This window comes from Haemaphysalis longicornis, unplaced genomic scaffold (assembly GCF_048455015.1).
Source record: "Haemaphysalis longicornis isolate Haplotype H1 unplaced genomic scaffold, Haemaphysalis longicornis Haplotype H1 scaffold_4, whole genome shotgun sequence".
Lineage (NCBI taxonomy): Eukaryota > Metazoa > Arthropoda > Arachnida > Ixodida > Ixodidae > Haemaphysalis > Haemaphysalis longicornis.
In genome coordinates this window covers 150,088,364-150,160,452 of record NW_027526361.1, presented here as the reverse complement: position 1 = coordinate 150,160,452, position 72,089 = coordinate 150,088,364, and the positions used below count along the sequence as shown (strand labels likewise).

At 45.3% G+C, this 72,089-nt stretch overlaps 1 protein-coding gene across 1 annotated transcript; it reads left to right on the top strand.

Moving 5' to 3' along the window:
* Nucleotides 1-26,849: 26,849 nt before the first annotated feature.
* On the top strand, nt 26,850-45,635 carry LOC144179434 (pancreatic triacylglycerol lipase-like). Its single transcript, XM_077707786.1, has 6 exons — nt 26,850-26,966; nt 36,379-36,563; nt 38,682-38,996; nt 40,638-40,890; nt 43,421-43,615; nt 45,280-45,635. The coding sequence occupies exons 1-6, from the start codon at nt 26,945-26,947 to the stop codon at nt 45,507-45,509; spliced, it is 1,200 nt and encodes a 399-aa protein (XP_077563912.1). The 5' UTR covers nt 26,850-26,944; the 3' UTR covers nt 45,510-45,635.
* The last annotated feature ends 26,454 nt before the right edge of the window (nt 45,636-72,089 follow it).

Here is a 72,089-nt window from a genome sequence, read left to right as displayed (position 1 = left end):
CCCTAAAAGGAAACATAATCATTCTGTGATTATCGAAGCCACGGCGGAAACGCTGAAGGTCGAGGAGCACAAGAGAGACCACAAGAGACTTCTCGCGCGCTCGCTGTCAGTGCCAAGCCAGGGACCTCCACATATCAAGCAAGAAACTATCACCGGGATGTCTCTAGCACTACTCGACAAAACGACGGCGCATCAGATGACCGTTGAGACAGATCTGACGACTCCAAAGGAAAAGCAACAGGCTGTGTGGGATACAAAGACGCGGCAGCACAAGCATAAGGTCACCAAGCAAACGGGAATGTCGCGAAGCGCTGAAATAAAACAGGGTTCTGTGTGCGTGCAAACGGCAGGTTCAGGACCCGCCTTTTTAATGCTTTGCTGAAACTTAGCGGCGAGAAACCCGAGACGCGCCAGGGGCGGCGCATCAGCGCGTACCGCTACGAGGAGTCCGCGCTGCCGCTCAAGCATTTAAGAGACCTGCGGTCTCTGCGTGCGAACACCGTTCGAAGTGGGACGTCCAAAAGGAGTATGCAGTGACGTGATCGATACGCCTTGCATTCGGCGTCTGGTGTAGCACTCGTTGTGGAAGCGACAATGAAGACAAAACCGAAGTTGGTCTAAATAGATAGATTGGCATCCGCAGAAAACTAATATACGAGTCTCTAGAGCAGTACCTTGAAAATAATCACTTAAATGATAAAAATGAAGCTATTAGTCGCCTAGAGGAGATGAAGTAAATGGCGACTGAGCGGATGTGCCAAGAGTTACATGACCAGCAACTGAACGACACCCGTGCACAAAAGCTCTCGAAGAAACATATAGAACCTTTCTTTGTACGTTAATTTCATAAATCATAAACAAGTATACATTCACCCGTATAATTCAAGCCGTGCCCACATTCGCAAGCTTCCAAGCTTCGGCGCCGGTGGCGGTCACGATGGTTATTCTAGGTTCGCCCTAGTCGCATCTCTGTTATCTCCTTGTTCACATGATGGCGGCAAGTAGCGCGTCGATCGTGTATGATTTTGTTCTTCTGTAGAGAGTAATTTACGTCTGATAGAGCAGTCTTAAAGCAAAGCTTTCTACCTCTAACACGCACGCTTCTTTTGAGGTGTGCCGGACAATAAACTCCCAACGCAACGAAGGCACCAGCGGGGGGGAGGGGGGGCGCCGAGGGGGAAAAAGGGGGGAGGGTTTGTTCACGGAACACAGTATAGATGGCGCGGCAAATTAACCCAGCGTTCATTGCACGGACGTGCCTGTAGGCAGTACGGCTTTGTCGTCTGGTTTAGCGATGGTTGTGTTGGGCCTGTTTTGGCACAGCTTCACGTTCATTGCGCGCTTTCTTCGCACGGCTGCATTATCTTCTTCTACAGCACCTCCTGGGTAACCCGTACCGGTTGGAATTACGTGGTCGTACGCAAATATACGTTAAGGAGTGGTTTAAATGGCGGCAAAACAAAATGTCGAGACCACATACAGACATCTGGCTGCCAGCGAAACGCTACCTTTGGCGCGCTGCGTGCCACGAATGAGACTCTGTTTTCTAAATTGATGGACGCGAACACGGTTGTATTTTAAGAGGTATTACAAAAGGCTAAAGGAGCAAGTGGCACTGAGAAATAGCTATTATAAAAGTTACCTCAGCTTTCTCCCTATTACAAAGCTTACTGAACTACCTAGTTTAAGCAGGAATAAATAGGAATAACTAATCTCACATGCCGAATTGTTGCTGTGTCTACGCTTGTGTCGCGCGGTGGTGTAGCCCAAAGCTAGCACATGAGGATGACTTGGTTTCGCTGTCTCACCCTTCGAAACACGCTCCTCTTTTGCTTCTGTCGACGCACGGCCGGTATTGTGAAAGAAGATGTTCCCCTGTTCTCCTCCCATGCTGAGATTATCATTATAATTTTCTATAGAAAATCATGGTTTCCTCTGCACGTCCAGTTAATTTTTCTTCTGGTTTTCACAACATTGAACGAGTAACCTGGGAACCAAACCCGATCGACTACTCGGTATTGTCCGACTTTGGGTTGAAAGACGATGTAGGCGAGAGACGCCACCGATGCCGACGGACGTGCCTACATACTGAAGGGCCCATCAGAAGCGACGATGGGGCCTAGAGCACCGGGAAACTTATGTTGATATATTACATCCTTAAAAATCTCACCAATCGATAACCATCCTTTTAAACCTGTTTTTATGGATACACCCACATCACAGCTCTTTTTAAATCGTCCATTGATTTCTGTTCCCTTCTCACAAAGAGTGAGAGATTATGCGGCTTTTCTTGATGTTTCCATTTTAAACGCCTTCAAATCATATTGCATTGATTTTCAGCCTTCTCGGCATTGTCCTTAATCCTACCCGACAAAATTAGGGTACAAAAAATGCAATTCTCGAGCACTTTCTGTCACTACAGTAGAAGCAGCAGTGTACAAAATTTTACGACGACGGCTCCAAACCTGCCTTTGAAGTGTCATGTGCTGTACACGGACCCGATTTTAATGTTATGATACCATGAATGTAAACCACAGCATTTCTACATCAGAGGCATATTGAATTTTTCTTGCTGTGAATCACATTTTCAAATGTCCAATCGCAATATTCGTCATTACCACTCATTCAATAGGCGTTGTGCGGGCGTTATCACCACAAAAGAAGTTAAAAAATCCCATCCTTAATCTTTTTTTTAGGACGATTATGTCAGGTTATGGCTCATACCGTGAGGTGAATGTTTGTTGGGTCTTGGACCAGTCAGAGATCGCGGGAAATGAGACGGCGGTTGAAATGGCCGCCGCTGTTGCGCTCACAAACAGTGCACATAACAGTACCCTACAGCGACCTAAGCCACACATAATGAAACAGCAACGTAAAACATGGCAAAAACATTGGAATGAACAGTCAGAGAACAAACTACACATTGTAAAAACCACATTTGGGCGATTAACAACCGATTCATACAACGGACACATACATGTTGCTATAGCAAGTTTACCGATAATGCCACACACACATAACACACTCCCACCTGCTCACTGGATCGCCAAGACCCATGTGCAGCGTGCCTGGAGAGGGCCTATCCGTAATCCACATACTAATTCAATGCAAGGCAGTTGACACAACATGACGCAAACACTTCCCACAACTATCCACACGACATCTTCCACACACAACACCCGTCATGTTTTTTAGGAGACGAGCTTATGTTTTCACCAAACGCGTTTTCGACTTTCCTACCTACGTAAATTTTACAATTCATTTGATATCATGAATCATGAGAGCCTGGCACTTTACCGCCGTCATCTCCATTACCTTGTGTCTTACTTATTTTTGCTTATTTGCGTTTATATTTCCATTAGGCTATACTTCTACTTTCATGTCACTGTCACGAAATAACTTTCGTTTGGCGCTCTTTGCCATTAGTTGGCCTTGCGCCATTAAAACCAAGCATCATCATCATGAGAAGTGATCAACGTGCACGGTGGAATATGAGTGAGTGAATCGAGGGGCGCACTTTCCTTTGAAAAAATATGATGGCTTACGTGAAAAAAGAGGACAGTTTATCGAAGCTTCGTGCTATGAAAGTCTCTACCACAAAACGACAGGCACTTCGTGCATTATTAAAGAAAATTTGAGACGAAGCCCTTGCCGCTGTTAATAGACCGCCGCCCAGTAAGCTATTACTCAAGGGCCTTCTTTATCGACTACAACAGCATGAAGTCAAGCTGAAGTTCTTGAACAAAGACCTTGAGCCATACATATTCACCAAAAGTCTAGAAAAGGAACTTACCACAACCTTCGAATGGGAAGAGGTTATAATCAACGCGAGAACTAAAATACGATGCGCTTTAGAACAAAGAATCAAGACAGAATCTCAGCGTTCTACTGGTGCCTTATCGAACATCTCAGATTCTTCAGTACTGCCGACGTCAGAGAAGAAACGGATGGATAATCGATCTCCACAGCATTAAATTCTACCGCCACCTTATATGATTGTGAAATCTGTTAACGAAGCCATTCCGGGTGAAGGCTCTCGGGCCTATTCCCAAAAAGCGAAACTTGAATCCATTCGTAAGCAGCACTCACAGAAGACGCCTAATAACAGTGACCAACCGGAGACGAGCTACCTTAACCAGACCTCGATCAGGAGCAGCTCCCTCAGGACACAATTTACAACAAGCTTCAACCTGCAAATAGCACACCAGGGAAACCGCTAATACAGGCTTCAACGAACAGCCTCAGGACGTTGGTCTTCACCCGTAGCCTTTTACAACAAGCAGGCCTTTTCGGAGACGCTTGAACTGTCTGAGAGTCCAACTGAGGAAGCGCAGCAATGATTGGGAAATGCACGAAAGCGGAAAATTTAGGAGTCCACCGAAGCTTTTGATTAGGTTCACCAAACAGACGCACCGTCGGAATCGATAGAAAACTCGTCTGCCCTGTAACACAGAACAGAAAAAGACACTGACGAAGGAGGCATTATCTACACAGGAATAATCATAAACAGTTTCAGGCGATTCCGAAGAAAATCGTCCACTCTCACGCAAAAACTACTTTCATCGAACAAGTAGTGGTTGCTGTCTGCAGGTCTGTAACCGAACACAAGTCTGCCTACCGGAAACGTTATCGACGCTACAAACATCGTTGGAAGAGTAAGCTGTCCCCTATCCCCTAATGTATGTGTACGAACTTTAAAAGTGACCATGCCAGTGAAACGGATTAAAGGGATTGGACAACTAGTTTACTAGTTTATTTTGTCGGGGTGAGGAGAGAGAGAGAGATAAATAGAGAAAGAGAGAGAGAGAGAGAGAGAGAGAGATAAAGCTTACTTAGTGGCCCCGTGGCCGGACCGATCATGGAGGTGATTGCTGTGGCGGATCTCGCTGAAGCACTGGAGGTCCCGCACGGTCTGTAGAGCCACAAGCGCCTTCCGGATGTCCTTATTGGGGCTGACTAGTGCGGCCTCCAAGTATGATTCGTTGTGAATGAAATTGTCGGTCTCCATAGTGGGGCACTGCCATAACATGTGTTGCATGTCGGCTCAGACTCCACAGGATGGACAGAACGGGCTGTCCAGGGTGTGTTCTGCTGTACAGTGCTGGGGAAGGGAGGGTGTTCGTCTGGATTTGACGTAGTTCTGTCCGTTCTGTCCACAGGATGGACAGAACGGGCTGTGCCAGGGTGTGTTCTGCTGTACAGTGCTGGGGAAGGGAGGGTGTTCGTCTGGATTTGACGTAGTGTGGTCGCTTGCTATCGAGTGAGTAAGGCGTGCGGGTGGGGGTAAATGCGTCTAGCATCTTTGTAGTAAGTTGGGACATCTTAAAAAACAAATCAGAACTGAAAACTGAAAGCGTGGGACCGGTTTGCGTTTCACACCTGTGTTATCTGCTTTAGGGCAGTGTTTCATCCCAAGACGAAACACTTAGTGCGTGCACGGTCACGAAATGCAGATTTTTGCTGTTTTTTTTCCACCGCACGGTAACAGCTTTTCCTGCTATATCAATTATTATTTTCATCTGTTCACAAACCCGAACTTGTCCGCTCTACCGCCCTGAAAGAAACACCCCCCTCGCGAGGGGCACGATCAAATGCAGAGCATTTCCGCGGGGGGCGCGCCTGCAAGTCGTATGGATTACGTATTGGTTCTTATTGTTGTAATTGTTGTCTTCCAGCGTAGACATTGTCGATGAAGTCGATGGTGAAACGTGAAACGTGCCGTGAACCGCCTGCCGCGGCTATGACGCAACGTGGAGCGGCTATGGCACAACGTGGCGCGGCTATGACGCAACACAATTCTACACAATCCACTTTAATCCAATACAATCCAAATCCAAACCAATCCAATCCAAGCCAAGCGAAGCCCATCCAAGCCAATCCAATCGAATCCAATCCAATGCCCCTCGCGAGAGAGTGTTATAGCGCCGAAATCGCGCCACCACATGAACGCGTGATGTTGACGTCACGATCACGCCACAGATGTTAGCGACCGGAGCGCGCGCGAACGACATATGTGGTTTAAGCGCGAACCGACCGCGGCGACAGAGCGCGATGCGAGCGCCCCCACCTGTTCTTGCGCGCGAACCGACTGTTGCTCAGCGCGAACCCAACGCGGCGAGAGAGGGTGTTGCGCACATCCCCACCTGTTGTGCGCCCGAACCGAACGCGGCGAGAGAGGGTGTTGCGAGCGGAGAGAAGGCGAGGAGGACGCGGGGGAGAGGGCGCACCTGTGGCCGGCGGTTGAATGAGTCAAGGATATAAGGCGCGTTCGTAACCTTCCGTTCTGTGTCGGCTTTGTGGCCCAGTGGCTAGAGCACCATGTACCTTGCGTTCCGCCTGCGGAGTCGTGGGATGGAAACCTGGCGCCGGTAAGTATTATTTTTTTATATAGTGTAGGGGGAGCGGTGCGGACTACGGACGTCAACGCGGGTGACATCGTGAGTTACTGAAATGCACTGCATTTAAAACTAAGGAGGGGTGCTGAGAGCAGAGCAGTGGCCGGATGATCGGACGCCTGGTCGGTGAGCTCGCAGGCCAGCTCATGAGCCACTTCTTTCCCCTCCATGCCCGAGTGGGCGGGGGTCCAAAGGAGACGTATGGGAGGTAAGTGCGGAGACTCAGGGATGGTGCGTAGTATGCGAGCAGCTGCGAGCTTGCTGTTCGTAATGTTTCTCAAGGCGGTCTGAGAGTCAGTTACGATAATTCCAGGCGAGGCACTGCGAGTCATTTGTACGACAGCAAGGGCGATGGCTGCCTCTTCTGCGTCTTTGATGTCGCCATTGGGCAAGAACATGCGGCTTTCTGGTTATTGGGAAAGGTAGATATGGCAGCGCAAAGGGCGGGCCATGCTGTATATCGAGAGGCTTCCGTATACCCCACATGTGAATGGGTCTTCAGGAGGCGGGTGAGGTACCTCGTTCGTGCCCGGCGTCCTGGGAGCCCCCTTGCATGTTCTTGGGAAGAGGCGGAGCTTGTATCTAGGCTTGTAAAAAGGGAGGCACGGGTTGCGCAGAAGGGTGTTCAAATGGGACCGTGCGGCCTAGCCGTTGTAGGATTTTTCTACCCGTAGGCGTGCGTGCGAGACGGTGAATGTGAGAAATGCGCTGAGCCTCGATGAACTTATCAGCTGTATTATGGATGCCGACCTGCAGAAGGCGGTGGGTAGGGGCCGCTCCGGGAATGCCAAGCACCTACTTGTAAGTACGGCGTAGAATTATAATGAGTTTTTCTCTATCGAATCAAGTCAGCAGCGGACAGGGGGTGGCATAGGTTATCTTGGTGGGTATAAAGGTTTGCATGAGGCAAAGGAGGATGTTGTGTAAGAAGATGTTTCTGATTTCCGCTCATGCTGGTATCATCATCATCATCATGCAAATAGAATCCAATGGTTCCCTCTGCATGTCCCCACCCTTTTTTTCAGTATTTCAACAACCGCCAGGCACGGCGGTGGCGTCCACTGCTGCAACAAGGCCGTGGCCGACGGTGCTGCATTCGGGACGACACCTCCGCGAATTCCAAGTAACGGCTGGCAGAATCTATTGTTTCACTCTTTGTAGAGCCACGTGTGTTATTTAAAGTGACGTCGCATGGGCAATTGTTGCCGGTATCGTTGAAAGCTATGCTTCCCAACCACTTTGACAGCGTTGATTGGAGCCAATGTTTTTAGATGCGACGCATCTCTTGCTCTCGGGTATGTCCCTCCGTTGTAGTTGTCGTTGCGGCGTCCGCACACCACCTGCGCAGGCGCAAACTCTCCTCTGTTCTTCTCGCCAACAGCTGTGTGCAACGCGCACTCTCTCTCATTATCATAGCAGCTGCGCGTGCTTCGCTTACGCTTTTCGCTCGCATTTGCTCTCGCTGCGCATGCACAACTCTCCTCCGTTCGTCTCCTCTCCTTCAAGTGCTGGATATAAAGCGGTGAGCGCGCTGCGCTGGTTCAATCCGTTCGCTTGACTGCGCTTGACTTTGCTTGTGCTTCGCTTGACGACGACGGTTCCGTTGCTTCTTCCGATGTAGTGTGATGGAAGCAACAGTCCCATCAGCGAGTGGTTTGACACAATCGAGTACCAGCGCCAATCCAAACGCTGATGGCGACGTTACTTTAACGGAAGACAAGGCTGCGAAGCGACGAGCACGTGACGCTGAACGTTTCACGCGATTTAAAAAATCAACCCAACGGAAACGCCAATTGAACCCCCCGATGCCTCGCATCACATCAGGGTTCCCTCGCGGGAAGATGGGCGTAATTTTTGCTCTCTTACGTAGCGCGGTCTGGTCGAATGAAGTTTTGCACCTAGGTCGGCTGCTGAAGCTTTGTGCGTGTTGTGATCGCTTAGCTTCGCGATGAAATTCCACGGCTTGCTCATGCTGGCGGATTGTTCTTACTGTGTCGGAATTACCAATGGTGACGATGGAAACCCGTGCTGGGTATGTAGAGTGTGTGTGACGTTTCTGAAACGTTTTCGCCTTGTGTCAGAGCGAAAGGACTTGCTCGCTCCCGTATATCGCAAAAGCGAGTGCTACCCTTACGACAAACAGGAGACAATCGATCGCTTGTTAATTTCGCGATTCGGTCTCAAAGCGCCTGCCTTGACGATGTGTTGGTTTGAAACCATGTCTTGAGTGTCTGGAAGTTGAATAAAATGTGTGCGTAAATGCGTCATTTGATTCATTTCGATTTTTGCTGCTATCCTTCCACTACAGTGCCTAGTTAGGGGAAATGATATTTGTGTCATGTTATGCCTGTGATTCCTTCCATACTGTGGTCACGGCGTTTGTTAGGAGTGGTTTGGGCGCACGTAACAGCCATAGGCAATCTTCTGGTAGAAGGGCTAACAGGCAACAGGCTTCGCAAAATAGTAAACACAGGGCACAATAACTGTTAACATATCGCGACGAAAACATCTAGCGTTGCACGCTCTTACAAGAGAAACTAACACATGGCGCCACGTTGTTAACACGACTGAAAATGACATAAGAAAAAAAGACAAGAGAAGGTTTGTTAGTTCTTAGGAAAAACGATTTTGCAAATTCCATCGAAGTATCACCATAGCATAAACACCACATTTAAAATATCTATTACTCGAGTGCCTCATGCACGTTTTGTGTGAATATAGTGTGTTTAGCGACGTACGTATGCTGGTATATCCATACAGAGTGGCTAAATTTGTTAGCTGGTCAATGTAGCGTGACTGCAACTATACCAAGCGCAATGAAAATACGAATGTGGTCGTATTTAGGTGAAAAATATTTTCAAAGCGGAACAGCGCGCACGTGACGCTGAGTGCTGGAAACGGCGCCGAGATGGCAGCTATACTGCGGAAATAAAAAGTTGTCCAAAATGTGGTATAAATGTGCTTTCATACCGCAGTGTCACCAATACAGCTTCACTGCTAAGAACGTTCACAGACGGGAAACGAATATTGGTTCGTGTATAGTCTTTACGCGTTTTTTCCTGGCATTCGTTACACAGTTCGGGAAAAGTAACCAATTGTAGCAAACCAAGAACACAGGGGACCTTCCAAGGACTGTTACAGCAAAGGAAGTCTGACGAAGAAAGCTAAGAGATACGTGGCAATGGTTGTGGGAAAAGAGAAGCAGACGAGGCGCAATAATGCGGGGGCAGGCGAGAATGGCTCCATGGTGGGAGAACGCCTGAGGTGGACTACGAAACGCACATAAAAAAACTCGGCCACGTGGGAACGCCGCTGCCAAAGGCGTGACTGTGAAGAATATCGGCCTCACCCTCTCCAGGATTTAGAGGGTGACGCCGCTGAAGCAGGCGCTCAATGGGAGTTATTTATTTATTTATTTTAGAAATACTGCAAGCCATAAGCCCGAGCAGGAGGGGTACATACATCCCACACACAAAAAAAACATCAAAAGGATCTTGTGTGCATACTGAAAAATACAGAAGATGAGCCATGACATCGATAGTACCAGTAACTTACAGACAAAAGAACGGGAACAACAATGGGTCAGAACAGTGAAGAAATGCAACAAAGCGGTCAGCAAAACAATACGTAGAAAAGCGGCTATGACGATTAAAGCATGACAGGTATTCTTTTTAAACATTGGGTTCAAGGCACTCTACTGATAGCAGGTCCTCTACAGAAGTGTTATTACAATCATTGACTGTTCGCGAGAAGAAGGAAATTTTGAACAATTCGGTCCGAGCAAAAAACGGCGTGAGAGATAACGCGTGTGAATGACGAGTTCGCCGCGTTGATAGAGGAGTTATGAAGTGGGCTGGGTCAAGACCAAGCCTGCGGTTAGTAAGAGAATAAAAAAACTTAAGGCGAATAAACTTTCGTAGTTATTCCAAGGTTACAATCCCATGTTTTTACAATGTTTTAGTAGCTGAGACATTTCTACCATACAATTAATATATGAAGCGCAGTGCACGTCTCTGAATTTTCAAGTGAGTTATTGTTCTTATTTGTATGGGGGTCCCAGACAACGCACGCATATTTCATTTTCGGCCGTATGAGTGTGTTGTACGCTAACACCTTGACCTGAGGTGGAGCTTCTCTAAGGCTATCCCTTAAAAGGCACAATATGCGAAAAGCGGACGATGCTACATTAAAAATGTGTGTATTCCAGCTTAGGGTGTTTGTTAACGTTATCCCATGGTATGTATAATCATTAACTACAATTAAACGATGATTTGAAACGGAATGTTGAAACAGAAGGGGCTTTTTTGTTTGAAATAATAAGAAAGGTGGGTTTTTCCAAGTTAATTTTATTACCCCATTTACTAAACCACGCAAGAACATTCAAAGCGCCGTGTTTAGAGCGAGCTGATTATGTTGGGATTGAATGTTAGAAAAAAGAATGCTATCGTCAGCAAAAAAGGTGGATTTGCCCTGAGTCATGCATAACATCTACTGTATCATTACAATAAATTAAAAAAAGCAAGGGCCTCAGTACACTACCCTGTGGGACTCCGACATTTACAGGAAGAAGGTCGGAACATCGCCCGTTAGCGTCAACATACTGTCTATGGTCCCTTAAATAAGGCGCTACCCATGCAAATAGGCAATTTAGAAGTCCGGTGAGCTGAAGCTTGTGAATCCATTTATCATGGGGAACCCGGTCGAAAGGCTTGCGGAATCTAAAAATGACGTCAACCTAACCAGCCTTATCAAAAACAGATGCAAAGAATTGAACAACAGAAACAAGTTGAGTGATGGTAGAAAACCCTTTTCTCAAACCATGCTGAAATGGTGATAGGATGCGATGTTCATCAAGAAAGTTAGTAATGCATGTTGCAAATATATGTTCCAGCATTTTACAGCAGGAGGAGGTAAAGAAATCGGTCGATTGTTCGGAATAAGGTGCGAGTCACCCTTTTTTAAAATCGTCAAAACACGGCCCAATTTTCAATCAACTTGGAAGGATGCTGATTTGATGGAACATTGATATATCACGACTTAAAAAATAGCCAGAGTTTGTGCATAGCGCTGCAAAAACGCATGTGGTATGCTGTCTGGAGCAGGTGAGGATTTGACTTTAAGTCGGAGGAGCAAATTGAGGACAACATCCTAGGAAATAAAACTAATGTCTGGAGTTGGAAAGCGAATTCCAGTGGTTTGGGGGAGAAATATGAGGACAAAACACTCTGGAAATATTCATTATATTGTTCTGCAATAGCGTCCGGGATCAGTATCACGCTGCCGTTCAGTGAAATTTGATTAATAGTGGGTTTACGCTTTCTAACAAAGTCCCATAACTTCTGGGGATTTTCACTAATAAAGCCGGGCAAAGTAATGTTAAAGTAAAAGGTTTAAGCTTGCTTAATGGCTTCTGAAAGGGGGACACGAACTTGGGAGATATTACCAGGGGCTGCACGTTTTTTCCTGAGCCGTTTCGCTTTCCAGTTCAGGTTTATAATTGACCGAGTCATCCATGGCGTACCTTTTGCTGGTTTTTTTTTTGGAAGGTATAAATTGCTCCATGCAATAAAAACAGAGTTGCCTAAATTTATCCCACAACAAAGTAACGTCATCACTATGGAGGAGGTGGAGGAGAACTAAAAATGTATTCAACTGTGTTAGTACCGCTGTGGGAGGCCTCCTTAGTCCAGGAATCCTTGGTCCTTGGCTGCCCGGCGGGCCCTGTCCACCAGTCGTTGCTGGTCTTGAGGGCCAGAGCTGGTCAGCTGGTCCTCCAATTGCTCCAGTGTTGGGAAATCAGAAAAAGTGATGTTCGAGGTAATTTACCACACTTGCGTCGTCAGACCGTAAAAAATCTTTAACAGTCTGATGAGAATGTGCGGATATCGTAGATCTACTCCGCACCGAAAAGCAAACGTGAACCATTTCATGGTCAGAAATACTAGGCTCTACCGAAGCGTTGCACTCAGTGATCGTGCGGGGAATAAAAACAAGGAGAAGTAACGAGCTGAGGAGGTATTTTTACGAGTAGGTTGTTCAACAACTTGGATAAGGATATGGCCATGCATAATATTGAGCAGCACACTAGAACCTACAGGATCGGACTGAGATTTCAAGTTGCTTTAATTGATGTCGGGATAGTTAAAGTCACCGGCGATAATTACTTTTTGATTGATATTTGCTAGCATATGAGCTTGTAAATTCACCACACAATCAGGTGCAGCATTGGGTGTCTGTAAACTGCGTACAAGACAAACGAACAGCCAAATATTGAAAGCCTAAGGCATACACATTCATTGTCGGCTACTTCGGGCAAACAGGTGGCTTGAATGCTACTTTTAATTAGGACGGCAACTCCATCAAAGATAAAAGTTCCTGCATTTTTGCAGCCGCCCGTTTCAATAGGGTCGATTTCCCTTGCAAGCCGGGTGAACTTCCCCGCGTTGTAGTTCCACACAAGGGCAGAGCGCCAGGCCGGAGAGTCGCTTGTACCTATTTTACGGGTAGGTGCCCCGCGCCATCAAGGCACACGAATGCATATGGTGCCTTCAACAACCACGGTGGACGCTCAACTCGCCACCGCCTGTAGCAGGACATGCCGCCATACTCTTTCACCCCCCGGCAATGGCGCAACTCGGGATGATGGCTAGGGGCCCCGCCAGATGGACAAGGGTCAGGGGCCCCTCGCAAGGGTAAAGGCAGCTACCAGTTACCAAAGCAACTCAATCAAATAAAATATTCACTTTCCTTAAGAAGTTGGTTCCTCGCGTAAACGTCGAAAATAGTGCAGGTAATAGTGGAAAAAGTACGTGTTATCTCGCAAATTCTCACTTACACACCGTATCAACACGATAATTTTATCTCCACAGAGACACACAACATATGCCCTACAGGGAGGCGTAAAATTTTCCTAATATTTTACGAGTCTGGTTGTGCGCCCGATTTCTCAAGAATACCACCAGATCAAATCGTCCCATTCGAGCGAAAATCTCGGTACTCGGTTGAACAAAATTTAGGCGCCATCCCGTCACTCACAGGTTTTATCTCCTGTGAATCTGTTGCAAAACTGCTGCCGCGGATGACTTTTTATGGGACAAGGGGTTTCAATGATTTATTGCTTCAGGGTAATTGTACGGAGTGTTATGGCTTTGTGACCAAGCTGGCATCTAAACATGAGCTTTACCACGTGGTGGTTTTGCTGGGATTCAGTAAAATCATCATCATCAGCCTACTCAGGTCCAATGCTGGACGTAGGCCACTCTGGTCGAGTCCACAGTTTTACCCCGGAAATTTTCTTATTGCATCCCGCCAACGGATTGCTGCTCCCCTTGTTGTGGACCTATATCTTGGTGTCCACTCTCTTAACCAAATTGACCAGCGGTTGTAGGATCGTCTCAACACATGGCCAGCCCAAGTGCATTTCTTCTACTTTATTTCAATCATTATATCTTCCTTTCTAGTTTGTTCTCTGATGCAGGCAACTCATTTCCTGTCACTGAGTGTTACTGCGAACATTATTTGTTACATTACCCATTTAGCCGATCTAAGTTTACTTTCTAGTTGTTTAGTAAGGAGCCGAGTTTCAGCTCTGTAAGTCATAGCCGGCCGTATGCACTAGTTGTAGATTTTTCTCTTGGGTGACAGAGCTGTCTCACATACAGAGGTGGCTTGCAGAGATCGCTTACATACAGTGATAGGTTTGGGTGAAAGAGACAGCTTAAGTTTCATTTTTTGGGGAGTGCTTTCTGGGTGCGATCCAACGCACGCCTCTTCTTCGCCGTATTTCGATTTCGTGTTTGGGGTCAGCCTTAATGTTCTCTCCGAGGTAGTTGTATTCTTTTCCTGCTTCTATCGTTTCGTTTCTGAAGCTGAGGAAAACGTTTTTCTCATGGTTATTCCCGATTACTTTATATTTATTCATGTTTTTTAGCCCCCGGGGCGTGCTTCTTATTGTATTTTCTGAAGCAGTGTTTGCAGGTGTTCTGCAGCCTCATTCAGCAATACTATGTCGTCCGAAAACCTCGAATTGCCCAAGTATTCCCCGTTTATTCTTAATCCTATGTTTTTCTAGTCGAGTTTTCTAACACCCCTTCCACAAATGCTGTTAATACTTCAGGCGTGATGGTATCTCCTAGTCTTACTGCCTGGCGGATCGCGATTTTGTTGCTTTGCTTGCGGAGGTTTATCCTGGCGGATGTTTATCTTGGTTGCGGTGGTTTCTCATTATATATGTCTTGTGAAAGTCTTATGTAGGTCTCACCTATTTCCTGTTTTTTCAGTGCTTGTATCCTCGCTGCGATGTGTACGAAATCAAACGCTTTCTCATAGTCTATAAATACCATGTAAAGGGGTTCAGTGTACTCTTTGGATTTTTGTATCACATTGCTGACAACATGAACGTGATCTAAGGATGAGTACCCCTTCCTAAACCTAACCTGCTCTCAGGGTTGTTTGGAATCCAGGCTGTCACCTATGCAGGTAGCTATAGCTTTCGTAAAAGGCTTGTACACAACGAAGAGTAGGGTGATGGGTCTGTACTTATTGGAGTCCTTAGGATCTTTCTTCTTATTATTGACTATAATATTGGCGTTTTTCCAGGCCATGGGCGCTATTTGTGCCTGAAAACATTCTGAAAATAGTACAGTGGCTTACGGTCACGGTTACGGTTACAGCGATCTACGGTTGTGCCGTCGTCACCAGTAGCTTTTTCGGTTTTAATGCTTTGAGAGCCTTTTCCTTTAGCTACAAGTGGGACATCGCAAGTTAAGCTTCTACTCTGAGCAGTTTACCCTGGTTTTATGTCGCTGGAATACAGCCTGGTGTAGGATAGTTCTGCTACCTTTATTATCTCGTCCCAGTTGTACGTTGTTTTACCATGCTCGTGTCTGAGTGCGTACTTCTGTCTTTGCCGAGGGCTAGCTTTCTTTTAATGGCTGTTGATCTTCCCCCCATTTGCAGCGTTCTTTCGATAAGTGCCATGTTATATGCACGAATGTCGTTTGTTTTACATCTGTTAATCAATTTCGACAGCTCGGCCACTTGAATCTGATCTGCCCTACTTGACACTAGCAGGTTGACACGTTTGGCAATTAGTTAATTCGCTGTATTAGTTCACCAGATTTTTCCCTAGGTGTTGCTTCACCCACAGCTGCTGCTGATTCATTGATTGCCGATGTTAGGTTCTCATTTATCCTGTCTACACTGACTTCATTGAGCTCGCCCAGAAACGCGAATTGGATTGGAAGAGGTATTTTAAGCTCCTGCGATGTGGCTCTGACCAACTCCATGCGGGGATTCTTAGCTTTCACTAGTTTCCCTCTTTCTCTTTTTTTGATAGATCCTCATCTTGTATCTATCAATCCTACGACCACTGGTTCGAATCTTACTTAGCACGTATACGTCTTGCATAGTACCTAGGTTGTCACTTAAAATGAAGTCAGTTTCTTTTTTTGTTGAGCCATTAGGGCTTTTATATGTTTATTTCTTATTCTTTCGTTTGTAAACGAACGTGTTCACGGTATTTCTCTCTGCAAATACCACCAGTATAACTACTCGTCGGTTACGACTATCTATTCCGAAGAATCCCACTGACCTTTCTCCCATTTGTTTCTTACCGACCTTGGTGTTAACGTTTCCCACCACAATCCCGAACTGTGCTGTAGCCGTCTTCATTGCTGACTCGACATTCTTGTAAAAGCTGTCTATGGCTTCGTTATCATAGCTGGTGGTTTGGGAATAGGCTGATACTATCATTAACTTCTGTCGCTTGTTTAGCGTGATTAAGACGGCCGCGGCCCTCTCGCTAATGCTGAAAAAATCTTCAAGCCTTCTTCTCTTGGGGTCCTCTGTAGCATAAAATATGCCTGCTAGGGAGCTCCACGGAGCCTTCTCCTGTGCTTGTCCTAGCTTCGTTTTACCCTTCAATATCCCAGCTAATGTCCGAGAGGTCCTCTAGTAGTACAGCTAACCTTCCCTCGCTAGACAAAGTGCATGCGTTTGAACGTTGCCAGGGTCAAGATTCAATGGTTGCCTGTCCGCACCAAGAAATCCTTACCACCCACTGCTGTATTGGTGTCCTGACCACCACCGTGGGCAGGCGCTTTTTAAAGAACCAATCCTTAACATCTTGGGCAATGTCATTAAGAAATGCCGCGGCAAAAAGTACTGGTGCGTCTGCGTCTTTTCTCGGTGTTTAAAAAGGCCTGTGCATGACCCTGTTGTTTGTTTTAGATTTTGCGATAAAGCATACCGTAAAGATTCGCAATTTGTCACAGGTGTCCTCTACCCAGACATCCATAAACTTGCTTGTGACATTTTAGTTTGGTGCGGACAAAACCAAGTGCTGTGTTGGGTACATTGTGTGTGCTTCCAGACCCACACGAAACAAAACAAATCTGAGGGTACGGATGGGCTAATACATATCAGAGCGTAGTGTCAGCTCTGTGGTTCCGGGCTACGTTGGCCAATACACCTTGGTGTCTGTTGTGGGCATGTTCAACTATGAGTATTTACGCCTATACATAACTAAAAGTTCTTGAGCAATACGTTTTCCTCGTGTCATTACACTGCTCATTGTGCTCGTTGCAAATACGTGATCTGTACAACAAACATTCATTGATTAACCGATTTATATATTATCTAGCAACTCTATAAGTTCATTTACTGATGCTTGCCTTGCAAATAGGCTTTTATGGGCTCAGGTACGCTTTCAAATTGACAGGTATCGCCATAAATTATTGACCTACAGGATTTGTAAGGCTTTCACCGAGAATCTGTGAACACTAATACGGGATAGGATTTCGCGGACGCCTAGCTTATCTTACGAACATGTTTGTCGTGAAGATGTGATTTTTCAACCCTGTTGTTGCATTGTTTTGTTGCAAAAGTGCACGTACCCACTCCACTATATAACGCCTTGCCTTTGCCATGAGGGTAGTGTAAAAGAAGAAATAAATTAAGCCAAGAATTTGTGCATGGTAGGAACAGAATGCTTGCATCCGGGTTCCCACGCAAAATCCCATTAGACAAGCTCCCAAAAAAACTGTCAGAGCCGACATCATTCAAAATGGCTTTGTATTCTGGAGAAGTTAACGCTTTTGTTTTCAGTATATTCGCATACACTTGCATTACCGCATGTTTTACAAGATTGTCGAGAAGCTCGACCAGTGCTGTTATGCCATTCATGATGTGTGGCGCTACGAAATAGACTCCAGAATGTACCGATGGTGGGGATACTTATTTTCATACTTTTGATGTGTGCTCAAATAAGCGACTGGGGCGGTCACGAGTGGTAAAGTTCTATTCCCGCTCTCTAATGAAGACACGTGGAAGAGAATAAGGGGAGGGTTTGTAGGTAGACATTACTGTCGCAATGATTAAAGGATTTACCTCAGCCGAAAGAGGAGATCTTGAAGTACCTGAGGGCTTCTGTATGTGGCGTAGAATGTAGGGAAATTAGTTTTACCGTGAGTGAAATGCATCTCTGAGGAGAGCAGGCTCGGGGGGGGGGGGGGGTGAAGTGATGTAACGGGAGAGGTGGTGAATTTACAATTTGTGCGATTGAAGAAACGAATAGAAGGAGGACGTTTTGAGGCTGGCGAAAGCAAAGATGTTACAGGAGGGAGACCCCAGGAAAGTACGTTCACTACTGGATTTCCGTCCTTATCTGCTCTGCCAGAAAACCGCACCAGTGGAAGAATACGAAGAGGGTGAGTCTCTGGGTTTTCGGAGCAGTAGCGGTTACGTTTAGTGAGAGCATGTGAGATTGCGAATCTCTGAAGATGAAAATGGGTTGTTACATGGATGCTGTAGGAGTGTAGAGCTGTATGAAAAAAGCGTGGAGTGCTCCTTAAAGGGGTTAAGAAGGCAATATACAGGATTGTTTCAATAAAAGTACTGCTTTTGCCGGAAGTCAATTACACAAATTGTGCCGAAAAGTGTGAACCAATAATATATATTATAAATAAACCAGATGAATCAGTGGTGAAACACGAGCTATGGTTTCGACAATCTTTATCACGTCCCTAAGTTTTGCTTCTGTAGAATGGTGAGTTCCCACAGAAGCCGGCGCAACGAAACATCATTGTGCGACTGCAGTGGAGCCCCAATTTGACAGTATCACACAAATACAAAGTCACAGTTTGGCCTTTATTCCGTGCCACAGCGTTTTATTTCATACTTCTGTAAAAATTGGCACCTGGAAGAAAGAGCAGGGGCGTTTATGCTGAGACTACTACTGAGTTGATTAAGAAGGCTACGCTCCCAGTTTTGTAAAAGTGATGTGATTAGACACCTGGTTTACCACATGCGTTCTTAAGCTGCAAACCTGCTCGCTGCCACGCCACTGTGCCCTCTCCTCCCATGCCCAGATCCCTTCCCTTCGCAGATCCCAGATCCCTTGGCAGTGTGCGCCCACGCGTCTAGAAGCCCAAGTGGGAAATGCCACGTTCAGCGTATGGGCAATAACTGTTGCCAATTAGAATTTTTTAAAGCCAATCTTCTGCACACAGGATCCCTTGTCCAGTGGTAACGCTACAAATGCAGCTACGCCCCCCCCCCCCCCATTCGCGACTTAGCCAGAAAACTGCAGACAGATTCTTGCCATTTATAAAGCGGTTCAGTCCTTTCACCATGTCCTCAAAGTACAGCACTGCACTATCTATACCAACTATAAGCCTGTCACCTAAACCTTTTCCCAACAGTCCGATAAATTTTCACTGGTCCAGCAGAATTACATGTTCATTAATGCGCAGTTTACCTGAGACATCCAACATGTCAGGTAGAAAAATAAGACCAGCGCGCTTTCCTGTGACGACTGTAGCCCTCACCGTCGCTAGGACAACGGACGCGGAACTTCACCAGCTCGCAGAAGGGTGCCACGCCTTGGTTGACCGAAACACTCCACAGTGATATAACCGCAAGACGATTGATACCTTACGTGCCGCAGCCTTTTAAGCCATTTTCACAATTTCAGCCATCCTGGCATTAGCGAGTCTACGCATTATGTAAATGCCAGCTACCTTTGCCCCTCATGCAGGGTGACTGCCCCACCTAGCCACGCACTTCCACCTAATGCCAACGCTCCAAAATCATACTACACGCAATTTCCCCACTCAAATTATTCCCCCTGCGTTCGGAGTGGTTTCCACAAGTGGCCATCGACATCACTAGTCAGCTCTTACCTGTCTGACGTTACCGCTACCGCCTCACCACCATTAATCACTACACTCGATGGTCTGAGACGAGGCCTGAAATGAGATGGCCCCAAGAAGGGATTACCCCAAAATACGTCGCCCCACGTTTCTTCTCCGCTGGATACTCTGTTTTGGCATCACTCGTCACGTCAGAACCTTGGTCTGCGATCCACTTGAATATTGATCATTCAGGCCACACCCGTCGAGCTCGAGCATTGGGAACCGCTTCGCCCCTCCGGGTAATTTCCTTCCAACGCGACTTGCGACATCACCAGCTCGGACCGCACAGTCTTCGCCGGATGGCTCCGATTCATAGTAAGCGCTGTTCGTTCATCACCGCCGGCACTTCACACCAAGTCGACGCCCTTTGGGGTTAAGGACTTGGCAACGTGCACACACGCCTTCCTTCGCGACGGCACTGCCCATGCCTTTCCAACCATTCTACTCCGTCCCTTCCAAGTCGTTTATCGTGATGACAAAACATTCACACAGCAAACCAACGGAAAGTACGTCGATGTCTGTGTCGACCGAGTGGAGCCGCTATATATTATCTCTGATGATATGTGAAACACCAGCCTACCTCCCGTGGTCCGTGCACCACATCCCATGCGTCGTCCCGCCGGTAAACCATTCGCCCTGACTCCCGTGCGATACATACATTTTCGTCACTCTAAGGGCACCTCTGTGCGTGGAGGGCGGTGTGTGATGAAGCGATGCAGCCCGCCTTGCACGTCTGGGCCTTTTAGAGGAGCTTTTTAAGCTGACTGCCGGTGCATCCTAAGATAAGAACAATGCCACTGACAGAGGCCAAATTTGTGGGCGCAGCCCGAAACTGATGCAGTTGCTGTAACATGTTTTGTGAAGGAAAGTTTAACATGTTTAACATGTAACGTGTAACATCTTTTATTGATGATGTTGGTGATGTTTCATTGATGCCCTGTTATCTGTTATTAGCAGTAAAGTATTCTGCACACCTGGCATTGTTTTCGAAGACTTCTCTGGTGTCTTCTTGATGTGATGTGTATTGAACCCTTCTGTAAGGTGTATTATTTTGTTCCTTGGCTGGGTTAAACCATTTTTCAATGTTTCTAGTTATGCCGATACGTGTATTCCTTCTCTATTTGTTACTTAGGGTGCTTGTGCGCCATGTGACGTCTGCCCTGCCACATAAATTGTTTATCTGCGTCACCATGTTCCCACCTGCATGGTCCTCCGTGACCGCAGTATACTGTAAATAAATAAATAAATGTGTTTTCCAGAAGCATCACAAGACGCTTTCCTACACTCTTCCTACTTTGCACCAGGCTGGAAGTTCATTCTGTGGCAGAATTGTGTGCCTCGTTCTGTACGAAAGCCTCCGAAGGCTACCTCAAATGTGACGTATCGTTTGCCAGGATTCAAAACGAACCAACCACATTTTAGGATTACTAGTTTGATCTGCGGAGGGAATAAAAATATTAAACAGTAAGGATTTACATCTTTGTACTTAGCTGAAGCATGTACCGACATCTTTTTATATTTTGTACATCAGGATTCACGGGAGGCTGCAAGAGTCTCCTTATATCCTCGCAATGTAATCGTGTTATTTCTATTCTTGGCAATATTGCAGCCGATTCTCTGTTACGCGCCGCGGTGGCTCAGCGGATAAGGTGTAGTGGAGCTGAGGCCAAGGACACCGGAGGGATCCCAGCCACGGTGGCTAGCTTCTCTTATGCTAGGGAATACAGAAATGCCCGTGTGTCGAGATTTTGGTACATATTAAAGATCCCCAGGTGGTCACACCTAATCCGGAGCCCTAAACTACAGCGCGCCTTATCAGCGTCAGGGCGTGAAACTTTATATTTGACCTTGTTTTACCGTTTACCAAAACTTTTAAACCGGTGTTTCGAACGGCTATATGGTTCTTCGATAATTTATTCAAATTAATTCTTACATTCACTGCCCACGGGTTTCTTTCGGTTTTCAATCTGATTCTGCGGGCGTTACAAGCCTCATAGTTTTGTTTTTCTTGCCTAAAACTTGTCCCTGCTTACATATCTTATCTCGTTTTATTGGGAGTTTATTTTATGCATTGTTTGCCGTTTTTTACGTTGTGCACGCATCCCGTTCTGGTGGATCGATGTACCAGCGGTTAGTTTATAATACTTACTGGGAAATTTTATGGTGTGGTAACCAAACTGTAAGGTTTCAGCAAAGAAGTGCTTTTCTGCATTGAAAGCATGGAGTCAGCGGAAGAAAGATCGCAACAGTTATAAAACGCGTGTCATGAGTAGGCGTTCTAAGCAAACAGTAAAAGTTCCTTGCTGATAAGAGCACACAATATGAGACCACTGTCTTATCACTATCTGTTAATTTATCGTATACGCCCTCACGCCATTGCGCTGCCTATTGTAGCTCTTGACAATCTCACCAGATTCATTGATATTCTAGTTTTGTCGGTCTGCCGTATCAGTGAATGTCCCAAGGGAAGGTTGGCCTATTGCGAAGCGGTAGCCCTAATCGGTAACCGTTCAAAAAGCGGTGGCACTTCCAACATTGCTAAGGAGTGGCACTCATCCCGAAACAATAGCATCTCGCCATTTGTATAAAGACATGGTGCGTGTTTCAATTGATTCTCTCACAAAATGACGGCACTCAATCAACGACGGAGGCCAGTTCAGAATCAACGCCGAGATTCTTAAGTGGTGCATGCAATGGTAATAAAAACTTAATCTGCTGGCCAAATAATATTCAATACCCGCGCATTAGGATTTCCAAGCTACAATAAATGCTTCCATCGGACGTTAAGGGGAGATATCCCAATTACCACTTGCCTGAGACGACAGCATCTTCATCCTAGGAATGCACTGCCGCCCGCGTCTCATTTTTCATTTGTGCATAATGGATTGTGTCATCTACATTTGCGCCACCTGAGAAACGTGAATCCGAATGGAAGAATGCGTCGCTAGCAGAAGTCAGAAAATAGACTTCAGGCCTTGGTTGACCGAAGTGAGTACACCTAAGCGGTGAGCGAATATGCGCGAGCACGTATGAGTATATGGTTCAGCATATAAAATTTTCTCTAGAATGAGCTGCGTTTAGAAGCGTCTACGAGCTGCAGCACCGAACGTTTAGAAGTAATCGCTCACATTCGGGCAACCTGGACATCAGTGCGGACAAGAAGTGAGGTAACATAATAATGTCGATTGAGGAGCAACGAGGCCCACGACACCCACCATTACCAAGATACGAAAGGAATACCATGTAAGATTCCTGCATTCGCGACGAAAGGTGGACTAAGAATTATGACAACAGAGGGGGAAAGTGAACATCGCTAGCGCGAACAGATGACAGAACGAAGATGTACCCACGTGGCAGCCACACGTCGTAAGCGTCAGCAAAAAGAGAAGCCTTGTGCTCTATAATAAACACAAGAAAAGCGTCAGCTAAAAGAGAAGCCTTTTTCTCTATAATACACTCAACAAGTCTGGCGTGTATCTATGAATTTTCAAAAATGATACTCTTTCATGCGCTAACCTAACACGAAAGAATTAGCCTGTCTGTCTGTCTGTCTGTCTGTCTGTCTGTCTGTCTGTCTGTCTGTCTGTCTGTCTGTCTGTCTGTCTGTCTGTCTGTCTGTCTGTCTCTCTGTCTGTCTGCAACTGGATTCAATCGCAAAGCCAAAAGGGGAGAAAAAAATTAAAAAAATGGTATATGTACGCAAGACCATCACTAACATATGAACCTTTCGTTTTGGCACATGTCAACAGTGTTCTCAGCAAAAAAAACATTCGAAATAATTAGTACAAGAAATAATAACTAAGAGCAGCAGCGTTATTTTATTCGAACAAACACGAGATTTAGTTGCAACATACAAATTACAGGTTTAAATACGCTGGAACGAATGTCCAGGTAAAAGTGTAAATATAAATGATGACTTCTCGATAAGTCCCAACAGAAGTACCAAGAGAAGTTCAAAACAGATGGCGCGTGCAGGCGCTGAACGCTAGAAGACTGAGCTGAATTGAGCAAACCACCATTTAATTATGAAACGAGACCACGGCTGATGTTACGTGAGGCAAACGTATCCGAAACAAGCGCATACATGTCTAAATTATTTTGTTGCACTGTCAGTTCATAAACGCTGATGTTTTGAGGCGCCTACTAATGCATTTGATTGCTGCACTTGATTCCATTTTCGCAACCGCGAAAGCAGAGGCTCGGCGGCAAATATGAAAGCAAGAAGTTGTGGTGGCTGTTGTATCACACCGCCAATCTCCATCTCTTCAATTCGCGCCACGAGTTCCAGACCCGCAGTTTGGAATTAGAGGGAACTGAAGCGTCCTGGGAGTCACATGTCTCGTGCGGCTATCAATAATTGCTCTCTAATGTTCGACGTCATACAGGTCACCACTGGCGTAACGAGAGGACATTGCCTCGCTAGGCTGTAATGAGTGGAGCTGAATTTATAGCACGTAGAGCTGAACCTACCAAATGGGCGACACGTGGTACAACTACTGTGTTGAGGAGTTGATTCACCATCATGACTTCAGCAGTTAGCTTTCGACAAAAGGTGTTGCAGGTCGTTATTTCAATTGAAGGTTTCGCATAAATCAGTGCGTTGTCTGTCCCTTTATTGGTCTCTTTGGTAAAGGCGCAGATAAATTGCGCGTTAATTTTTAGGTTTCATCTTGCCCCAATCATGATGTGTGCCCTGAATTCGATCTTTTGGCATCGAACAGCGTTTGCCCCCACTTCCTTCACAATGCTAGATAGTGCGCACGCAATCGCAGTACAAATACAAGATAACTGGCCGCGTGGTGCTTTGAAGTGCACTAGTGTGCGTATTTGTCTTGCTCAATAATGGAAGCTTCAAACAAGTCATCCAACTACCACGAGCTCACCAGTACAGCAGAACGACAAAACGACAGATAAATGAGCGACGTTCAAATTTGTACGAGCGAGAATTAGTATTCAGGCATTCACACGTGTAGTCCTTTCAGGTTGTAGTATTATTCATATATTATATTCCTAAGAGTAATATCACAAGTGGCACGAATTGTCTGCATCAAGAATGAGTATTTATGGCGTAGGAAATGCTTTATTTCACCCCTTAATTAAGTAATAAAGAGGACTTGGGCTTGTTTTGTCAATGTTTAATTGAAAACACGAAATAATCCCCCCCCCCTTAACCTTAGCTGAATAATTGCTTTTCGCGTTTAAATAACTGAGTTCTCAGGAACTACATTTAACAAATTTAGTGAACCACAAGTTGGGAAACAGGACGCCCATCAATACCTGTAACGCTACTGGTGCATCCCTCGGCAAGAATTGTATTAAGCGTGCAACAATAATCGGTGTTGCAGAGAAGCTATATAGTAATAGCGCTTCAGTCATATACCTGATCCGTCATCAATGCAGTTCTTCGATGTTTCTGTTGTAGACATATACCTTCCCACAGGAGGTATAAACAGGCAGTCTAGTCCACAGATTCACAGTGTGCCGAATCTTGTGCGCTCCAATAACCAGCGTGGCTTGTTCATTAATGTAGCACTCCAAGCTGGAGCACAATCCCGGTACTCCACGCATACAGACGGTATACTGAGTGCTTCCCATGTCTTCAAACCGAAGAGCTTTCCAAAGCGCGAGGCTTTCCTTTGTCGACGTTTGTTCGTTTGCTTAGGCGCTAGTTTCGCGATTTTCGCCTTATGCGACAAGCAATGTTGAACAGGTGACATAATAAAAACCCGCTGCGCCGGAGCCCAGGATTCCATTTTTGTCATGCAGTTTTGTGTTCCGCTTGTGCGGCGAGAAAGTAAGGTATTGCTAAGAACACGGAAGAGCAATGGGCTTAGGAAAAGCACACGGCCGGGACAAAAACGATAATGTCTACGATAGCGGCGGGCGGAAACGAGCAATTTACCACGGTATAAATAATTACTACTGAGCGAGTCAATAAATATGGGCCCCTAGCTTCACTACAACGGCCCTCAATCAAGACAACAATTGTGTTAAAGAACGCATTTGTGTTCACAAAATGTGCTCAGATCTGTCAAACAAACATGGGTTCACAAACACAGACATGTTTGAAAATCGAGGGAGTCTGTGTTCAAACATATAATTCACCTCTACGTAGTGGGCTAAACAGCTATGCTGATTACCCACCTTCACAAAAAGAATGGCTCACGATTTTGTATTGTCAAGGCCACCACACAGTTCCTAGAATAGTTGTGTACTTTTGGGTATGAATCTTTGTTTCTATTCGTTTATTTTCATAAATGTTTGCGCCTCGTTACCTGTGAAAAGCGCTTTCCTCACACTGCTTTCGGGTGAGCGCTCCATACAATAACGTTACTTCAAACGGTACGGCTCTCTGTCTTTCCGGTTGCTTTAAATGCGAACTTTTACCTGCTGCAGCGGGCATGGATTTTATGTCCAGCTTCCGTCAAGGCCGTACAGTTACAAATATGATCCCATTTTGACACACAACAACGTTTATGTACGAAATATTTTCACCTACATCTTCTGATGCAATTCCCAGAATAACTTAAAACATGGCCGCCAAATTGGACAAAAAAGATAAAAAACCTGAAGGGTGGATTAAGCTTTCAAAATTGTCAGGAGAGAAAAATCTGCGTTAGTCAACCCCCGCTTCCACAGTGTGTACACATGGCCTATTCACGCGCGACCTACATGAATGCTGAGGAATTCATCGTACTAGCGAACCTTAACACAGATACAAAGGTAAGGAGGAGACGACTCCTTTATTACCTTTGTAAAGAAACGTCTAAGCAGGCGCCTCCTCTTTTCCTTTGTCTCTGCGTATATGTTCGCCAGTACAATGCATTCCTTATTAAGTAACCAACTTGCCCAACTTAGAGCCTTAGTTGTCTATATGAATGCTTTGTCGCTAGGCTTCGTTTTATGCCTATTTTATATCGCGTGATTAAGGGACAGTTACAACTGCATGCATATTTTACACCAAATTGAATAAAAATTACTTTATAAATCGGCGCCTTTCTCGTCCCCGTCTAGTAACGAACCAACTCAGCGAAATAAAGGCAAACAATGCAGGGAAGACATTGAATAATATAGTTGTGGCCGCTTGGATAAAATATAGCGTGGCAACAGGCACTCTCATTCAGGCCCTCGAGGACATAAGAACAGGACACTGATAAAACGCCCAGAACAAACATCACGGGAGGTGTGTTTGACGTGAACACCTCCCACCTTAGAAATTCTCTTATATCAGGATCTACGAAGCGTGGGGTGATATCTTCACCTATAAAAGATACGGAGGCCAGGACTCGCCGTTGTGCCTTTAGGGGTCTCCCACGGTTGCACTCTGCGGAAGCTGCAGCCGGCTCATCTTCAACAATGTTCTTAAAACTTTTTCTCGGTGAGTTAGAGATTTCGCTTTTTTCATGTTAGCAACCTTGTTTCGTGTAGTATTACGAGCCAAAAATGGTGTGGATTGGAAGTGTCTTAGCCTTCCCAATTACACCAGGGAGTTGTGCTATGGACACAATATCAAATTTTCTTCTCCTTGAATATATGGTATTACTTCTAATTCGAACGCTGTGAATTGAAAGACTCGGTATTAAGCTAAAAAGCTTACTCAGGCGTGCCTGTTAGCAAGCCTGGAATAAAGATTATTCTGCTATTTGAGGGAAAAATATTTCTCACTATCACTGTTTGCAAATGCATCGGGAATGTTGGGCACATTCGACAGAAAGCTTGAAGCATTTACCACTGTGATTAGGTGCGAATATATATTCGCGTCTTAACGACAATTTTTAATTTCAGAAGACGTTGCAGCACGCCAACGCACTACCAACTCTGTTCGAGACTGTGTCCTCAGAAATACAGTCAATCTGTTCCAGCCATCCTCACCCAGCGCTGTGGACAGTTCGCTGGCTGTAATCTACTGTTCCCAAGGTTGCACGAGGGTTTCTGAAAGGGCGGCGCCAGAAAGTTTGGGGAGGACGCAGTCAATATTTACGTGTATTGCAGTACAGCACCTGTTTTGATAGATGCCTGATCAGAAATTGTTGCGCTGTAGTCTGCGGGCGTGCACCTTTGGGTATAGGATGAGACAAATGCTACTTCCCCAGCCTCTGCACCTCTCTTGGACGCATGCAACACCTCGGCCACGCATTTTCTTATCCATCCTCATTCATTAGAAATGCTGAAACACGCCCGGGGCCCGGAAAATTTTTGTAGTAAATCCCATCATGTACCGTAGAGGTTCTCAGAGATTTAAAAGAAAGAAAAAGATGTGTGAGCTAGGGGAGCTGAATATGTGAATGGTAGTGAACGCGCTATTGCGAGCAGTACCCTACATAAGATTTGCATCGACAAGTTAATTAGAGCACTTGTAAAGTGTCACCTCCCAGTAGATAACTAAGTGGGGCAGGAGTTCCAAATGATTGTGTTTTGTAAGCGCTGTGAAATAATATGAGGCGAAGTCAGTAGAGACGTTATAAAGAGTCCAACAACGAAGATTTACTAGAACTGAGGGCGCCATGATAGCGTCTGGAACAGTGTGGGCGCGCCCGACCGTGACGTAATAAAGGTGTCGTCCGAATTATCCTGAATATAGCTTTGGGTTGTATTCGCGAAGGACGAATAATTTTTTCTTGTACATAACGACACATTTTCTATTTCCAAGGTGCCATTGAAGTCATTATTTCATGTTCGCGCGAAATCTCGGCTGTTTTATCGTACAACGCCGGCAACCGTCATTTTCAAGTGCATTGTAGATCCACTGTTCAAGCAATTGATAAAATTCTTATCACGCCAAAAGCGGCGAGCTCACTCAAACTCTCGTGTTTTACGATGATACGGTACACGAATTGTAGTGTGATGTATGCAAGGGGTTGATATTCGTGTTCGTTATTATTTCAATACTCAATTAACAAGAATTGGAAATTGGGGGGACCTGGTATCAGTCTTAATACTTGGTCACAGCGTTGAAATGCGCAAGAAAAAACGCGGACACTACAAGAAAAAACAAGTCCGCGTTTTTTCTTGCGCCTTTAAACCCAGTGATCATGACGAACCAACTGGCCCACATCAAGCTGTAGCTTTTGATACCTGTGATGGATATTCGTGACTGTGCTTATTGATCGCAACGCACATTAAGGGGACACTGCTTGGCTTTTAACCTCATTTTTTGTGAGGGCTCTCTAGGTTTGCCGCTGTGAAAGCGCAGTGATGGTCAAACATTAAAATGCTTAACACCATTGCAACGCGCTCCCTGAGCAGATTCTATTCTTATCACTTTGCGGTGAATAAGTACAATTATTTCTCTATTGAACATAAAACGGAATATCTTGTTTAGGAAGTATGTTCCAGTGTGCCTAAAACCGCCGTGCTTCTCGCTACTAGTTTATGTTTATTTCCTGTCGCCGTTCGTATGAGCGCTAATTTCAACATTAAGGGCTTTATGGTCAGACAGATTATATTACAAGGACGGCCGGAGTTAGTCGTCATTTTCTTGTTATCTGAGAACCACGCGTATACCATGTTTAAGCTTTTACGCCCCATTTGCGACTATTTTTGAAGCGGACATGTCTGTAGAAAAATTCAAGTTCTCAGGCATCTTCATCCTCGTAAATTTGCTGTCGTCGACTGTACCTGCACATTGCCAAGTCTGGGTGACTAAATGGAGAAACGTTGACAACCCCTTAACCCAATTATGTGTCGGTAAACTAATGAGAAAAAAAACTATTAAACACAAAATTCCGTAAACGAATGTTTCAAAGGCATAAATAGCAATAAAACACACTGCGAACGGGGTGACATCACTACAGTAAAGGGTGCAGCGGCCGCTCACTCGGCACAGCGATTTCCCTTCTGCCGCCCATTGCCAAACTGTATTTCTGGTAAGTTTAAACTAACGCTTTGCCCAGGCTGAACTAGACCATGTTGCTGCAAAAATATTTACCTGTTCTGTATACCTGTTTTGTAGAAGGCGCTAGTTTCTTCTATTGCAGGCATCTGAGTTGCCATTGTTGAAAGGTATTTTTGAGAAGTCGTCCACGTATTTTTGGTCATTTTTTACTCGCAAGAGAAGAATACAGCCAGTGCTACACGCGAACAAATTTTTTTAGGAAAAATTGGCCGCTTATCTGCTTCTTTCGTTGCAAATGTCGACGCAAGACGATAGTCTTTATCGACTTTTGCCAAGTAAATGCCTCCCTTCGCTTTCCCTCTCACCTCTGATGTCCCTCTTGCATCGCGCTCCAGACTCCAAAGGTTTGCTTAAATCATTTTGAATTTACGGCATTCCACTGCTTCAGGCCGGGTGTCTCGATGCCAACGCTGCTGTACGGCGGAGATGCGTGTGAATCGAGGCGCCCTAGTTCAACGTTGATAGAACCGCGTTGCCCTAATCCACGTGCGCTTCAAGCAGAACGTGGAACCTATCTAGTGGAACCTTCCGTAACTGTTGTCGGTTGGTTTCTTAAAATGGCGCCAGAAGCTATAGTGGCGCGGGCGACTGCAGGCGACGGCGGAGTCATTTTTTTCTGCATTTGATTAAGTATTTAATTTCGCAAAAATCAAGCATGTATAATTTTTTGTAAAGGAACACTGCAAATATCCCTTCTGTATTAATTTTTTGTCTTATATTTGCATAATGTCTTGTTCTTCTTCAAAAATGTTGACAAGTATGAACATTACACCGGACTTGGACGGGTAGATTTAGCTGTGACTGTAAAACACTATTGCGCAGGCCTTGTTTTACTTTGGCCGGGTGGTTGAATCAAGTCAAAGACAGACAGGCAGACAAACAAACACACATACAGACAGGCCACAATTTCTGGTTTTAAGTAGCCCAAGAAAGACTATCGTCTTTATTAATTTGGACTGTTATTCTGCGGAGAATAATCTGAAAAGCTTGAAAAGGCAGCACAACAAAGGCAACAATGGTCACTTTACTATTAAAAATTCTAACATAAGCGAAAATAAGTTACCGCGAGTCCTCATTTCTTTGATTATGGCATTGTGAGACAGTGGGGCGCCATCTACGGTGAAATATTGCTACAAAGTACCTCTATCGACATGAGTGCTCGTTAATATCCCCTAAACTGAAAACTTCTACAAATCCTAACTCCTCAACTGAATGTAAGCATTCCTGGAATGATATATATATTTCCTATGCAAAGGTAATTAGTGGATCCGAAAGGCAGGCATTAAGCACAGCGGTCACATGCAGTGTGCTAAGGACGGGGCCCAATACAACAAAAACTTGACCACAGATCCGCATCTGATCAAGCGCCTTTGAAGCTTGGCGTTCTGTTTTCCAACAAAGATCCAAAGAGCCAGGAAACCTACGTTTTTCATAGATCTATAGTTTGAATCATTCTTTCATGCAATCCTGTGCAAGTTGAATAAATTGAACTTGACATGAGAATTCATATTCATGGAATCTTAAAGGCAATAGAAATATATTAAAGGAATTGGCAGATAAATGCAAAAAATCCAAACTTTTCTGAAGCATTCTCATAACATGTTCGCAGTGAACGACATAAATAATAGATTAGATTGTGACAGTTTCATTTGAATTGCTTGGACTCTGAAAATGTAGGTACAGCTTTCTATTTGGGGGCTAACTGTGTGCTTAACTTCTGAAACAAAATTCGAAACCGCTGACAAGAAAAGAATGAGCATTCCTTGATGCCTAGGTTTGGTGCTCCTTGGTCATTAAACAACGGGTAAATGCGCATTTTATGCAACTAAGTTCTGGCAGCTCACTCACGCTTATCCGTTCTTTTAATTAGAACAGTTCAAAGTTATCTGGCTAGCAGATTAACAGACAATACCTTTTAAAGGGTTTTTGAACCACTAACCAAAACGTCACGTGTCCTTAACTAGTTCTGCAACCATAACCGAAAAGGCGATAGAATTGTGTGCGTGCAAAAAGTTGAAAGTTTATTGCGACAACATGTATAGGAGTCACCGGTCAAAAGGCTAAAAAAAAAAAGCCTGACAAGATGACGTCCCTCACCCCCCCCCCCCTGTTTTGGCACGACTCCATTCCAAATGGCACGTCCTTTGTGACAATACAAAACAACAGAAGAATGTACACACTTGTAGCTTTCACTTTCACTTTTCAGCTTTCACTTTTCAGAAAGAAACAATAAAAACAATACAATCTTCTCAAGAACAAAAAAAAACACAGCAGCTCTCAAATTTCAGAAAACAATGAGGGAGGGATAGTCAAGATTTCACAGCAAGAAACAAAAAAGAAGAGTTCTCAGTGTTCATAAAGAAACAATAATTGCTATACAAGATTTTATAGAGTCAGAAAAATTACCTGCAAGTTTTCAGATGAAAACAAATTGCAATACACCTTTATTAGTGTGGTTTTAAAAAGTGCATGTCTAATTTTCTTTTGAACACTTGTCCGGATTTAGCATCTTGTGCCATGGTTAGAATTTCGGGGTGATTGTTTGAGAAGTCGGGGATCTGGTAGCTCAGTTTGATTGATTGTATGGTTTAAAGCGCCGACGCAACGCAGGCGATGAGGCCCGCCGTAGTGGAGGGCTCGGGATTAATTTTGACCGCCTGGGGATCTTTAACGTGCGCCGAAATCTCGAACACACGGGCGTTTTTGCTTTTCGCCTCCATCAGAAAAGCGGCCGCCGCGGCCGGGAATCGAACCCGCGACGTCGTGCTCATGGTAGCTCAGTTGCTGGTGACCGTAAACTGTGCGAGTTTTTGAATTTGTGCAAATTTTCTCCCTAAACTCATATTCATAGCTTCTTGACGTCTATTTTTCGTAAAAGTCATTAGGGTCAGTCCTTCTTTGGTGATTAACAGTTAGAATCTTTTTTATTTAGAATTTCCATAACTGTGAACACCTGTTTCTTAAAGATGGGGAACTTGGACTGATATAGGGTGCGTTTTCAATTATGCGTAGTACTTTTTTAGAGCCGTTATAGGTTTTCTATGTTTTCGTATTGAGCCCCACACTAAAAGGCAGTAGTTAAGGCGAGAATAGACTAGACTGTAGTACCGTTGCTTTTCTAACAAAACTGGTATTAAATAGTTCATATGATAAATAATAAGAATAGACCCGGATATATGGTTCGTAGTTTGTCAATATGAGGACACCAACTTAACTTTTCAATATAGGAGCCGTGAAGACAAAACACAAGCTTGTGTTATTCGAAAGATTTCGTGTTTTATAGTGCGCCCAGCGCTTGTCTGAATGCAAACGATGCTTTATTCACTGAGAAACTATTTCAAGTTAAAATTTTGATTTTCCCGCTAAATCGTGCGTTTTAGCGCCTGCAACGACATTACATGGCATTGTTTACCGTTAGAGAACCTAGATGGCGCTACCACACCGCGGCAAGCCGTTTTCTGCCTTTGGTTTGTTGGCGAACGGATTTGTACCTAGCTTGTTTTGTTCATGGAGACAATCGTTTCGTGAAATATGCCGCTCGCTCTACAAATACGGTCACGTAAGACATCGTCGTTTGCGTCAATCGGCCAGTGTCGTCTGAAACAACCCCAAACCCCCGATGTCCTGGGCAGCTAAACCAGGCATAGTGCGCGCAGTACCAACAGCAGTACGCCTCGGTACTTCTATGTTTATGTGTGGTTTCGTAGCTTCCACTGTTTGTCCCACCATTCTTAGGGCTTTAAAAAGATTGGGCCTCAAATGTAAGAGCAAATAGCTGGTTCAGCAAGCTTATAAGGTCTACCTAATTTGAGTTTGCTTTTGCCACCCTCTGCCAATCGCAGAGCTCTCTGGTATGACGTCATAGGTTCTGTTGCAGGAAATGAGCTAGTGGGTCGCATGGCCTTTCCCTTTTTTCCTTATTATGTAGCTTATTTAAAGGAGCCATGAAGAGAAAACAAAAGTTTGTTTTATTCGAAAGATTAGGTGTTTCATAGTACCCCAAGCGCTTTCCCGGAAGCAAATGATGCTTTATTCACTGAGAAATAAGGCAATTTAAGCCAAAATTTTAAATCTCCCGCTAAAATTGCACATTTGGTGACGTGAGCAACGGCGTCACACGGGCCGGTCCATGAAACAGATACTTAGTATGTCGACTCCGTATAGCACCCACACGCGGGAGTCGACCGAGACGGCGGCCATTTTAAAAATACTTGTAAAACCTAGTGCACCCGCAGCCCTAGTCATGGAATCGCCTGATCCGGAGAACAAAACTCTCGCCGAGGAGCTAGGGCTTGCATTTAACAACCTCACACCACTTGAACGCTCAATGCTTCAAAGTGCACGAGCGGCAAGAGTTGTGGGATACGCGGTGGACGGGAACGCGACCATTCCGCGATAGCCACAACAGACGAACGCCCTGCCGTCGGCACCGCTGCCTCGTCAGCCCCGTCGCGACGGACGAATACAGACTGGTACGTATGTGCCGTATTTTTATTACGGTTAATAATAGTTCAACTTCAGTAGCAGTATCGCTTATGCCAGTTGGCCGGTGTCGTGTATGGAAAGCCGTTCGCGCGAGCTCTCTGCTTCGACCAGAAAGATACAAGCGTCGATGCGCGGTGTTTACGGCATTTTTCCCCCAAGGTCAGAGCGCCTCGAACCCGAAAATTCGTCTGCGCGATGGCGAGATGTCGAGCTCGGCCAGGCGGTAGTTTCGTACGCATTGGCGCACACGCTTGCGTGTTCGTTCGGAACTTCAACCGTTTACTCCACCGTTCTTTGTCATAAAAAGAATGTGCAGTATGTTTCACGGGCATTTAGCTCGCTATGCAAACTGTAAGCCCTGCCTAACATGCGTTTGCTTTTGCCGGCCTCCGCCAATCGCAGAGCATTCCCCAGTGACATCATAGGTTCTGTTGCGGAAAATGAGCTGGTGGGTCGCATGGTCATTTCCTTTTTTCCTAATTATGTAGCTTATTTGAGCGAAGTTTGCGTTATAAGTGGTGTCGTTATGGTTCTAACGAGGCAATCTTTCGAATGAACCAAACTTGTGTTTTCTCTTCATGGCTCCTTTAAGCGAAGTTTAGGTTAAAAGTGGTGTCAGTATGATTCTAACGAGGGAACCTTTCGAATGAACCAAACTTGTGTTTTCTCTTCATGGCTCCTTTAAACACAATGCCAACAAATTTGTGTGAACTAACTTGGTCAATACATTCGCCTCTGAAATTCAGGTAAACCTGTTGCCCGAAACGTTTGTTGCAAGCTGGAAAAATCATATATTTTGTTTTTCTTGGGTTTAATTTCAACGGGACCGGTCTGGGACCCGTGGTATCAACCACCCAACCGGAGACCTATGATCCGCCAGTAATTGGGGATACTCTATGTATCACCCATTAACGACGCAGAAGGCGGAACACGCTCGTTTTACGGATGCTCATAGGCTGTCTGCTAAGGAAGACCTGATTGATTGATTGATTGATTGATTGATTGATTGATTGATTGATTGATTGATTGATTGATTGATTGATTGATTGATTGATTGATTGATTGATTGATTGATTGATTGATTGATTGATTGATTGATGGGTTTAACGCGCCGAAGCAACGCCGGCGATAACGCGCGCCGTAGTGGAGGGCTCCGGATAAATTTTGACCACCCTGGGATCTTTAACGTGCGGAAAAATCTCGTACACACGGTCCTTTTTTGCTTTTCGCCTCCATCAGAAAAGCGGCCGCCCCGGCAAGGTATCGAACCCGCGTCCTCTTTTGCTCGGCAGCACAACGCCTCAGCCACTGAGCCACGCGGCAGGTCTGCAGAGGACGACTAGCCCCCGACAGATACATGCTCATGCAGCAGTAAACACGTTACTGATGGTTCCAAGGAAAATCCTAAAACGGATTGATATACCCTATGTATCCTGAACTGGGTGAAGGCCAGTTAACACCATCCGCGGCGGCGCGCACAAGACACTAAAAATTTATCGCATTTAAAATGGCGCACTTATATCGCATTTAAAATATATTGCGCACTTAAAACGTCCTCTGAAGGCTCGCGATACTGAATGCGTGTGATGGTCTTGTGCTTTGACCTTTGAGTGCTCCTAAGCGCTTGCCATGTCTGAGGATCTACCAAAACGAACATATATTCTTGTTCTTCATCTGGAGATCCTCGCGTGCAAATATCTTTACCTCCACTGCCATGGGCAACGCTGCCTACAAAATGAAATGGTTGATCGAGGTGATGGAACATCCCGCTGTGCTGAGAGCAGGTTCTTTTCATTCACATCCATACACCGTGTTGCTGGAAAACTCGGTTCCGTTTGCATCGTCACGCAAGGTAGCTGGAACATGTCTTTCCGCGGGGTGTTGTTTCAGCGGTTTTAATTACAGCCAATACTTTGGCTTGTAGCGCTCACCTCCATTTCAAACCTATAAATATTTGTGCACTTGCACAATACATAATGCTAACGTTCGAGGTGTCTTGTTTTTACCAATTTCGCATGCCGAATTTGATACTACCAGGTTGGCGGGGTAACCTGATTCAGTCAACGGGTAACCAAATTCAGTCAAAATAATATTTATAAACACACATCATCTTGAACTTTACATTTCAGGAGAACATCGAACTGGAACGTTCACCCATCATTTACACGCTTCGCAGAGTAAAAGGTGGCTGTAGTTTAGAGCATTTACAGCGTTTACAGTGTGGTTGTTTCCAATGTAAATTGTTGACACTGTTAAAGTCGCTTACTATACAGAAGGTAAGCTCAAGAATACTGAATTGGTTTGTCGCGATGCAATAAAAGCACACGAGGCACTTCATGGATATTTCTGTTACGGTCACGCCGAAACTCATGTCCTACGTCGACCCACCACGTCTTCTCTACCCTTATAGCTATTCTCATCGCCACATCAAGCGCCGACAGCAGCGGAGCAAAAACAAAATTTCAAAATGACAAGAAGATTCCGAGAAAACAGTTCAAGAGTGGCTATTCCGACATGGAGATGATAACAAAAAAGGAGCTCTCGCAGGGACGACAGATTCTCCGAAGCATACATCTCGCCGAAGAAGCAGTCAAGGCAAGTAAAACCATCAGCGAACATGGCGTTAGGTAAACTGGCATACATAGCTTGTCTGCAATAAGAATAACAAGCTTACACGCTAGCAACGAAAACAAAACTGTGAGCCATAAAAGAAGAACAGGAGACATCAACAGATGTAAAACAAGAAAGATTAGGGTGCTGTCATTAAGACAGCGTTCGACACGCGACGTTTGTGGGGTTCCAATGTTGCACACATTTCGTCGGTGAAGGCCAAAAGTTAGTCAACCAGTTAACTGAAAATTCTTAGTGATTGAGTTTCTGCAAAGACAAATTCCACGTGACCGTATAGTTACCGCACTCTGCTTCGCAATTTCAAGTAAATCTGCATGCACTCTAGAGCCCCGAAAATGCGTGTTGGAAAAACATGCTAGAGCTGGTTTCGATTGATTGTAGGGTTTAGCGCACCGACGCAACGCAGGCGATGAGGCGCGCTCTAGTGGAGGGCTCCGGATTAATTTTAACCACCTGGGGATCTTTAAGGTGCTCCGAAATCTCGTACACACGGCCGTTTTCGCTTATCGCTTCCATCAGAAAAGCGACCGCCGCGGCCGGGAATCGAGCCCGCGACCGCGTGCTCAGCAGCGCAGAGCCGGATTCCGGTGTCCGCTTTGACAATGAGTGACTTGCAATCATACATTATGTTGCCCGTAGTTATGTGGTTGCAGTGTGTTACAAGCTGATGGAAGCCCGTACATTTAATTTTCCTTGTATATTCCAACAAGTTAAAATTCGCAGTTATCAAATGACAATTGCAAAATGTTCGATGAATCGAAGAGGAAAAGGGTATTAGATTCGCATTCAAACATTTTGGTACCGTACTGCTGTGCAAATTGAAACGCTTTAATAATGTGTCTTATTCCCTACGAAGTGTAGTGCATATGTAAACTAGCAGGGTGGGAAGATTTCACTGGCACAATGCGTAGTGTGGTCGGATAAATGAGAAAAATGGGATCACAGGTCTTGTCTACACACATCCAACATTTAAACAAAACCGCTGTAAGAGCTACGAATAATGATAATGATAATGGTCGAAACCAGCGTTTTAACAGCGAAACTGTTGACCAAATCGTTTGTGTATGGTGTCCGCCATTAAAAATGTTTAGAAAATGCCGAGCAGTCGCGCACGCCTGCTTGGAGTGCTTCTTCGTCAAGTCAGCCACCATTGACCACAAAAAAACTCCAGCGTTCACCATATCACGAAATCAGTTGCTCGGAACGAGAAACACACGTCATAGCGTACTCGTGAGCACGTGCCTCGCGCGGAAAAAAAAAAAACGAGCGCACGTTGGTGGTCAATCCGCCGCAACTGTGGGGAGAGCAATCTTTTCACCTGTTCGAGCCAAAACACGTGGTAGTGTACACGTTGCACCTGCGGCGCCTAGTTTAAGTGTGCGCGTTCTGTTCGTTTATTCGTGGAAGAATACCCCCTCGACGCGTAGTCCAAGTTTGCAGCCGATTTGCTTTTTCTTAGCTGTTCTAGCCACAATGATGCAGTAAAGGTCGCTGCGGCTGCGAAGAAGAAGCAAATCGGCTGCAATCGCGGCCTTAAGCCGTCGTGATGGTCGGAAAGGTTGCGTATAGCTGCGCTACCTTCTAGTATTACGCGTTAGCGTGAGCTATTTGCATTTCTTTGTTTAGATTGTGTGCCTACCTTTACGGTATTTAACGTGCAGTTAGTACCGCAGTTTATTGGGTGCACACGGAGCTACCTTTGTTTCGGGTAGTCTTGGCACCCTGACGTAATCTCAATTTTCTAGAGAGGCAAGAAAATATGAATAAAAATGTGGCTATAGAAGCATTTTGAATTTTGTGTTCGACTGTTAACCAAAGTCGATATTATTAACGCACAAGTGCACTGTCGACGAGCTAAGGCAAGGTTAGGCGAAACGTATTGAAGCTGTTGGTATTAACCACAACATGTACCTATATAATGCTTCATGTGGGAAACGGTGTAATAATTTATCCACTTATGTTGAACTCCTTATTCATTTGTTAGATAGAAACAACGCAACCTAAGTTGTCAGTATGAGTAGCGTGGTGTCCCATTTGGTCACTGCGGAAAACAGTGCTCCACATTGGCTGTTGTTCATGCAGATGATGCCCAAAACTGCCTTATATAACGACGAGAAAGTGTGCTACGACTACGTGGGATGCTTCGATCGCCTCGGAGGAAAGTTCTCCCACTTTGTTGGGTTCCCGGCGTCCCCCGAACAAGTTGGGACCAAGTTCCTGCTATTCTCGTGGCGTAACAAGGACAAGCCCGTTTATCTGCACTACGCTGCCAACGAGACTCAAGAGGCTTCCCGGCTATTCGACATTCGTAAAGATCTCATCGTAGTAGTGCATGGCTTCCACGGTGACGCTAAACTACCTTGGGTCGTAGCTATGCGTGACGCCTTCCTTGGAGCAGTAAGTCTCCCCCATACTAATTGAAAACTAGAAGTACCCGACAGGTGGTACCCCGGGGTTTAGAGTGATATTTGTTCTGGAGCCACATGGCGTTCCCATTCTTACATTCAACCCTTTACATAAACCATGACTGGCAGCACGGGAGCTTTTAAATATGATTAGCGTAGTTAATATAGATCACCTAGGGTTCTTCACTCTGTAGGCTTTTCACTTATTATGCATCTTCAACCATAGACAGAGCCACCTAAGATTTAGAAGATTTTGGGATGACATAATTTTAATCAGTGATATAGCAGGAAGTCTGCCAAAAATTTTTCAGAAAGTTCAATCAAAAGCTTTGCCGTAGGATAATGGTAACTATGAGCGAGACAAACGCAGTGCTAAGAAAAGATTGATGCGGGGAAGTTATTACATGATGCTTGATTGTAATTACGGCGCAAGAACCTGAGAACGAAAGAAGGAGAAACATGTACAACAATACAGTGCGGCCACTGTGTTGGACGCGTTTATCCTCGTTTGCTACAGAAGCGTATGGAAAGAAGTCATGCACAACTTGGTGATTGTTTCCCTGAATCATCGTTTGTTCCCGAATCAATGCACCCTTCCTTTACCTTAGCAAGGATATGGTATAAAATATGGGTCTAGAGGAAAAACATTGCATAGTTTGCTCCAATTCCTCTTGAAATATATTTTAAAGCTCTTTTGATAAATAAGGAGCTGCCCAAGAAGGCTTTCAGAAATGTCAGCTTTTCAACCTGTTTAAATAGTTGTTCGGTAATTGTTGCTGTTGCTGCTGGAATCATGCGGACTCATTTCTTTATATATGATATGAATGGGTTTTCGAAGGTTACGCGTTCAGTCGTCTAGGGGAAAAGAAGCAGTTTTTATAGGTTTGCAGAAAGGTTTAACGAGAATGCAAATATCCTTACAGCTCTGACAACAAGCCCATGTTTGGGGTTGGTAAAAAGGTTTAACTAAAATGCGAATATCCTTAAAACTCTAGCAACAAGCCCTTACTTGGAGAGTCTTCAAGTACACGGATTTACAAAGATTTTACAGAGATAGCATTCACGACCTATTTTTTTATATACGCACGTAAGTAAGTTACAGCCTTTCTTCAGTACCTCTCGTCTTCGCTAGCGAACTGCGTTCTCCTAACATTATGATGTTGTGGAAGTAATCGTGTAACATTACGTTTCACTTCAGAAGGTGTTGCTTATATCCTTCTATCTGTAAAATGCTGAAGTTTAACCTCCGAAGACAGACAGTAGTTCAAATTTTGTGCTAGCTCTGCCGCGCAGCCGTTTTTCTGCAACAGCACTTGACACCTCGGATACTGCTATTCTCCGCTCCACAGCGTACTCACCAAAGCTTCAGTATTCAATTTTCCACTTTACTGTTATTCTAGCTCGCAATTTTTTGTGCTTTCATAAAAAGCCTGGCATCTTTCTTACTGGGTTAGAATTTGCTGCCCCTGTTTAGTTCAGAGACTTCAATACATTTTACTGGTTACATTCAGAGCGTCGCAAATTTTATTAACTCCGACAATTTCCCACTAAATCGTGTTCGCTGAGCCACTCAGTGTCCTGTTCCTGTCTTCTGCTTCCTGTCTATAATCCTGCTAACTTCTTGTCATAACAGAAGAACGCGAACATCATTCTGGTCGACTGGTCCGCGGGATCCACGTTTCCGTACTACATGGCGGCATCGGCAAACGCGGCCCTCGTTGGCCGCCAGATATCGGTGCTTCTCCAACAGCTCATTTCCCTGCATCCGTATTCCTTAAACGCCAAGCGCATCCACCTGGTTGGCTTCAGCCTGGGCGCACACGTCGTTGGATTTTGCGGGCGCCACTTTTATAACGCCACAGCCACCAAGATTGGACGAATCACAGGTACACGGCCCAGTAGCGCTGTGAGCTTCCCAGCGCCATTCTTTGCGACTTTTTATGCCACAGTTCCTGTATTGGCCGGTATTGTTAGCTGGCTTACGTCACTATATTTGTAGAGAAAAAATGAACAAGCAACAATTCTTGTAGTCAGTATGGTTGATGCACATGTTAAATTTTGAACTTCAAACAAAGTGTATAACGCCCCATTACTGTAGAGCAATGCCCCCTTTCTCGCTAATGTACACATGAGTAAGCAAGAACTACTCGGTAAGAGGCTGAGTTCAAAGTTAGATTCCTGAAATACTCATGGCCATGCTTCCGCTAAACATCTAGCACTGATAGACTTAGTGAACACGAGCACGAAGGACACTCTGTTCATTTCCACTGAACAATGACTGCGATTTTCGCTCCATTTGGAACTTGGACTCGGGAACGGCTCACGGAAAGCAATGTCACTAGGTGTAAGTTGAGATGTACTGGAATCTGTAAAACGTGGCTTTTAAGTTAAGGGTTTGTCAATTAATACTGTGATGCCGGCGTCATTCTTGTGAAAAAGTCAGTTCTCCAGAAGAAAAAAGCATGAGCCGTTCACGCAAGGCTTTTCAACATCACAGAAATGTTCAGTTGAAAAGGAACTTATGACGCTTTAATAGCAAAAATTACGGATAGAATTAAATAGAGAAGATTTCTTCCGCTTGAGCTGTGCGTACGACATCGGATGCAGTAATGCAGTAATAAGGGCCAGCTCCAAAGAATCACTGATGAACTTTTCGGAGACTCCTAGACATCTGGTTAAAGACAAATAGGAGTATATCGCAAGTACTAATAAATAGGCATGACAAAATAACCAGCAGGTGAGGAAATATCCTGGGTAACAAAATATTAGAAGGCGTTGATGATTACGATTATATTGGCCGCATTGTAGGTGCCTAATCATGCGTCAAAATTAAATAAGGCGTAGAATTGTATACGCAAGACGGCCGCCGGCCAGTACTCGGTATCAGTTCACGGTAGGTTAGCGTGTCATGAATGCGCGCCTAATAACCTTCAAGCGGGAACGTTGGGAATAACTGAGCACCTCAAGGCAAAACTTAGGTTGGACCAACAAGCCTCAGGGTGAAGTGTGAAGTAAGTAAAAATTTTAGTATGAAATAAGTATGAACCCCTGGCGCCTGAGATTACGAGCCAATTCGTGTAGGAGATATCTTAGCTCAAATAAAAAACTCGGAGGTGTGCTGGACATCAAGCGAAGAGAACTGTGAAACGGTTCATACTCCGTGTAGCAGCCTAGTTGCCAGAGAGGACATGATACCCAGGTGAACATAGATGAGCCGATTGATGGATGAGATAAGAAACTTCTGTATCAAATTGGGGATTCAGACAGCTCAGTTTAAGAGCAGTTCAAAAGCCGTGGGATACGCTTTCGTCTTGTAACGAAAACAAATAGGCTGATTTACATTTGACGACGACTACTCTTTGTCTTCGAAATGATAGTAAAATAGGAAAAATATTCCTGATTCTACTTGCAGGCTTATTTATTATAAAGCTTTTTAATTTGAAAAAATAAATACGCACGTATTCTCTTGAGTTCAACACTTCAAAAAAAGACCTGTTTTCACAAAAGCAACCAATATAAAAAACAGGCTTTAATATTTTCGGCAAATTTAATTGCGAGCAGTTTAGCGTTTCTGTGAAAAGCACAGGTAATATCAACGCCCGAACATCCCTGCTTAATTGGGGATCCCCCTTATAAGTTTATCATAGGTGTTCGTGAAATTAGCCAGAACAGTTTTACCAATTTTATTATTTGGAACTGCTCTCGCCATAGTGGTGATTTGTCAATGAATGAATCATACACGTTTTTTGTCTGTTACAACGTAATGCCAAATGTACTTAATATATTAATCTTTTTAAGACTCATCACACAAAACCTTAGCTTAAGCGTGACAGATTGTCTTCTCCGGCGTACGTATAATCAAACCATCAAACAACGACTCTAACAACCTTGCTGAATCCACGGTAGTGACCACTTACACTGTCGTCTCCAAAAAGGACGTAAATGCCATTTTCTCTACATCCTTTTTCAAACAATGGCTACTGGCATTCAGAGAGTATGTATACCAAAAACTAAGAAAATTGTGTAAATATTTTTTTACCATTGCGGTGTCAGTTCGATACCTCCTAGCCTATTCTATGGCAACAAGTACGTACGTTATTCGAAGAATTTTCGGACATGCAAATTGAAGGACATCGGGGGATTAAAAGATAATTTTTCAGATGTCGCTGTAAAGTGGCGGTTCCCATGTGAGGGTTACTGAAATTTAACTATGGAGGTGTGCCTACATCGAACTTTCCCTTTCGAGCTATTGGATAAAACTTTTATAATGAGTGCGGCTTGTTATGAATTTTTTTAAGCATGCGACGGTTTTATACAACCACGCTCCTTACAATACAATACTACATGTCTTCTGCAGTTTGTGATAAAAAAACATGTTGTCTAGTTATGACCTATGTAAACGTTTACTGCACGCAGCATTGGACGCGGCTGCACCACTATTTCAAGGATACGCCCAACAGGTCTCCAAGGACGACGCCGCCTACGTAGACGCCATCCACACCACAGCTGGTACCAACGTTCTCGCCGGCCAGCTTGGAGTAGATTTGCCCTTCGGTGATGTAAACTTCTATCCCAACGGTGGCAGGTCACAACCCGGCTGCGGATTCTTTGGTAAGCAGTGTACATCCAGAATAATACGTTACTATTGTGTGAGGCTCGAAGCCTAGCTTCGATCGTAAGGCAAAAAAATGTCGGAGCTCACATGTTCTCAGAAGGCGGTGAAGGGGTGGGATATCCTGTTCACCCAACAAAAATTCAAGCTCATCGAAAGCGTATGCATAAACAAAAACTCGTTGTTCAAACCGTATGCTCATTACTGTAAAAGCATAGATGTCTTAATTTTTGCCGTTGAATGACAAGTTATCCTTAATTGAAGAAGTTGTGGACGGTTTAATTTACCAATATTAGAATCAGACCGGCTGCGCTGGCTGGAGTTCTTTTTTGCAGCACGGCGAAACGACAAATAAGTATTTATATTTTTCCGAATGGCACTGTTTGATTATATATCACCTTTTGCTCTCACAAAAACTCGCTGCAAGAGTGGATTTGTGATCTTCCGACTTACCTAGAAAAGGCTCAGCATATGTGGCGAATGCAATCTTCTTGCAGCTGCATTGCGGTGGGGTGGCTTTCTACAAGAGAAGGATTACTAGTCTTGGTGAGGGATTGAGGAGGCTACCAGGACTTCGTACAGATAAATACACTCACCAATTCATCTCACACTGCAGCAGTGCCTTCTCTCCCCACCACCATTCGCCTTTTTGTACTATGCGTAGAGAAAATACATATCTACGGAATTGTATGCACAGCTGGGAATCGACATAACCCGAAGCTTTCATTTTGGTGCGTCCGCGTTGGAATGAACTGGACCGTCACAGAGTAATTGTGGAAGGTTTATTCGCTATTTTTTTGCACATCGATGACTGGTGGTGAGTGCGTCAGTAGTCAATAAACACGAGACGCAAGGAGAAACCACCAATGTAGTCTTCCTGGCAAAGACGCTACCAGCTCTTAACGCATAGGACGTAATACAAGCAGGAACTCAGGCTTTTCCAGAAGCTCCCCACACAAACCACACGCACGTGCTTTCCTGGCGGTCCCCGCTGGTGCCGTTTACTTATTGAGGCCAAGGCTTTTTTCGTGCAACGCCGTCAGGACTCCGCCCCCTACCCCTTCCCGTGCGAGTCGCTGTTCGGATCTTAGGAGCGCGATTGCAAAAGCCAGCTACAGTTATCTCATTGACGATAAAACCACGCGGGTATCGGACCAGAATGCAGCAGCCACTGGCCTTTCAAAACCTGGGGGAAGAGTAAAAGAAATATCTGATTTTTATAAACATAGTCATAAAAAGGTCGTGTTGTGTCGCACACGGCATTGAGAAGACACTTTTAATTTCATTTGGCTCCCTCATTAGGCTTTGTCTTCGTCTTTTTCTCTTTTTGAGTGTTCAGATTGTTGACCCTACCTTTTTCTTGTGGGTACTGCCTCCTTCCGAAAAGAAAATCTCGTGTATGCTCACCATGTTTGTTAACGTCTCTGGAAGGTTGCTTCCTGTTTAAACGCTGAATTATATTTTTTCACTAAAATGATTCCGTCCGTATGTAAATAAATAAGCATCCTTACAATGTTGAACAGTGGGGTAATAGCATTCGTACAACGTTACGCTGACGACAAAATAAATTCCCTCGAATAAATATCGCAGTATTGTTGGTGCCGTCACTGGTTTGAGAAACCGCTTTCGAATGGTTGACGCATGTCGTGTCTTTTACTTGCAGACCTCTTTTGCCACCACCGGAGAGCCGTGCAGTACTTCATCGAGTCTGTTCAAGGAAAGCGGCGCTGTCTTTTTAGGTCCCACCCATGCAATAGCATCGATGCGTTCCTGGGCTCTAAGTGCAACATTACCGGATTCGATGGCGAAATGGGCTACTACAGCACCAGCGCTGCCGGACGTGGACAACAGTATTTGTGGACGAATGGGCACAACCCCTTTTGTAAGGCATGACAATTGACGCGCATAGGAACGCCCCTGGAAAGCGACCACAAACACCACACCGCCATCAAACTCCATATTCACAAGGCATCACAGATCTTCAGGCAATCTTTAATAAAAGTCCCATTACCCCTCGAATTTCAAACTGTTGTCAATGTGAGAAATTTAATGTCACTTGAGGCGGTTTTTTTTCTTCAAATCAGCCAAATCCACAAACTGAAACTAAGTCAGTTAAAACTGCAGTGATTAAAACAAACTCGGCAAGTTTCCCCTTAAAAAGAAGTGCCAAGGAATGAGGCGAGAGAACGCCCTGAAAACGTGTACGCAGATCGTTGCTTGTTTCCGAAATGAGCCAGATCCTGCTGTTTCACAAATCAAAATCAGCCGAATCTTAGAAGTAATCCTAGAAGTAATATGGAACTTAGAAGTAATATTAGGGCGAGTGGCTGGGTTTATTGCCGCAAACATGCGTGCAGAGAGCTACTGTGTGAAGCAGAGAACAAGTGACAACGGCGGCCAATGGCGGAAGAAGTAAGGCCGGAGCTGCATCAACCTTGCAAGGCGAAAAACCTCCCGCACATAACTTCTAAATGTGTAGGCCTCGTGTCATTCGTAAGAGACAGACCACTCGTTCAAGCTCCATTGGTTAAATGTCTGTACAGACCGCATCAGCGCAGTTACAGACTGCACAAGCGCAGTTGTGCAGTATATGCCTCCCCCCCCCCCCTCTGCTCCACCCCCCAGTTTTCATTCCGGTGAAGCCGATTTCCTAGGCGCCGCATCGGTGCTCCTCCTCGCCAGCGCCGCTCCCCCATTCACTGCTGCTAATCCCCTCGCTACCACCGGTGCTTTTCCCACAAGCTGCGCAGCCGGCTCAAAACGGCTGTAACGCCATTATCAATCAATACCAGAGCAACTCGCCCGCCTTGAACGCAGACGTCAGCCCATAAATCTCCTTCAGCATGAAAGGATTTCCGCGACGCATTTTCGCCCGTTTATTTCACGCCCAAGCACGCGCCCACCACCGGTGAACAGTTTCTGAGTGCACTGGGGGGGGTGGAAGCAGGGGGCGCGCATGCACAGCTAGTGTTCATGCAGTTACCAATGACATGCGCGTTGTGCTGGCGGGAAATTTAAAAGTGGAAGCCTCGTGGCTCAGTGTGACAAGTCAGCTCTCCTCAATGGCCGAGCGGTTTGGGTTGGGGCTGGTGTGTTACACCGCCGGTGAGATGCCGACGACGCGGGGTGGAAACGGTCAGCCACATATGTTTGTACACTAGAATAAAGCTCGAGTCCTTCGAGGATTTACCTCCTTATGGGCAAAGGCGTGTCAGTCGCGTGTCATTCATTCGAAGGAGCGTCTTCCGGAACAGAAGTGCAAATGGTGCGGCAACAACTGAGAGCCGCGGCCACCGCCGTTTCCACGCATGCATCAGCTCGCCGAGTAGCTGCTAATCTCGACCGGATGAACTGGAACGTCGACCTGAGCCAATATTTTTGGTTGGCCTTGAAGGCCTTTCAAAGCGGCAATTTTGACGGTGCCTTTCACTTTTAAGCACGCGCAAGTAACTGGTTGCCGGTTTATCAGGCACGAGTAGGGTGTCGAGGGAAGGGGGGGGGGGAGGCACGCGCAGACATAGGTGTCATGCCCTAATTGATGACATGTCCGTGGTGCTGGCGGGTGGTTCAAACTTGTACCTATACCGCCCCAATGCGAACATTCCGGTGTCGTCAGGGTCGTGCGGTTTGGGTTGGTGTGTTACGCAGACAGTAGGATGCCTGTGACGCATACGAGGAGGGAAGAAGACAGCTCCATGTTTGCTTACCAGAATAAACCTCGAGTCCTTGAAAGTTCTATTGGGTTAAGTGCTGATTTCTCGACCGGGAATTACAAGCAAAGAAGTTCTGTTTTGTGCATTTCGTATACTGGGGCCAACTTCGCCGCTCATCCGTCATTACAGAGTGGAAGGGCAATAATGTTTCGTTTTGTGCGTTACTGAATCGGACTGGCTCAACGGCAGAGCTCCCAGCAAATGGGGGCAGTGGCTTTCTTCGTGTTTTATTTTGTAAAGGCGGGGCATCGCAACGCCACGCAGCTATTGGCATGCAGCAGTAGCTAGACGTGACGACGCCGGAATCTTGTCCATTGGGTTATAGCTTTATCAGTGCAAAACTGCACTTGACTCAATCCTGCATATAATTCAAACAGAGAATACTTTACAAGACGAGAAGTAGTTGTCCGCCACGAGACACCCGGTATGTTCTTCCTTTTTCTTCAGCCACTGTGTGTTCAGGTGTCACAGCATAAGGGGTATAATGATTTCGATTGATTGATTGATTGATTGATTGATTGATTGATTGATTGTTTGTTTGTTTGTTTGTTTGATTGATTGATTGATTGATTGATTGATTGATTGATTGATTGATTGATTGATTGATTGATTGATTGATTGATTGATTGATTGATTGATTGATTGATTGATTGATTTAGTTGTAGGGTTTAACGCGCGGACGCAACGCAGGCGATGAGGCGCGCCGTAGTGGAGGGCCCAGGATTAATTTTGACCACCTGGAGATCTTTAACGCCCGCGGAAATGTCGTACACATGGGCGTTTTTGCTTTTCGCCCCCATCAGAAAAACGGCTGCCGCGGCCGGGAATTGAACCCCCGTCCTCGTGTTCAGCAGCACAAAGCCTTTGCAACCGAACCACATCGGCGGGCGTATAATGATTTCAGTAGCTTTGGGGGTACCCGCGCGAAACAAAAACAGTTGATTCCAAGCAACTTTTCTGCTATAAATGCACTTCAATTAGTTACCGGCGTCATATTATCAACTCACTTCTTACAGGTCCCGCAATGTGAAGGAAAGTGCGCAGCCCTTTCTCACTGCCTATTGTTTTGACCCACTGCTAAAAGGACCTCGCTGTCCGGCATCAGTAACCTGGATGTAGAATCGCGGGTTTTAGCGTGAACGACCTGGGAACGAGCAGTGCCAAAGTTTTTCCAAGAACCGGGATTTCTTCACTGCATAGTTCTTTGGGATCAATTATAGGCTATTTTGGTAAATAAGTTGGGTTTCCAATTTTTGGGTTGTTCTACGTGGGGTGGGGTATATAAGCACGTTTAATTAATGTACTGCATTGCACAGAAAGGTCCAGGCTGGTACATCTCTCCAAACGGACTATCGCGCCATCGAAGGATACACCCCTTTTAGTTGAGCATTCCCCGTCCAACTAGTTTGGCCATGAAAACAAATCTACAGTTTTCGGTGACACCCACTTTCATTCGATGCCGATGATACTCGTCATTGTTGCACCCATCGCGTAATAGCAATGACACTGCAAGGAATAATTCACAGACCAAATTTCGAGAAAGCCTGGTGCTACTGGGCTTGGTAGCTCGCTGAGCACTGAGATTTCGATGCCTAAATTTAACATACCTGAGATGTAACATGGATCCAACAAGGGCAATGTCCCAAAGGCGTCTAATTCCGTTATTAATGGCAGAAAATGCAATATTCACAGGTTAATTTTATGCAGCGCTCCTTGCACGCGAAACGAAACATTCGACAATGTCACGTGAGAAGAGGCAAAAAGACATAAGCTTTAATTGCACGCGGAGAGGAGTCTCGAGCAGGCACGAGCGATTACAGGGGCAGTGAGTATACACCGCAGTGCTCTCCTAGCTATAGCCACAGTGCTACAGCTTTACCTTGAATTGCGCTAAGGTTACAACGAGAAACTGAACAAAAGAGGTACGGAGACGAAGCGCAAACTTGCAGTATCTCATTTGCCGTAATATCAAGCTCGGACCTGCCATCGCCCCAGAGAGAGTATTCAAGATTTTCCAGGATGCCTTCTGCAAGCTCGTGTTTACCCACGAGGGGTCGGTATGCTATGTGTACACAATTAGGTCATATAAAAAGCTACCACGGTACCACCCGGCACATCGAAAATTGGAAGGGGGCATTGCAGCCTCCTGCTTGACCCATGACTTCAGGAAAGCGTGCTACGACCTCACGCCAGAAAGCTACGCACCACAGATTCCTAGGCTAAGGGATCAGGGGTATGCAGACAGCCTGCTAGCATCGGTTAGGGTGAAGCTGCTCCAGTCTATTATAGCAGGAAGGAGGAACAAAGCAAGGGAACGAGCAGAGAAAGGGTGGGGGTTGCGATGCCATATTTTATGGCTTACCACACAGGACAAAAAAGCTTGCGGATGAGAATGATGTGAAAGTGCTTTCCTACGCAGCATGAAAGCCAAAAGGCACGTGCGGAAAAGTGAACGGAATACAAGAAGCTAATAACGAATGAGGCGTGAAACCGAGGCAACAATTTGCATCTTCAGATACGCGTGATATTAAAATGTCACCGACCTGTGGAAAACCGTATATCGGGGAAAGTTGAAGGTGCGTGAACTAACGCCTCAGGGAGCACCGATATTCAGGTCAGCAAACAGAGCAAACGAGCAAACCGTCACTCCATTGCAAAACTTGCAAAGGATGCGAGTGCACATCACAGTTTGAGCACACACACATCTTGGCACGAACCAACGACAGGTTCACACGCGTGATCATAGGAGCCTATCACATAATTACACAAGCAGATGGGTGCATTAGCATTCCATCAATCCTACTGTCTAATGAGTAACAAAATTTATTCGGAGATATCATCTTGCAGGTAGGCATTCCCACATCTCCACGTGCAGTGTTTACATCCATTGTTGCCGCCTAAGTAGGTGTGTGATCTTCACCTAACTGTTATTTTGGGTGTTTTGCCGCACAAGCGCAGTATCGCGCAGTATCGCGCCATATATATATATAGTTAAGAGAAAAGGTTCCTGGCTATGAGGTTAGCTGTACGATAGAGAAGTCAAACTGAAAAACATAACATTTAGTCTAACGTTTTGACCGGGGGCCGGTCTGTTTCAAAGGTCTTTTTGGCCGATCTTTTTCAAAGACCGGCCCCCGGTCGAAACGTTAGAATAAATGTTGTTATGTTTTTAGTTTGACTTCTCTATTATGCATATATATATATATATATATATATATATATATATATATATATATATATATATATATATATATATATATATATATATATATATATCGGCCTTCGTCCCTCGAAGGCCGGTCCTTTGGCCGAAACGTTATACCATTCCTCTTTCGACGTGTGTCTTTCTTTTTCTTGATATTTGCGGGTGTGAAAGAAACATTTATTCTTGCAATTATATATATATATATATATATATATATATAGCAAAGGGGTTTATTGGAAGGAAGAGAGAGTCCGCAGGGATGAAGAGGCAAAACCGTCCAAGGTTAACCGGTCACAGGATTCGACTCGACGCGCGCGATCACGCACCGGTGATGACAGCCATTGATCCGTGCTACATGCTCATTCGGGGATTGACCGGTCGGTGAAGAAGGATTGGACGGCGAGAGCACTTCAAGCAATCTCCATCACAATTTCCCCCGGTGAAGCAGGAGCCATCCTGGCGACTTACGGCGATGAAACGACAGCGGAGTCATAGCAGGGCTTCAAGCGACTGACGTGGACGGTTTCGATGCCACGACAGCAAAGGTCTGTAGGGGGCGTCAGTGGTTCTACTGTGTAGTTCGCGGGAGAAGTACACTTGAGGACGCGGTAGGGGCCATGATATTTCGAAAGCAGTTTGGAGGATAGACCCGGTGTTGTAGCGGGGACCCACAGCCACACAAGGTCGCCAGCACGAAAGGAAGATGAGGCGTGGTCGTTGTCGTGAAGATGCTTCTGGCGACCCTGGTCATTTGTTGTCAGTGAGCGGGCAAGCTGGCGGCACTCTTCTGCTTGTCGGGTTATGTCCGAAATAGGGTGCCACTCAGAAGAATCGGGGCTGTACGGCAGTATTCTATCCATTCTCCAAGACGGCTCGTGTCCATAGAGGAGAAAAAATGGTGAAAAGCTTTTAGTGGTCTGTGCGGCGGAGTTTTAAGCAAACGTTACAAAAGGTAGCACCACATCCCAATTTGAATGATCACGAGCGACGTACATGGTGAGCATGTCTCCGAGTGTGCGGTTAAATCTCTCTGTCAGGCCGTTCGTCTGTGGATGGTATGCGGACGTAGTGAGATGAACAATTCTGCACTGAGCGAGGAGGGATTCAACAACCTAGGAGAGGAATACGCGCCCTCTGTCGCCGAGTAATTCGCGGGATGCACCATGCCACAAGACAAGGGAGCGCAAGACGAACCCAGCAACATCACCCACCGTAGCGGCTGGCAGCGCTGCGGTTTCCGCGTTAGGTAGTCGGCCACAACAATAATCCATCGGTTGGCGGAAGGAGTGCATGGCAAGGGGCCTTAGAGGTCGATGCCGACACGATCGTTAGGACGAATAGGACATGACAAAGGCTGTCGAGGGCTGAATGGTTGCGGTGCAGGCGTCTTGCGGCGGTGACAGTCGGTGCAAGCACGAATGTATTTGCGCACGAAGCTGTACATTCCACGCCAATAGTATTGTTGGCGGATGCGAGTGTACGTTTTAAGAAGTCCAGCTTGAGCGGCTTGGGTTCTCTACCAGCCCTCTCTCTACCAGCCCTCTCTACCAGCCAAGGGTTCTTTCGCGCCGTGCTGGGCAATTAATTCCCAACGTGGTGGAGGCGGCGGCAGGGGGCGGAGCAGGGTGCGTTGCTGAGGGTTTCACTCACAGAGCACACCGTAGAGTGCGCGGCGAATATACTCAGCGTTCACCACGCGGAGGTGCCTGCTCGCCGGCGGGTGCGTCGGCGGTACAGCTTTGTCGTATGCTTTAGCGACGGTTGTTTTGCGGCTGTTTTACCGCAGCTTTACGTACATTGCGCGCTTCTTTCGCACGGCCTCATTAACTTGTTGCACAGCACCTCTTGGGTAACCCGGACCCGAGAGAATTAAGTGGTCGTACCGCAAATATGCGCTAAGGATTGGTTTGCTTAGCGGGAAAAGAAGATGTAGAGACCACATACAGGCATCTAGCTGCTGAATAAACGCTACCTTTACGTACTGCTTGCCATGAATGAGACTACGTTTTATAAATTGGTAAATACCAATTTGGTTGTGTGTTAAGAGTTATTACAAAAAGCGAAAGTAGCAACAAGTCCTGATCAATAGCGATTATAAAGGTTCCCTCACCTTTCTCGCCTTTGCCAAACTTACTCGATTGCCTAGTTTAAATCGGCATAGATGGGAATAACTAAGCTCACATGCCGAATTGTTTCGGTGTCTGCGCTTGTGACGCGCGGTGGTGCACCCCCGAGCTAGCACATCAGTACGGCTAGGTCCCGCTGTCTCATCCTTCGAAAGATACTCCTCGCCCTTTTCTGCCGACGCACGGCCGGGCTACACCGGCTGCGTCTGCCGCTCTAGCCCAGTAGTGGCCGACGCTGCCGCCTTTGGGACACCGCCCTCGCGAATTAGGTAACGGCTAGCAGAATCTGGTTTTATCGTTTGTGTGAATTCAAGTGACGTCGCATGGGAAATTGTTGGGGGTGTTGTTCACCGCCTTGCTGTCCAATCACCTTCACAACGTGGATTGGAGCCTTTTTGTTCACGGCCCGTTTGGCCGACGTAATTTTCTTTGCGGATTTTAAAGACGGTAGTCTTTCTTGGGCTACTTAAACCCAGAAATTTGGTCGGTCTGTATGTCTGTCTGTCTGTGTGTCTGTCCTTCTGTCTGTCTGTGACTCGATTCAGCCACCCGGCCAAAGCAAAACAGTGCCTGCGCAATAGTCTTATATAGTCACAGCTAAATCTACCCATCTAAGCCCGGTGTAATGTTCATACTTGTCAACATTGTTGAAGAAGAACAAGACATTACATAAATATAAGACAACAGATTAATGCAGAAGTAATATTTGCACTGTTATTTTATAAAAAATCATACATGCTTGATTTTTGCGAAATAAATACTTCATCAACTGGCGAAAAAAAATTCACTCCGCCGTCGCCTGCTGTCGCCGGCGCCCCTATAGCTTCTGGTGCCATTTTAAGAAATCAACCGGGAACAGTTACGAAAGGTTCCACTAGATAGGTTCCGCGTTCTTCTTGCAACGCACGTGGAGTAGGCAAACGCGGTTTCATAAACGTGAAGTAGGGCGTCTTGATTCACGCGCGTCTTCGCCGTACGGCAGCGTTGGCATCGAGACACCCGGCCTGGAGCAGTGGAACGCGGTAAAGTTAAAATGATTTAAGCAAACCTTTGGCGTCTTTACCTGAGGAGGAGCACGACGAGAGAGGAACAAAATGAGAGGTGAGCGGGAAGGCGAAGGGAGACATTTAGTTGAAAAAAGTCGATAAAGACTATCGTCTTTTTTCGGCATTTGCAACGAAAGTAGCAAATACGCGGCCAATTTTTTAGTAAAGCCCCCGATTTCTACCCGTAGGTTATCCCCAGCAGTACGCATTGGTTTTTCTTAGTGACACAGGTAGCCCCTCCTCCTCTACCGCAGGAATAGAGGAGGACGTATTGTGTCCACTGTAGCCCCAATTTCTCTCATTAAGATTTATGGCCACTTCTTAGGTTAACTTGACCAAGTTATTACAAGGCAAAGCAATTGATATGCACACACTGTTTCGTGAAAGTTGGTCTTTGCTTGACATTTCGCAGCCGGGCGTCTACCGGAATTTACTGTATCATCAGATAACAGACAATCTGTCTAAGATAGTTACAATCACGTACTTGTTGTTCTATTTCTTTACCTATTTGCAAAAGCACCGCGCTGCATCTGTGTCCAACCTTGTCTTCGATTTCAGTGTGTTCATTTCTCAGCTGCTTCTAAGCTGTCGGATTACAGATGTGGATGCATTGTGCTCATGGTTTGGCAGGGCTGACTCAGTGAGACAATGCATTCACCAGGTTTATATAAGTTAGGTTTTCTCTAATGCTGCTTAATCTCTTCTATCCAAATCATTCTTGTGTGTGTCTCTTTTAAAAAGACGTCGAACAATTTCTTTGAGAATTTGTCTTGTGTGCACCCTTTCTGGTCGGAAATATATTACCTCTAATTTATGCAGAAAAAGCGTAACGTACAACTTTTAAGTATCCTGGAAAAGTACAGCTGTGTAGAACTCGTCTATTCTGTGATCTCTCAAATTTATCAACACCCCTGTGGCGGTAACTTTGTCGAATGCTTTATCGTAACCCTGCTCATGTAATTAGAGTTCTAAAGCCCGTAATGTACGGATGATTAAGATTCGAAAGCCCAAACGCATTTTCGTGGACTACCTTTACTCAGAGCCACCGAGCTGTTGCGTCGCTGCGGATGCATGCCGTTCGGGCAGTCCGAAAGTCCTTTGGTTGTTTCCAGTCCATACCGAATATCCTCCAATTTCTCTTCACCTCAAATGCTTTGTATTATAACAGGGAGCCCTTAGAAATTCAGCGTCAATGTTGACATTCTCTCGCTGTATTAATGACAGACATTTTCTAAGTTTGACCGTGCCTATGACGACGCCAGTTGTAGCTACGCAATGAAATACATGAACAGTGAAGAAACGGTGGAACCCCGCCTTGAAGATGCGTACACAAGAAGAGAGCATGACAACACACACGCTGGGACCAGCAACAGTGTCATGAATAGCATTTCGAAGGAAAAACACGGTCAGGGCATGCGCCGTAAAAGCTAAAGTAGGAAGGCAAGCTGATGACGCATTTCAACAACGGCGTTTTTCAAATATTCTGCTTCTTTGCATGATACCGTAAGTGACGGCATGCTCACGCCCTCATCAATACCGTGCTTTCGCATTTGATAAGCTTCAATCTGCTTCCTATCGCAGTCTGAAGTTCCACTTCCAATTATTTCAATTTTGCCAGAAAGGGGGCTGCGTCCACAACTTCGGCAATGGGCAGGCAAATTTCCTTTCAGCCTGATGTGACCGACGTTCCATGTCCTTTTGGAGGAACATTCACCCAGCATCCCGTTTGCCCTGTATACACTATATCGCACTTCAGCGGTATGTGGTTGGTAACATTGGCAGTTCATTTCGTGAATTTTGCTGCATGGTGGGTTGTGCACGTGTTCTTTCTTTGGTGCTGTTCGATTTCGGTACAAAGCTTTGTCAGCTTGTACGGTGCCGAAAACACTAGGTGAACCCTATGTCTGTTGGCCCCTTTGTAATACTGTGAGAGATCTTGGGAATGTATGAGATTACTTCCACTTTCTAATGGTCCTCAAAAGCACGTGCTTGTACCCTACCGCTCGCTTCTTTTTCATTTTGTTTAACTTTGTTTCGATGCCGACTTTAAAACAGTATCAGGTAAGCCAGCCGCCTTTATACGATGAACAAGTTGGCCAGAACGTCGTTCCATGGAATTGTGACAGATTGTTCTAAGGGAGTTGCTAAAGCGCAGTGATGCTATGCCCCGCAAGAGTAACTTGGAACGGAATGACTCGCATGGTAAAACAGTAAAAGCTGCGTCTTAGTGTAGGGAGAGTGCATCCAGTAAACGTTTCCGGTAACTCGAAAGATTACTTTTAAATCTGAAAAATTTCTTTCATTCTTTGCACCTAGTGCCTTTGTAAAATTTAGCACTCCTACACGCTTTAAAAGCGCTAAGAACGTCACGTGACACCACTTCCAAGTCCGCAGGCTATGCCAGGTTTAACAAAACCAAAAGTCGTTGACATACCTGAAAACCTTCGCCACCCTATCGTCAACCAATTCTCTGCTCATGGCATTCTTATATTTGAAAAAAAAATTTGGCGCAAACCGGGTGCCACACTGGACGTTAAACAGATTCCGTTCTTCTATACGAACATTTTCCCCGCAAACTCAAGAGTGTGGCTGAGTATCTCGCACGGCATTAAAAAGGCGGGCCAATCCACCCTGTGAATGTGGTTAGAAAGCGAAGCTGTAAACGACACCAACAACAATTTCCGATGCGACGTCGCGAATTCACACAAGTCGCTCGAGAAAGAGTAAAACTAGAGACGAGGGAAATGCACTTAACCACACTTTTATTACTTCGAGCAGTTATTGTTTGCTAAGATGAAATCAATGTTTGATTCATGAATAGTGGTTGCCAGGTTGTATATGCTAAGCACATGATGGCAAACTCCTTTTTTTTATATAAAATAAGGGAAGCTCAAACGCGGAGTTAGACGATCTCGCTTTTCCATCGCTGACGAGATCCATCTGCTGGTGAGAGCTTTCTTTGATTTTTACTAACTCCTAGCGCATGCGTGCGCACACACGGCCGATGCACGTGCGTGTGTGGAGCCCACAGTGGCGCGAGAGATCATGTGACGCTATCAGAAGGCTTTCCGCGAAAATGCAGGGGAAATGCAGGGGGAATCCCGCAGATGCACTCTGTGAGTGCACCGTGTGTCTTTATCTTCTCGGCATGGGCTCGTAGCTTAATCGGTAAGACAACGGGCTTTCGCTCCATTTCTCTATTCGTTCCAGGTGAGATTCCTAGTGGTGCCAGTGCCTTCTTTTATTTGTTTGTGGGAATTTTCTGTTGACACCAACGCTCGCGAAAGAACCCTTGGGCAGTACAAGTAGAAAGCGTCACTTTAAAAAGTGGCCACTTCGGCACCGTGTAAGCTGGCAAGCCTTTGTTCCAAAATTGAAGAGATCCAATGAAGGAACAAGTGCACAACACGCCATGCCGCAAAATTCATGAAGTGTGCTAACAATCTTATCTACCGCATACCGCTCAAGTGCCATAAAGTGTATATAGATCAGACGGACGCTGTCTGAATGTTCATCTAAAAGAACATTAAACTTTGATCACGTCAGTCGGAGGGGCAAACTTGCGTGCCTATTGCCGAGATTGTGGATGCACCCCCTTCTTTGACAAAACTTAAATGATTTGTAGGGGAGCCAGACAGTGCGGTGGAGCCACAAATGCGAAAGCACGGTTTTGATGATTGAGTGAGCATTCCCTCAATAACAGCATCAGGAAAAGAAACTGAATATTCGAAAATGAGCCGATATTGAAATGCGTCATCAGCTTGTCTTTTTAATTTAGTTTTTACGGCGCATGCCCCGAGCTCGTTTTTTCTTCGGAATTTCACTGATTAAACTGTCGCTAGTTCCAGCGTGTGTGTTGTCATGCTCTCTCCTCGTGTACTCGTCTTCAATGCTGGGTTCCACCGTTTCTTCGAAGTATTTACCAACCAACATGCCAAGCACCAATTAAACTCTTCTACGACATGAACAGGAAGAGGCGTCTCAAGAGGACCAAAAATCAAGTGAAATACTAGGCCTCACTGCTATATGGATGAAATCTGGGATAGTGCGGGAGCATACACTCACTCTTAATTCCACTTGTTAACCGCCGCGGTGGCTCAGTGGCTAAGGCGTCGCACGGCTGAGCATGAAGACGCGGGCTCGATTCTCGGGCGCGGCGGCCGCTTTTTTGATGTAGGGGAAAAGTAACAACACCCGTGTGTTGGAGATTTCGTCGCATGTTAAAGATCCCGAGGTGGTCAAAATTAACCCGGAGCCCTCCACTACGGCCCGCCTCATCGCCTGCATCGCGTCCGCGTGTTAAACCCTACAATCAATCAATTCCACGTGTCGTCGTTATTTTCCTAGCAGTTGCAATAGCGGTATAAACGCACGACAGATAGTTGCTTCTGCTATATCACGCGCCACTCTCTTTTCCAAGCTTAATTTCAACTGGCGATAACGTATTCCTGGAATATCAACGTAGCTACAAAATACAGCACTGTTATATCCGCATTGCATGTGAATTCTCGGGCACGAAAGAAATCTTCCGATAGAGCCTTATCCTTACAGAGAGGCTAGTTCATTCCTGATAGAGAATTCTACGAAATTATGCATGAACTATTCTGTCGGCTAGCGCAGTCAAGTGACAATTATCGCCATAGTCATTTCGAGGCCCCAGATATGAGAATTACGCAAGAAATGGGGGGATATCGCGGAACCTTAATCGGAAGAATGTTCCATCATACTCGGGCATTTTAGCTCTCTGCACTCTGTATTATTGGGCTCTAACATCACCTATTTATCTCTGCCTCATGTTGTCACGGCTGTAGCACCGCATTGGTGCCAGCCATAAGAAATTGCGTGAAAATGTTGGGATGCACCTTCTGGACCCATGTAATTCTTTTCTCTTTGAAATAAATGACCACTTTTTTCTCTTAATGCGCTTGGGGGGGGGGGGGGGGTCATATTTTTGTTGCAACATATCTTTTGCTGCGCTGAATTTTCCGACATTCTGGTCGCTTGAGCTGTCCTTTTCTCTAGCACGGTTAACAATACATGGAGCACTACGAAACTGAACTTACGCTTCTTTATGTTATTGTAGGTGTAGAGTGAAATGGTGAGTAAGCTGCAAAGATTTGCAATTTACCTTTTAGGAGAAGCACCTTTGGACCTCGCTCTGTCGGGGGCTTGGCGTCTGTGTGCACAGTGTTGCGCATGCGCGAGGAGCATTTGATTAGATTGGATTGAACTGAAATAGATTCTATTGGATTGGATTGGACTGGAATTGTATATACTGCACAGAGGCGTTAACTCATTTACGTGCGCGAGTGCGCAATGCCACGGGTGATTTACGGTAACAACGATCCCCAGTGCTTCGCCCACTCGTCATGATTGAATTCGTGGAGATGCGTGAATTTTTTCTCTTTAGGAAATGTGTGGGCCCAGCTTCAAATTGTTTTGGCTTTGTTGGCCGTTGCGGCTCCGGGGCCAGGCATACCCCAAATTTTATACTTATCCCTAGTTTTAACCATGTCATATAAAAGTGCTTTTCACAAATCCGCTGCTCTCCCACAATACTTCTGCGAGATTTGAAAACTTCTACACTCACTTTCAAGTCTGCGGGCTTAAGAAAGCTGATTCATTCACTGGTCACTTCTTAAGTTGTTTAGCCTTCTCGCGAAAAGATAATAAGTACATCCGTAGCACGCGTTTGGTGAAAATAAACACGCACGTTCCGCCCTAGGTTTAAAATAGATGGGAAAGCAGTGTGATGTCTTACCATAGCTGAATCCTGCAGCCCCCAACTTGTAATAAAAATTCGGTTGTTCCAATTTATCTTAGGTAAACTAATGGGCTTCCCGCAATAGTCGAATGCTTTTTACACTGGTTGAACTGTTCAATGTGACCGTAAATTAGACTCCCAGTAATTGACTTCATTGTTAATTTGCGCTTGTTCGTATATGGCATTTAAGTTTTGCTGCCACCAAGACGCCACTATCTCCCAAATAGCGTCTAACGTCGTTAGCGAACGGTAACTAATACAATGGTGAAAATGTTTAGATGCAAAGCCTCTCTTGCTCGGGGATATGTCTGGCGTCCGTCCGTTGTCCGCACCTCTCCCTCTACAATATAAAAAAAGAAATAGTTAGCGGCGCCCGGATTCGATCCCATGACTGTCTGGCCGCAACGGGAGGTACGCGGTGCTCTTTCCACTAAGCTACAAAACCGGGACAGGAGCAAGTGCTACGAACGCGCCCTATATCCTTGACTCATTCAAACTACGTCAAGAAGCTACTGATACAACGAAGGCACGCGAAGCTGTACGGCAACGGAAAGGACGAACTGAAAACTTTAGGGGAGGATGTTCAATTTACCGTGGGAAATTTGTGGCGGGAAGCGCAACGCGCCTTGCAGCTGAACCAGCCCCGTCCACAGCGCCTCTGATGCTGATTGTGGCAGGATGCTTCTAGGGATTGGCCAACCAAAGAATCCATCACGAGATAGCTTCGCGTTCAACCACCGTCGTCATCTTCCCGTAGGGGAACCGATGAAGAAGGAGAAGAATACAAAGCTGCGAAGAGGAGAGCGTATACGTTGCTTTCGCCCCGTCCGAAGCACCTCCGATAATTATTGTCGCAGGATACCCATAGGGATTGGCCAACCAAAGAATCCATCACAAGATAGCTTCGCGTTCAACCACCGTCGTTATCTTCTCGTCAGGGAACCGCCGAAGAAGAAGAACGATAAGACAAACCTGCGAAGAGGAGGGCGTGTACGTTGCTCTCAGCCGGTGCACCAATGTCAACAACCTTTACCTCACCAACGCTGACCAAGACTACCGATTCTACCACAGAGACGACAATATCGACAAGAACATGACGGACGAGTTTCGGCGCCTCAAGAACCACCGCCTACTCACCGTAACACAACAGTACTTGCGTGCCTTCGGGTCCACACGCAACAGTACTTGCGTGTGGACGCGAACGCGGAATTCCCTCTGGCGCTAGTAAACACCAGATCACTCAACATAACGGCAACACAATGGAACCCCACGGAACCGCCACGATGCTTCGCATCCTCATCAGGGTTCCCCACGGGAAGATGGTGTAATTTTTTTTACGTACTTCTTACCGGCGCCCTATAGGCAGTCGTCATTACTTGCGGAAACATACGTTTATGGAAATATGCGAGTTAACTCACAAACTTGGACACTTGAATCAATAACACACCGATAGTGACAATAAAGGCTTTGAAATAATGTAAAGCTTCTAAATCACTCGGATTCATTAGGCGAAATCTGCATTCAGCTAACACATCCACAAAGCTTCTGGCCTACCAAACACTTGTTCGATCAAAGATTGAATATGCAGCGCTAATCTGGAACCCCCATCAGTCGTATCTCGTAAATAAACTTGAGGCACTCCAAAATAAAGCTGCCCGATTCATTCTCAGGAACTACTCACGAACATCAAGTATAACAGAAATGAAACAATCCCTGAACTTACCACCTCTACAACAACGCCGGCTTTATAGTCTTTTATCGGTTTTTCATAGGCTATACCACAGCCAGTCTTCTTTCGCTGCCTCGCACATAAGACCCGCTGGTCGCGTTTTTTCCCGTTTAGATCATGTATTCAAAGTTTAACCAATATTCGCGCGTACCAACCTATTTTTCTTTTCGCCACTCTTACTTGCTATTCGTCACTGGAATCAGCTCCCAGGTAACATCGTCACCCTCAGTAATCACGACTCATTTATCAAAGAGTTGCAGTTATTCCTCAATGTATAAATCATTTTTCAGTGTTTGTGTCATTTTTGAACCTCTTAGATTGGTTCAATGTTCGATGTTTGTATTATTTTGAACCTGGGTCATTTTTTAACCCTCGCATTTTAGGGATTGGATAACTGTTGTGCGCCTTTTGTGTACCCCTTTTTTGAAACTATGCATTTCGACATGAATGTATTTGTATTCGCATTTTTTTGGGTGTTGCTGTTTTTACTGTTGCAATGTGTTCTTTTTTCATTGCGACCCCTATGTAACGCCCGTAAGGGCCTTTAGGGTAAATGAATAAATAAATAAATAAATAAAAGTGCAGAAACTCAATCGCTATCTCCCTCGTTTTGTCATCGCGCTGTTTTTGGATCTCGAAAAACCAGGAAGGTACAGAAAATGTGTGCAAGAGCCGAAATTAGTGTGAGTAGTGGTTGTTATTACTTGAGTGTGGTAATTCTGAACATCTTGCCTATGCATTTCGCTGAGGCATAAAGTCCACAAAATTTGCGTTTCCTGGAGAAATGTGGTTAGGGTATAGTAAGTTAAGCTATATATTTCGGCGGGTCACGTCGACTTCCGTATATATAACGGTATATGGAAAGCCGTGCAAAGCCCTTCCTAGAAGCATCCAAGTATTCACGTTATTTGGAAGTTTGGAACTTGCTTTGGTAACATGGACTCAAAGAGGCAAATATCGAAGATATTTCCCGGCTTCATTTTAAATATCGTCCTTTCATGAAATATCGACAATCTATCCAATGGATCGCATTACAAAGGCATAATTTCAATATATGATACTGAAAGTATATTGGACAAAATTTCGATGGTGTGGATGACAAAATGCACACAGTGCGCACTGCGCTAAACAATGCCAAGGAATTGTTGAAGCATCAGTTGTAGGCGCTAGTTTAAAATTGTGAACTGTCGATATAAATGCTTCCAACGTTATACATATGTCTTTACATTGGATAATGCGGCAAGCACAGGTCTTGTGCTTCGAAAAATTCCCAATCCTAGAAGTAGGAAACAGTAATAATATTTATATCTTTATACATACCTAACAAATATAAACTTAAATTACACAATTACATTCTAATACCCACTCACGTAGATAGGCGTAGATAGGCTGGTGATAATAGGCTGGTGATGATGATGGTGATGACCCACTCACCTATCATTTTTTACTGGGAGGTCGTCCAGTTACAAATATTTTGCTCACAGTCCGATGTACAGCATATGTTCAACCTTGTTGAAACCTCCCGGACAAATCACGTTTTTGATCTGGTCTTTAAGAAGGACGAAAAAAATTAGCAGTGGCTGAGCTCGGCTATGCCAGAATATAGATAGCGTGAGCTCAGGTTTAGCTGCATATTTTTAGCTTTCCTGCATGTCTAGGATGAGCTTGATTATCATGCTTACTGCTGCTTCAATGACACACACGTGGTATCCACATTCTCTGACACGTGTATCGCCCCAGAGCTAAGCTGGTTCCACAGACGCACAGTAGTGTTGCTGCGACGCACGAGCCGTAGCTTCCACACCCTACCACCCCTCGCATAATCATCAAGTCGACCTGGCCACCACGTGGGGAACGGAGGTCAGCGAAGACGCTGGGCGCGGAGGGTGTGTGATGGACGTCGGGCAGCGAGCAACGTTCTGAGCTCCGTGTGACGTCACTGCTCCTCGCGCATGCGCATCACGGCTCTCAGGAGACATGCGAAACTGCTCAACCTCGGCCACAGTAGCTCAGGCTACAAAAACACCCGCCGCGGTCGCTGACTGGCTAGAAAGTTGTCGTGCTGTACACAAGGACACAGGTTCGACCCTGGCCGTGGCGACTGCTTTTCTGATGGAGGCGAAAAGCAAAAACGCCCACGCTTGTAGGTTTCTAAGATCCACACGCTTCTAAAATCCCCAGGCGTACGATATTAATCCGGAGCCCTCTACTACGGCGCGCATCATAGCCCACTTGTAGTTTCGGCGCGCTAAATCGAACAATCAGTTAGGAAGGCGCAGCCTGCGGCTGGTGGTGGTGGTCCTAATTTTCTTTGAAGTGGTTCTAAAAATCTTGTCTCTGATGTGAATTCACGGTTTTATCTCCCCTTTCTGCGACCGAAAAACGCCCTCAATCTCGGTTTGTGCACATTCCTTGCGGCAACTCGACCTGCATTCGACGTCAGGTCATATCTGAAAGCTATCTAAGCAAATGTACTCATGTATATCGATAAGATGACACAGGGCTGACGACGACAGGCTGTCGCAATCCTGGTAATGAAACGTTACTCTACGACTCACACGGCTTTGCGTGTTTTAATTGATTGATTGTATGGTTTAACACTCCGACGCAACGCAGGCGATAAGGCGCGGCGTAGTGGAGAGCAGCGGATTAATTTTGACCACCTGGGGATCTTTAACGTGCGCCGGAATCTCGTACACACGGGCTCTTTTGCTCTTCGCCTCCTTCAGAAAAGCGGCCACCGCGGCCGGGAATCGAACCGGCGACCTCGTGCTCAGCAGCGCAACGCCTTAATCACTGAGCCACCGCGGCGGGTTTGCATGTTTTACACTTACACGTGTTTTACAAGTGCTTTACAGTTACAAAAAACGGCTAATACTCTTGTTTGATCAAACATTTCGCAGCAGAAATTATGCAAAAATTGTCCGCACGGAAGTTGATGTTTACGCCCATTTTTATTTATTGCTACTGCCTAGTACAAAGAAAATGAGTTCGTCCCTTCGTTAAAATCCGTGTGCAAACTCACTGTCATGTGTAAACAGTTTTGTTGGCATTTTACTTTCACAGAGTGAAATGGCTCATTATTTTGTTATATACCATAACAGCACGTCTGTCCTCAAACAAGGGTGTATCTTAATATTATGAGACAATGTGTGCGTATTACGACGCCTTAATATGCGCATCGACTTGCACGCCACATCTACTTCTTATGATTGTATTTATAACAAGGAAATGGTGTTAATATTGAGGATCCAACAAAAACATATGTTGATAGTGTTCTCATAAATATCAGCATCTCTTATGCGTTGATATTGGTTAGAAGGCCGTTCCGAATGCTCCTTGGTCAAATTAATTAATGGCATCCACGTATGGGCTAGTGCTGCTGTGATCTTATAGCCATAGAGTTTCATACTAATATATACTAGAGGGAAATCTGGCGCTGCATTCGCGTGCCGCCGTGGGCGGCGCCATTGCAGCTGGCGACGTTCCTCGCTTCCTTGACTTGGTTAGCCACATGGCTTCTTTTTCGTCTTGAAGCCAAAAGGGTAGCATTGTTCTTTTGTTCACCATCCATGAAACTTCTAAATAATCCCGGACAATTAAATCTTTCTGGAGCTTTAATTTTACAATAACAGAACAAATTTTATTAATCTTCTGCAGTAATATTGTTGCATTTCTGCAGCCAAAGCCAACTTTCCAGCCTGTTCGTGAGCCATGCCAAGGACAAGTGGAACGTACCTGCCGGGTACATGACGGCACGCTCGCTGAAGCGCGGCTCCCCTAGACAGTGGCGCCAGATTTCCCTCTAGTGTATATTAGTATGAAACTCTATGCTTATAGCACGCCCACTTAATACAAGGATACGTGAGGGATGAAACATAAAACAGCCACGTAAAAAGCTGTTCGTTTATTACAAAACCGAAGTCGAAAATATTAAAACATAACGAGGCGAGTCCCTCTCCACGGGAGTAGATTTCAATGATTTCAGCGAAGCTGTTAGCGGTTTTAAACCTGGTTGCGCTGATCAGAATATTATTTTTTGTCTATTGCCATACTGCAACCATCATAGTCTACGTCTAAGTGCCTGATACGTAACAGCCTGCCCTAGAATGTCTTTAAAAGGAGGGGTACTTGATGCATAATTCTTTGTCACGGGATAATTTTTGAGTGCCTAACGAACTGTGCTTACGACAGTGTACAAAACATTTTTTTCTCAGATTTCTGCCCGGTTATGGGGCGGGGGGAAGAGAGGATCGTTGACGAACGTAACTAAGCACCGTTCGGGCATGGTTCAGCAATTTTTTCATTCTCCCCGACAAAGCGCAAGGTTTCAATCAATTGCTGAAAAGTGACAGAACAAAGAAAAGTACAAAAGTTTCCCTAACATATGCACGAAGTATCCTGCGATTTCAGCGAAGCTGTGAGCGGTTTTAAACCTGCTTGCGCTGATCAGAATATTATTTTTTCTCTAATGCCATACTGCACCCATCATATCTGACGAAAACGACGCTGACAGAGTGCCGTACATCAGCCAATTGCTTCTTGTTTGACCTACTCATCAAGCTTATCAGATTAAAAGAAGGTAGAAAGAAGCCAGAACAATGCCCTTCCGTGACAAATACCTTCCAGATAAGGCAGTCTCTCTGTGTATACAAGATAAAAGAAATAGCTGTCGGCTGAAAGCATATCGAAAGAGAGCTGGCCGCAAAGCTCCTGATACTGCACGTGAGTGGCGGTCACAAGGTGTTATCACAATCCGCGTTAATCAGGACGGGGCGTAATCCTCGCGTGACTGTCAACGCTGAGGTTTTGTGAGTGCTGCTGAAGGATTGCGATTTATCACACTCTATCGAAGTAAAGCGGAGCCATGTTTCATATCTGGACCTTTAGCGTACAGAAATAGTTCTATGAGCAGGTCCAACCCATGCAGCCCTGCTTACAAAACAAAATTGTTTTGCTCTGGTGGCTTACATTAGCGTGTTGATGATGCGTTTTAATCTATCGCCACTGGTACGGGGGGTATAGATGTGCACAATAATAACTTGAGCGTACAGCTTCCGATGCATGCGGTGTCGTCTCAATGCCATATTTTGGAGCTTTGCACTCCAGGTTTTCTTTCACGCATTCGGGAGTAAGGCCTGCCTTTGATACGATACCTGATCTGAATTCTCCAGCCCACATTAAAGAGCTCTCTCTCTCTCTCTCTCTCTGATCTGCGAAGCGAAGTTGTGTATTTTATAGTTCCGCATGGTAACAAGACTGCTAAGCTGAGAAAACATCCGACAAGTTTCGCTTTTCTAGCGGGTTAGACGGCGCTTGCTCGTCCTTATCGATAAGAGCCACACATGCATACTGCGTTACTGCTGCCTGTTTATCCAAAAGTTGAGTGTAAAGTAAGGCACAAGACTTTGGTTGGTTCTGATTTCCTCACTTAAATACTAGTGAAACGTGCCATTCATTAAACAAATACATTCGACTCGATGGATAGATGGCAATTCGCTTGGCGGCAAATTGGGGCCGAGGGGTTTTACTATATAAATATCCAGCATCTTTCTCTTGAGAAGAGGTCGATTTAGCGATCATCCGTGTGCTCAAGTACTCTCAGATAACTGCACAAGTGCGAAAATTTTAAGTTTGGGGTCCATGTTCCAGGCCAGGCGTCTCGATGGCAACGCTGCCGTACGATAAAGACGCGCGTGAATCCAGACGCCCAACTTCAACGTTTATAGAACCGCGTTTCACTACTCCACGTGCGTTGTAAGAAGAACGCGAAACCTATCTAGTGGAACCTTTCGTAACTGTTGCCGGTTGATTTCTTGAAATGGCGCCAGAAGCTATAGGGGCGCGGGCGACAGCAGGCGACGGCGGAGTGAATTTTTTTTCGGCAGTTGATGAAGTATTTAATATCGCAAAAATCAAGCATGTATGATTTTTTATAAAGGAACAGTGCAAACATTACTTCTGCATTAATCTGTTGGCTTATATTTATGTAAGGTCTTGTTCTTCTTCAACAATGTTGACAAGTATGAACATTACACCGGGCTTAGATGGGTAGATTTAGCTGTGACTATATAAGACTATTGCGCAGGCACTGTTTTGCTTTGGCCGGGTGGCTGAATCGAGTCACAGACAGACGGACAGACAGAGAGACAGACAGACATACATACAGACCAACCAAAGTTTCGGGGTTTAAGTAGCGCAAGAAAGACTATCGTCTTTAAAAGAACATATCTCTTTCTGGCGCAGTTTCATGCAAAGGGCGTGCGAGCACTGCGGTAGCAGTGCTCGCACGCCCTCGCACGCTCGCACGGATGGTAGCAGTGAGCGGGTAAGGGCACTACAGCCCGGTATGGCGAATCACTGCTCTGTACTTCCGACATTGTTCACATTGAGTGGAGCGGTTTTAGTTTTTTTAATCGTTCTGCTTACGTAGTGGCGGCCATGACGGGAGCGGCCGCTATGCTGATCGGCAGCCCAACAAACCTGTGAGGGCTATGTGACTCATCTTGTGCCGCGTCATCGCGCCTCCTTCTGTGAGCGTTGCACGGGACCGAACGGCTTTGAGCCGTGGTCGGCTATACAGATACACCAAAGGTTAACCAAGCGAAATCAAGACTCAACCAGTCTAAGCCAAGCCTTTTATTTGCATATCCAAGGTTAGCTAAGCTAAGCCTCAACCATCTTTTCGTATTAATGGTGTACCTTGCCCCCTCCTATAGTCATATATCAGTACCTCTCTGCTCTCTCCCTTTGACGCTGTGATCTCACGGTGTTTCATACGGTTCTGTCATGTTTTTTGCAGAAGCTGTATTTAACTAGGGATCCGTACGCTTTGTTGTATGTGAGCGAAGACGCCTTGCGAAAAAGCTAACTTTATCGCAAATGCTCAACAGAAACGTGCTACAAATCTTGCTTTAGTAAACCGCCACCAAAAATATTGATATAAAGAATGGCCGCTGAACGACCTCTTTAAAATGCAAGGAATCCTATAATTGTCCTAAATATTTAGCTCAGAGTACAGTTGTAGACTTTGTACAGGGCATCATAGGCGCAATGCAGTTACAGAAAACGGCTAATACTCTTGGTTGATCAAACATTTCTCAGCAGAAATTATACAAAAATTGCCCGCACGGAAGTTTACATTTACGCACATTAACTACAAGTACCTAGTACACAGAAAATGACTTCGTCCCTTCGCTCATATTCGTGTGCAGACTCACTGTTATGTTTTAACAGTTTTGGTTGTATTTTGCCTTCACAGAGTAAAATGGCTCATTATTTTGTTATATACCGTAACTATACGTCTGTCTTGAAACAAACGTGTCTCTTGTTAATTATGACACTATGTGTGCATATTACGACGCCTTTGTATGCACATCGACCTGCATGCCGCATCTACTTCATATGAATGTATTTGGAACAAAGAACTGGTGTTATTATTAATGAACCAACAAAAACATTTGTGGGAAGTGTTCTCATATACATAAGCCTCTGTTATGGCGTTAATAGCAGTTAGAAGATCGTTCCGAATGCCCCTTTGTCAAATTATTAAATAACATTCCCGCATGGGCTAGTGCTGCTGTGACCTTATAGCAAGCCCACTTAATATAGGGATACGTGAGGGGCGAAATATAACAAGCCATGTAAAAAGCTGTTCTTTTATTACAAAATCAAAGTAGAAAATATTAAAACATAACGAGACGAGCCCGTCTCCATGGGACTAGACATCGTGCCTATTTAGCTCATTTTTATTGCTGCAGAGTCATAATAGGGTGATACTTCCATAACATTATTCTATGTGCACTATTGTAAATCTATTTCTGGCTAAGAGTGTGACCGGCTTCAGCAGTATCCCAAGCGGAGCTTGCGAGTTCGACCTTTGATAGTACCAATGTTTGGTACACGATTGCTTTAAAGGACGACTGCACAAATATAAAATTCACATTCAGGTATATGAGCATGCTGTTAGTGTTGTTACAGACCTACTCAATGTGCTGCGGTAACAATTTTACCTATGATATAGGCAGCGAGACGTTTCAAAGTGAACTGAAGCAAAACAGCGCGAAAAAACGAAGGACGAGGGAGAACACACACACGAGCGCTGACAACAACTGAGCATGTTTATTGCAAACGCAAATATATACGCTATACAAACAGAGATACAAAAAACAACGACAAGATATGCAAACAGCGTAAGCAAAGTGTTAACATGCATTGGCTGATTACAGTAGAATATACTGTAGAATATGGGAAGGCGTTGTTACATTATGACAGATGGAAAATTTCCTTATATTTATTTCTCTTGATCTGCATTATTATTTACTGCACCAGAGCGACCCGTTTTTTTTTTACCTTTTCGAGTTTAGATGCATGTGACAGGTTATTGACTTTACAATAAAGTGTTCAGTCGCCCGCGAAGAGCTCAAAATCCGAGGAGCTACTGCAGTCAGGAGTTCGCTAATATACACGAGGAAAGCAGCGGACACAATCCCGATTCTTGTCACGTCGTCTTGACCAAAGAAGGAGAAAGGTAATCAGCACTGTTTGGTCCTGTGTTGTGTAATCAAAGACAAGGCGTTTAGTTCATATTGCTATGTTATCTGAGCGTTATTATCAGTACATTACGTGGTACTGAAATGAATTATTGCAAAGTCTGGGAGATTGGGGTCAGGATAAAGGTAGGTGAGCCACTAAATGCAAGCAATAGTAAAATAATATAAAGTAGTTTCACTTGGAAGAAGGATTTTAAAGCCGTATTTCAAGGTTATTAAGTAGAAGATTGACAGCACGTGTATAACATGCCAATGAATAGAATACTGGCGTATTCGTTCCAGAAATGAATGCCATCATCATCAGCAGCCTACTCAGGTCCACAAAAGGACGCTTACCTTAGACATTGACCTCCAACCGCTCCTGTCCTGCGTTGCTCGAGGGCAGTCTTTTCGACCGAATTCGCTTATTTCATCCCTCCATCGCATTATTGGTCCCCCCTTCTTATAGACCCGTCTTTTAGTATTGGCTCTGTTCCCATCATTGTCCACCGGTTGTTTCGTCTGACTAAATAGCCAGCCCAAGCGGATTTTTGTCTTTATTTAAACAGTAATGTCCACTCGAGTTTGTTCCTTGATCCAGAGGAAGCTCGTTTCCTGCCCCTAAGTGTTGTTCCTGCCATTCTTCGTTCTGCGGCCCGTTGAGGCGACCTAAGTTTGCTTTTCAGTTGTTTAGCAAGGAGTAAAATTTGAGCTCCACATGTCAACACCGGAAGTATGCATTGGTTGAGGAGGAGGAGAGCGGAATAAACATGTATGTTTGAATATTCTTCTTTTGAGTGATAGACGCAGCTTTCTTTTCATTATTTTGCAGTGCTTGTCGACTGCATCCCAGCCCATAGCTATTCTGCGCCTGATTTCCACCTCGTGATTCGGGTCAGCACTGACAATCTCTCCGAGGTAGTTATATTCTTTTACTTGTTCTAGCGATTCGTTACATAGGCTGAAGCGAGTGCTTTCGGCATGTTTATTCGCATTACTTCATATTTATTCATAATATTTTTCGCCCCATGACCGCGCTTTCTCATTTCAGTTTCTCAAGAATGCACCGCAGAGGCTCTGCTGTCCCAATTACCACAGCTACGTTGTCTGCAAATGTCTAATGTCTCAAGTATACTCTGTTTACTCTAGATCATCTGTTTTACAGGCCAAGCTTGCTTTCTGAATACACTGTTGTAAAAGTAGTAGATCTGCCTCTCTCGTGCCCCGTAATCATCATCAGGAGTTCATGGGATTAAAGGAATAATCAGGAGGGGTCTCGGCGGCTCGTCCCTTTGTCTACATATTTTTGGTGCCGTGAAACCCTGGACAAGGGACCTAGACAGGTGAGCCGCACCGAGCAGATTTCGCTTCTCTTCGGCCGCCCTCTCACCTCTCGGGAGCCAGAATGAAGCCGCAGATGGAAGACGCCGATTCGAGGAAAATCGGAGCAGCCTAAGAAGAAGCAGATGGAACAAGCCGAGCCTTAGGAGATATCTGCACGATGCAAGACATGATGATTCTATGCGGGGCCGATACTGACGCGGAGAAGATGGTGACTAGAGCCTTCTGAGCTCGGTCGCCCACCCTTACGGAATTTGCGATGCTGGACCGGAGTATGGAGGCCCTATTAGAAAGACGGCGCATCGTCCGTCAAGGTATCACGTCCATCATCGGCAAGATTAAAGACCTCCTCCCAATCGAAAGACCATCAATAAGTGAGTTGAAGGAACTTCTTCTTAATTTGGTTGAATATCGTGACAAACTGAAAGTGATTAACCGAGAAGTTCAAGACACTGTGGATATCGAGGAATTAGAGGCCGAGGTTGAAGATGTGCTACAGTTCGAAGAATTAGTTTGTATGGCAAAGGCAAGGGCTGAGTTTAAAATGTTCGACGCACAGAGAGCCAGACAAAACCTTATTGCTTTCTACAGAGGTCCAACCTACGAATTACTGAAGGACGTCCGTCAAAATACGGAAGAATACTTTAGAAAGAGCGATACTTCAGACACGAATCAAAGTAATGGAGCAGTGAATTGCAAGGCCCAAGTTACGACAAAAAGCAACGTGAAGTGGCAAGGTGCAGCAACACTGATAACCGCCCATTTTGTGCCTAATGCAGGAGAGACTAAATCCAACGAGGTTACCGCTGGCAATGTATCAGATCAATGGGCACTGATTTCTTCCACGGCTGGACAAGCGCAAGCGAATGACACAACCACCGACTCTACCATAGACGGCCTGCCGTCACGTGCAACACCGAAGGAGCATTATAGTCCTCCAGCACCTCAAGTGACCACAGAAGAAATGTGCAATGGTAGAGACCCCAAGGTGATTTCGATCAATTCACCGGTCGAAGAC

Coding starts and splice junctions, on each gene's coding strand:
- LOC144179434 (XM_077707786.1), top strand. CDS start 26,945: ATGTTCTTAAAACTTTTTCTCG. Junction 26,967..36,378: donor GTTCTTAAAACTTTTTCTCG/GTGAGTTAGAGA, acceptor CTACCCTTATAG/CTATTCTCATCGCCACATCA. Junction 40,891..43,420: donor CAAGATTGGACGAATCACAG/GTACACGGCCCA, acceptor TACTGCACGCAG/CATTGGACGCGGCTGCACCA.